Raw genomic sequence first — 69,702 nt, 5'->3', positions numbered from 1 at the left:
CGCTAGACGCGCCTGCTTGATTTGGAACTTACTCGAATGTTACCGTTGTTTCTATCTATTGTGCATGATTTCGCTGAACCTTGTCTGATCAGACTGCGTGCGCGACGCGAATGGTGCTGTACTTTTTGGGAGGCGTACGAGCACCAGCGATTGCACTATATATACAATCTTCGGCGAGTCATGCCCGGAAGCCGACGCACTCGACTCGCAGTTCAGATTTCGCCGATCGCCGACTGTGCTCGCCGCTATCGTTGTGCTTTGAGTGCCCCTAGATTTCGTGGGTGCAGGTTCACCCATAGAGAAAGGGATAGAACAAGAGCGGACACTCGGCGAAAATTGGAAACAGGAAGAACGACACGCTATATTATTATTAACATCGACGAATTGGGGCCGCGAGCATCGAAAGAAAGAAGAATGTGAAATGAGATTAACAGAAATTGTTTTATTTTTTTTTTTATTCTTTCCCGGAAAAATTAAAAATATCTGCGTATAAATTTAATTAAACTTTGCGGCTTACTTTCGTTGCCTAGCGACAGGCGAACCGGCGAATGACGAGCCAGATGTTTGCGTCATTCGTCAGACACACCGCCGAAGCGAGAGAGGCCGCCCGCGCATCTGAGCGTTGGACTGTTCGCGCACCCGTCTGCATGCTTTTCTATTTTGGGATTTAGCCTGGTTTGGTGGCCTCCCGGCGAATTATTGCGTTCATTCGAAACTTCGACATGGCAGCACTGCACTATGGGGCTCTTGCATTGCCCAGGGGGCGCTGCGAAAAAGGTGCTAAAAAGCGCCCTCTGTCCTAAAATGGGTCGTACCAAGCTCGGTCGTCTGCTTCGGAAAGCACGTTTACAATATGGACCCGCCACTTTCGTTTGTGCTGTATCACGGCCTGCAGCGAAAATCGGCCGCCGAAGATTTTTTCAGGAGTGGCACGCTGCGTAAAGGCAAGAAATTATGCAGTGCTGAATACGTGTATGCCGTTCAAGAATTAAGCGGCGAAGTTTTACCGCGGTGTCAATCGCAAGTGAAGCGAGTCGCGTACGAAGTGGAACTTCAGGTAAGGTTTGCAGGCTGCTAGATTGAGGCGCACAAACACGAGGAAATGCTTGCTACAAATGAATCCACAGCAACGATAAGCAGACATCATGTGTACGGAAATGCTCGAGCACACGACGGTACGCGCCGCGACGGCAGCGGTCTTTCGACATGCCGCGAAACGGCGGGTCTCCTGCAATCTTTGTTGACTGCATGCCGCTAAACAAGTAGTTATGGCTGCGTTGTAGTAGCGGCCATCTGTCCCTTTTAGTAACTGGTAATAACTGATGGCATGCATATGAGCTCGCACGTACGTGCGAATCGCGCTGCAGCGCGAGCTCGTGCGCTGCTCGCTTAATGTAGCTTTTAATGACAACGCTCGAAATTCGATCTGCTGTAATCAATACTATCTTGCTGCGTTGCCTCAACATACTGGCTTGAGGTCAAGTATGAGCACATTTAACTCTCTAACCTGTGCTGCTCGTAGTGGGGTAGTGAATTGTCACCGAATCAGCCCGGCCATTTGTGGTCATTTGCACACACCTGGGCACTTCGCACCGGTCGAATTGTTAATTGTCGCTGTGGCCGGGTTTCGTATCGTGAATCACCAGCCATGCCTGCTGCTATGTCGGTCTCCCGTCGGGTCTGTAGGTGCAAAAGACCGATTTTTCGAACGCAGATCCATAATCAAGCAAGCTTCAAGACAGGTGAAGCAGCCAGCATGGCGCGAAGTTTCGCTTATTACTCAGCGCGACGAACTGCAGTTATACAGCGCGCCCGACGCCCCGCTTCGTGAGGCCTTGAAGGGAAACGATAGAATCGGATCTTGGGATTCAGGCCTTCTTGTTCATGGCAGCCCACGACGCAGCAGTATCGACGGTGACACTTTTTCGATGCTGAGCTAGGTCCCTCCGGATCGGCGTCGCCGATTCCTTCTGCTTCCAGCATTACGTCCCACGGCGCACGGAGACTCCGTTTTCGTTAAACTATAGGCTGCGGCCAGCTCGCAGAGTGGTCGACGTGGTCTGTGAGAAGTGACGAGCCTTTTCTCACTCGCAACAGGGCAGAAAAAAGCGCGAATCGACGCAAAACTCGGCCTAGAAACGTGCTTCGCCACAGCCAGGGCACAATACGACCCAAGCTGGTACGACCCAGATGTCGTTTCCCGCGCCGCCACCAGGCGCCGCTACTATACCTCAAACTCCAGCGCAAGACGCCCATTGGACTACGGCAAGGTGAGAAACTTTGTTCGACAGTCTGCGACGCACTTCAAGCAATTAGGCTTACTGCCCGGCACCTAGACTAGACTTGTGACGCAGTTAACGAAAAACAGTGTGGCCGTCGTGGAGCAGTTAATTTGAATTAAAGAATCGTACTGGGAGATGTTTGCGACGCTTCCTATAAGCCCCAATATTATTTTAACTAATTTCGGTAGTTTTTGGGTACGCTAGTCGCACAGGGTGCTGTGACGTAGTTTCGCGTGTACTGAATTTTACTGCGACAAGTTCTGGCGCTTTCTCTGACTGCCAACATTATTGAAACTAATTTTATTACTTTTTGGGCTACCTTTCGAGCGCAGTGGGCGCGGCTGGCGCTGTGACTCGGTTAGCGAAAATCAGCTCGGCCGTAGTGCGCGGTTTCGCGCTTTAATGCACTGACAAGTTCATGGCGCTTTTCTTTCTCTGACGCACAACATTGTTAAAAATTATTTTCGATACTTTTATGTTATGAGGCCCACTCGCCGCGCCTGTTGTGACGCAGCGAAAAGCAACTCGGCCGTGGTGACAGTTAGTTTGGCGCGTACTGAATCTTACTGCGACAAGTTTGTGGCAATTTTTATGTCCCCGCAACAATTTAAGCCTTCTTTCGGTACCCACGCTTGTCGAAAACGCGACGAGCAATCGTCAAGAGTGATAACACGGGAGTGCGTTGCTTGCGCCTGCAGAACGCACAAGAGATAAGCCACGGAGCTCAAACGCCAGGAACTAGTAACTCGAAAATTCTGTCTTCTGAACGGCACCCACGCATTTTGTCTTGAGTGCGAGTAGAAGGAATTCTGCGAGCGTCCAGCATGCTCTGGTTGAGAGCCTGTGTTGTGGCCACCTCTGTGTATTCGTAGCGTACTATCGCGTCGGTTGTAGCCAAGTTCGCGAAACGCGCCATAGCCCGCGCATTCGTGCTATTAAAGTGCAGGAAATAAGTATTGGGAAGAGGGGAATGCTTGGAATTAGAATGTGTTTGTGGTATGTACGTACGGTATTGCTTGGGATGAGTCGGGTATTTTCTACGCCGTGTGTGTAAATACGAACGGCTTTTGCTTGTAATGTCGCCCACTCACCAATTTCGCACGCTTCACCTCTACAGGCATTATTCTTACATGTTAATACCAAAATAACGCTTGTAATTCTTTCAGCTCACGTCGTCTGGTGGAGCTTCCTGCGGAAATTACTGCTGCTTACCTGGTGCCACAACGCTGGATGAATGCACAAAAAGCCCGCGACGAGCATTTATTGTTGTTGTTGTTGTTGTCCTACGTGGCCGTGGCACATACCCACAGTGGGGGATTGGCCAAGAATCGGGCGGTTTAATTAGGTGCCTAAAAATAATAATGATAACAAGGGAGTTAACAATTTGGGCGTGTGAGCTTAAAAGTAAACGTTTTGTGTCTGGAGAAAAAAAAAAGATAATCAGATGAAAACCGGGTATAAGAAAATAATAATAATAATAACAATAATAATTAATAATAGATAAGAAATAAAAGAAAGCTATGGTAGGGAGGGAGAACGATCAATCTAACATGGAAAACGATTGGTTTCAATTAGGTAATTTTGGATCGCCAAGCAAACATTTCTGTGGCTGAACCCAACAATGGAGGCTCCAAAAGATAGGATCACAGGCACTGATAAAGTTAGACCAATAGAGCGAAGCGGCATTTCGAGTAGTCGTTTTCTTATAATAGAAAAACGTCTGCAAGACAACAAGAAATGGTCGATTGTCTCCGCTTCGCCACAGAATGAGCATAATGGTGAGGGGACCAGACCAGACCTGTGGAGGTAGAAGTTCAATGCAGGTATACGGCAGCGCAGCTTCGTGATGGACACTTCAATTTTCCGTGTTCGGCAAAAATCTCTGTTCCAAGGGTGCAGGAGATGTCCGTAATCCTCAGAGTTAGTAATTGCGGAGCCTGATACGGACTGTGTAATGATACTCCTGCGAAATCTAGCTGCAGTAACAAAGAATAAAGAATTACAAAGAATAAAATAAACGTTAATTTTTCCTCATTTGACAAGGTGTCTTGCGTCTTTATGAAATTGCACGTGGCACATATTCAATGGAGGCTTGTGAAGATCGTTCGCAATCAATTTTACTTAATAAAATGATTTGCAAATAAATATTTAATAAATAAAAAATAAATATATAAATAAATATTTGCTGCAAAAGCAAAAAAAGAAAAACGGAGCCGGCGTGACGCGCACCAGCTAGTATTCAAAACGCGCGCGCACAAAACCGAAACCGGAAGTGTGCTTCAGGTTTTAACATCCACGGCTTGGTGCGCTGCAGTCAATTCGGCCGCTGGGCTCTATGGGAGTGTCCGCTCTTGTTTATTCCTTTCTCTATGGTTCGCCCAAGAAAAGTTGCTTCCTGAATCAGAGTTTATGGCGCTAATATTTGGCGTTATGCGGGTCGTTTTCTAAGCGGCCCTACTCTGCAACAGATGGGGCCGTTTAAATGTGGGCCGCATATGCAAGAGCCGCATAAAATAGGCCAGATATGAAGTAAGCCACAGGGAACCGCTTATAAGCGTCGAAATTTTCATCTACTTTCTGCTTTGTATGCGTCGTTTTAAGCCGGTATTGACTAAGAGCGTAACGTAAATCAGCTCAACACAGTTCGCGCTAAATGATAACTTCATTTTACCCAATGTCCACACTGTGAACGGTTAACAAACATTATGAAATATATTAAAATTTGCGGTTAAGTATCAATAAGCTCAGAGATTTAACCACGATCTGCAAAATGTTTTTGTTACGCGACACACATGTTAAATCTGCTGTTTAATTTGTTTCGATGCATCTACTGTTCCAGTATGCTACATAGGTTTGTTTAAATTCTTTCTTTATCACTTTGTATAACAGGTTTTGTAATATAATACAGTTCCCACCTACATGCTGATGCCTATCTATCTTTTCGATTTTCAGTATTTGAGCTTCATTACAATTTATTTTCTAATTCCATTTGTTCGCTTGTCAGTGCTGCTATCATGGGATTTTGTAAATTTGCTAGGCAGATGCGGTCCCATTTCAGTCTTTGACTATGGGATTCCCTTCTCTACATCTTGACCGGCACAATATCTTTTGAAATTATAAAAAAATGCCTAATTATGTTATTTATTTATTTATTTATTTATTTATTTATTTACTTATTTATTTATTTATTAACTAACTGATTCAAAGTCCATTGCCGTATGGGGGTTTTCTGAATCCCACATTCTTGCATTATGTGAATTAGGTTAACCGTAAGCATGAAATGTGGCATGACCAGTAAGCCGCACTCACTTGGGGAATACATCCTTCGACATTCTTTGCAGCATGTCCTCTGCAAACGCTATGGGCTTTGGTTTATCATTTGGCGGGAGGGACATGTAATGGTTCCACTTCATACGCACGCAATAGCAGCTTCTGGTGTCGGACATTGTGTACTGTTGATCGTGGTGGCTGTAACTGTTTGGCAGTGGTGAGAATGGATGTGTTTGAAATCGATCAACGGGTTGTAGTATTCATTCGATGATTTGCTCTGATACTCGTTTTCGTCCACTCCTTACTTTATGTAATAGTGTACCGGACTCCACGAATTCAATGTGCCATTCATGAACTGATGCGCGTCATGGTGGTAGTTTTTCATGTTTTTTCCTGAAGTTTCGCTGAGTCTGCGTGTGCGATATTGTTTCAGTGAACCCCGCCACACATTGTGCTATTTCTTGGCGAGTATAGCCATTTTGTTTCTTTGTTTGTTTTTGTTTGTTTGTATGCCTACGAGAGTGGCTCATGCTCACTATGGGGGATTGGCCATTTGAATATTTGAGCCCTCCTTTTCCTCAATATTTCTTCACAGTATTATCTGAAATACACAAATTGGCTATTAGTACAAACACTATTAATTATAGCATACAATAAAGCAAATTTCAGTCCCTTATCTCATCATTTGCATTTTTAGTGACTTTTTCAAAAAGCTAAAGGGATATTTATGGACAACCTGTAAAATCTGGCTTTGCACCATCCTTTCTATGATGCTTAATGCCCTAGCTAGGTGCAATAAGGTCATCTACAATGAACACTGTTGACAGTGAACCGGTTACCCTTCTTATATCTTGCCTACATTTATGTGAAACAATGAACTTCTTTGGCTCAGAACAATTTCTGAGGGAATTTCGCGGGCGTGTTCCGAAGAAAACAAAAGAAAGACATCGCTAAATATATCAGGAATGTGAGACACAAAACGGGAGCCTTAGCAGTGAGGCCACGAGTCTACAGTTACTAATCTTTTACTGACTCCAGCACGTATAGTACGTCTTTCTAATCATTACTTGTTTCTGGCGCCACTCTTTCTTGACGCAATACTTCAGAACTTGATGTAGTAAGTTGAAATTAACAAGCTGTACAGTGATCGTCTGGCAGCTGTTCTCTCTGCCAGACAAGCTTGATTTACTTGTAGTACGAAAGGCGAAAACGTTTCAAGGAGTGTCATCTCTTTTGTCGCCTGTGTCCGAGGGAGACGAAGCAAAAAATACGTTCTAAGCTCCGACGTTCAAATTGTCATTTCATTTGTTTTTATACACTTAATTTAACCATGCGATTCATGCCGATCCCTCACCGCAATGCCCCCTGCGCCACAACCACTCAGGAGAACAACAACAACGAAGCCACGTTGAAAGATAACCAAGATCAACACCAACGAAGAAGACGAGAACGAAGGAAAGCGGCCGCACAAGTGATCGCCATGGTCCGTTTTCAAAACCGTTTCAAGGAGTCGCTGGCATCCGTGTCTCCAGGAACCGTGCGCAGGATTGGGCGTGCCTGCTGCCTTCGGCTAGTGCTGCCCCTGGCAATGTGGATCCTCGTATACGTAGTCGTGGTCCGTCACGGGAGCGTGTGCGAGCGCACCTTCCACACCACAGTTGTCGGGATCAACATGCAGAAGCTCTGCGATCGTCTCTGCGACCCGCGCCGAGTCTGGGGCAACGACGTCAGCGTGGACGGTTTCAAACTGCCCGACACCCGCCACGAAAACGTTTGGAAAATGGAGGTCTCCGGCGGATTGCCCGTGGGCGGCTTGCAGCTCTTCAGCGCCACCTTCTCGGTGCGCTTCAGGGAAGGAGAGCGCTGCGAGGTGCTTCGTGACGCCGTGTTATGCCTGGGCGGCACCATATTCTGCCTACGCTCGGTGGCCAACACGACGTTGGAGCCTCCACGAGGGCGGCAGGAGGCTGGCGTCAACGCGACGCAGGTCGTGCAGCTCAACATGCCGCCGAGCGTCGCTCTCTTGTTCTCCGAGCGAACGATACGGGCTCACGAGACCATGCTCAGGATGTCGCTTCAGGATTGAGCACGTGGTGGCAAGAGGCTGTTGGGAGCCTCTGCGACCTGTTTGTGAATTTGAGAGCACATTTATTTTTGCGCGTGACGGACAAAATGCGAAGGTTCGTTTTATTCCGTAAACACTGAAATGATGTTAAGGTCAGAGGTGCCGTACAGCCGAGGGCGTTAATGGGGAGAGCGTGCGTACCCACTGTAGGATCGTGCAGTTTGTAGGGACTGAATCTCTTTGTATTGATTTATGTATCGGACATTTCTGTAGCTAACCTATAATAACAGTGTTAACAGTCTATTTGTGTGGCATTTACCTTTTCGTGGGCTTCCTGCGTATGGAAAGATTTTTTCTCTCTGTGATATCGCTCATATGCGTAGAAAAAATGAAATTATTGAATCATTTGTATGGCTGATAGAACATGGTTGCTTTCATAATATGAAGTGGTTACCTTACCGAGCCTCAGAAAGGGACATGAATCATAAATTGGCATTCCTCTGCGATAATTATGCAGACCTTATTTCGCTTGACTAGAGCTGTTCCCAGCTCGCAAGATAAGTTCCCATGCCACTTCCTGAGAATGCAACCTTGAGAAGCTGTAACTCTGTGACTAGAACCTACCCGTTGTTTGCTTGAGTTGTATGCAGTGTTCCGGGATCTTTAAAGAAACATTCGTGCTGACTACTTACACGCTATTTGCGCGCATAAATATCTTAACTTTGGATGTAATCGCTGCTGAGTGTCAGTACCTCACACGGTAGTCCATCATAATATCTTGCTTGTTTGCTTGTTTAATTAATTAGTTAATGGAATAAATATTAGGGCTTAGCATCCCCCCAATAACCAACGTACTATAAGACGCGCCCGAAGTGGTGGTCTCTGAATTTCTTTCGACCACATGAGATTCTTTAATGTGCACCACAATGTATGTACAGCTCAGCGTTCTTGTATGTCCTCCCTCCCCCCCCCCCCCCCCCCCCCCATATAATCAGCAGCTCTTGCCGAGAGTCGAGCCGGCGACTTCGTCACTGAGGCACCGAAGCGGACGTTAAAGGTGTGCTACAAGAAGGGTCCCTTAGTTATTTTTGTTCACCCGCAAAGTCCGAAATCTCTATTTTGTACTAGCTCCGCGATATAAATTGTGTCAAAATTTTGTCACGGCATCCGACCGCACGTGAAGACAAATGTTTCATGCGGAACTCTTTAATGCCGGATTTATTTTACACGCGAATCAGAACTTCAAACTTCGTCGTTTATCCCCTAATGAAACAAAACTGCAAATCGCCCATAATGCGATGTACTGGCGCGACAGCTGGCACACCACAATATTAGAGGCTAATAGGCATTGAAATGTTTCGTTTGGTAGCTCTTAAAGTAAAAAAAAAAAAACATAGGAAAGCCTGCTCTTTCTATCTGCTTTCGAGAAGAACAAAATTTTCTTAAATGTTGTTAATATTGACGCTCAATCTTGTTCATGTCCACCCTAGTGGGCGTTGCCATCTTTCGTGTTGAGTGGCGACTCCTCGCGTTAAAGCGAAGAGATGCGGCTTCTTACTTATCTAGGATGTGAAAAAGCCAGCTAACGAATGAGTGAAGTGATTATTTAATAAAACTCTATTTGGTTATTGCCTCTATACTCTGTATATAAAGAAATAAAGCTCAACAACACCTGCAGACGGGCTAGATGGTGCATTGCAGATCGAGGAAAAATAAGCTCACGGGAAGACACACACGAACAGCCGAGAAAGACCCAGGACAAGCGCTAACTCACATCGGTTTTATTTGCAGCCATGCCAGCAAATAAATGCAGAAAGGATTACATGCGTAGAGCATAACAACAATGGAACAACATAGTGACAAGACAACCCAAATAATTAAAACTACAACACACGTTCAAGAAACTCGATTTCTGCACTGAAGAGCTTCACGGACGTATCGCTCACACATTTATCTCCCTTTTTCCTGATATAAAAGGCTTCCAGTAATTCACACGCAGCCTTATCGCGACCTTTTCCTAGGATTCTTATGTCACTCAGTCGCGGTTCACACGCTTTGCAGTTGGAGCAATGATCAGCCATATTTGTCCCACCTCCCCTAATAGCCCTCACATGATCCCCTGCCCGGTCATTAACGCAGCGCCCAGTCTGGCCTATGTAAGCCATCCGACAGCTTAACGCGACCTCGTACACGACCCCCGTAGGGCAGTTACGGGAGGTGGGACAAATTACACACAGGAAACAAAAGGTGAAAGCAAAACTTAAACGAACAGCTAACAGAACAAAACCTCACAAACTGACATTAACAAAGCATGAATGCCGAACGATACGAGGGAAGCCATTTCAGATCATGCGATTCCGTCACAGGAAGAACAGTTCACCGGTGCATGACTAATGGGACTAGGCAATGAGGCAAGCGGCCGTGAGTTCTTCATGGCAGTAGACGTGTGGAACGACGAATCGAAGGTGGCTGGAGCGCTGTATTGTACAATCCGCTGAGGAAATGCAGGCGCCTCAGCAGAACCTTCGGCGGGAAGCCGCAGGAGACCGAAACGACCTGACCAAGCTGCTATACGTATGTTCCGGCCCGTAACGCGACTTATCACGTTCTGCCAACGGCTGAAGGCGTTTGCAGGTCGCAGGGTGGCACTCCGTAACCTGGCAAAGCCACGAACAGGTACTGTGGTGCTAGAGTCAACGGGAGCAGCAAGGAGGGGAACTCAGCCAGCATGAGAATGAGGGTTAGTAGGCGAATTTGCGTAAAGTTCGTTCTTTTGGCTCCAAACACGGCTTTGTGACTTTGTAAGCTCATAATTTTCAAGAAAGCACGGCTCTGTAAATCATTAAATAAACAGTAATAAAATTATTCGACGCCAGGATTCAAACACATGGCCTCTAGCACACAAGCCTTATATTGAAGCCATCAAGCCGCGGACGCATATAACAGCCTTCCTCGCGAGCAAGCCAGCGCGTTGAAATACTTGGCACGTTTCGATCCGCAGTTGCACTAGAAGAAACGGATGCATCGCAAACACCACGAGTACAACACGACATTACGGACACCACTGAAAATTTAAACAAATAATATATACAAATGATGTACAAATTGCTCCGACGACCATCAAGGATAAACAAGTTGAAGACTCTGCTATAGAGCCTTATAGGCAGCGCCAACGTTGTGCTTCAGTTTCGCCCATACAATCCAAGATATGTGAAAATAATGCGCCGCCTATACACTAGGACTTGAGACTCCAACCAAATAACTGAATTTTATTAGGCTCCGAAACGTCGGGCTAATAAAATTCAGTTATTTGGTTGGAGTCAGTCTCAAGTCCTAATCAATTTCCCAACCAGACAGGCAATTCTGTCGAAATGTTTAGCTTCCCGCCTATACACTGTATTTAACCTCACTAAGCGCGCTCAACGTGATCTGGAAGCTTCTTGACAAATGTGACCTTCCCAGGCCATCTGCAAAGAAAGCCGGCGTTATATTAACCAGATTACGAGAGGTAATATACCCCTATTCTTAGACTGTTACCGTTGCTATCATTTTACAAAGTTTATCAATAAAGCTTATTACCACCACCACCACTATCATTCACAGAGCGCAAGTGGACCCAGCCCGTGGCGGGCTGGACAAACTTATGCTCCGTACCCGATTATGCAGAGTCGAATCCCGACGTAGCGTTTATCATGTAGAGAATAAAATTAGCTCTGAGGATGCTTGACTGCCTCTTGTTTTAGGTACTCATTCTGTCCACAGGCAACAAGGGAATAGAATAGCCTGCCTGCATATATATTCGCATATGTGTAAGGTGCGGCAGTTGTAACAATTTAGATAATATCGTATCAATACTTGAAATCTACTGACGTTCCTCGGCGAGCTGAACTGTAAAGCTATTTCTTCGCGTGCACTTTTTCTCTAACCTGCTCATCAAGTACTGTGCTACTGCTTCATACATTTTTACTATAGTTTTTGCTAGAACAGTGCAAAACTGCAAACAAAATTACTGAAATTTAGACGAAATCTGGGGATAATGTAGAAAAAAGAATTTGGACACATTGCGGGACAGTCCATGGAACATCAAAATACGCTCACTTTTTTTTTCGTTGGTATGGAACTGTTATCGCATTCTGGCCACCAAACATATGGTGTGTAACGAAGAAGAGTAGCCTGCGCCTCAGCACCATCGCCACCGGTATGAGATCGTGGTTGCTGTCCTTGGCAGAACGCTTGTGACTGCCACCCATTCGCCTGCGTCCGTTGCTAATAAATATCTTAGCAAGTGGTGGAGGTGCTGAAGTACTAATAAATATTTTAGCAGCTGCTTTATCCTCTGCTATGAAATAATTTTCGAGGAAAATTTATAGGGGCTGCTCACTCAACCTGTGTCCTTTCTTTATGACATTTGTTAAAGTCGGCTGGAGAACAATAGCCTCGCTTCTATCGAGACTAATGGCAAAAGCTAATGTGCTCATTTAATGTCGAAGTCCTAATTCCCATTCGCTGTGGTTAGAACGCTTAAAAAATGTTTAGTTTTCTGGCTGTAATCTCTGTTAAAAGAGCATAATGCTCACTTTTAGTTCAAATTGCAACCGTGAACATGGTAATAAAGAGAAGAAAGTTCTTCGCGAACGCGCCCGCTTATTGCTAGGCTTCCTCGTGAGGATTTCTTTTATTTTGCAGGATTATCTGACTTTTCTAGTACAGAATGTAAGATTTCATTACGCGCCTCAACCTGAAACCCTGCTGCTTCCAGCCACGCAGTTGAACTCAGTATAAATACATACTTATCGCTGCTTGTCGAAGCCGCACAGGCGGATCTGTACCTGTGAAGTGCATTTCACGCTCGGTGGGAAATAGCTAAAAAGACTCTAAGGAACCGAAACAGATTATGCTTTTCTTTCTCACATGGGATCAGTATATGCAACATTGTGCAACTTGATAGACTATTCCAATAATAGTTCTTGAATTACTTCACACCATTGTATACTACGTGAAGTATAAAATATAAAGCATAAACAGAACGCACAAATTATTGAGTGACGGGATGAAACAGCCTGATAGATTTACGGCGAACCTCTGACGTTTCGTAGGTGAGTACCTGTAATGAAAACTAAAATATGTGTAATTTGACGTTAAGCGCAAGAGAACACACAGGACAACAGAAGGGGACGAAGACACAGCGCTACTACAAATTGAACTTTTATTGCACGTGATAAACACATATATACCATGTTACAACAGAAAAAAAGCCATCTGCAGTACCAACTAGCCCACCAGCCTGTTTTTTTTTTTTTTTTTGTTGAAGATATGTACTTGGGATGCGGTCAACGTTCCACTTTAAGAGATGTTCTGAAAGCGGATGCATGCCGTCATGAAGCACTGTAGCAGGTGCCTCAGTACACCTGATGCACATGAAATAAATGTTGTGGTTAGAAAGCCTAGAAAACCTGGACAACTGGAGCAATTTGTCATTTTCAGGGACATACAGTGTAAACATGGGGAATTAAGCGGCAACAAAGTGGATGAACACCAAGTGCAAGCAGCTTGGTAGATGCATTTGTAGGTGACACTAACCTCGGGTCATTTTATCCAAACCGGGATGTGTCCCGGAAATATCAACTATACCGTTTACATGTGTATTTGACGTCGTATTAGGTTGAAGTAATATTATGTAAGATCTATTCCTTTTGTAAAACACGAATTTCCAGTAGTACGTTTGTTATGTTTGCGCCCTTCCTGCAATAATTCCGATTGGAATTGGCACTATATTGGAAATGAAACGAGCAAACTGTGTGTGCCGAAGTACGGAACTAGATTCTGTTGCAGGCTGTGCACAGACATTTGCGCACTCTCGAAGCCAGTCGAAGCTGGCAAGGAGGGAGAGATAGCAGTGCAGCTGTGAATGGCGCTCGAGAGAGGGAAAGGGCGGCGCTGCTGAAAAGCCGTCGCTGCCGTCGCCTCAGTCTGTTCCGAACCACCGTCAGTAGCACTTCGCTCCACGAAGACGCAGGACGTGTGCCGGTGGAGCCGGAGGAGTGTGCTAGACTCGGCTGGTTGATACATCATTAGGACAGCTACAAACAGCTCCCGGACGGGACGACGTGGGGACGACAAAGGGCTGAACTAACAACCACTGGCTTATTGCGGGGAATGCAATACATTCAAAACACAGACTCAGCGCAGAAGACCAACAAGAACGCGGCACCGGCGCAGGGATAGGATTGAAATCATCACATCATGTGCGTCGTCAATGCAGGCTGTCACCTTTTTAAGAAATAGTTAATCTCGCAGGTATGCAGAGAAACAGAGGGTACACTAGCACCGGTATCGTTCTATGATTGGCCACAAAGTGCTTCCCAAACCTCACGGGCTCTTTGCTCTTTATATCTACATAATATTGCGCATTTATTCAAAATAGGCTGGCTCAGCCACATTCTTTGCAGTACTGGGCTAAACGACTGGCTGCTGACCCTTTTAGTGGGTATGCCTGCCCTCTCAGCCGGTCGTTCAATCATCGTCTTGTTTGGCCAGCGTAGCAACGCTCGCACGTCAACGGGATATTATAAACTGCGTAGGCGCAGTCAACAAAACGTTTTCTGTTTTTCCTCACCGATTATTTTTCTGCGGCTTTCCTTCTTGAATTTGCGGCACAACACAGAGAGCTTCTCCTTTGTGCGTGACCAAACGCGTATGCCTGTGTGAAAGCTCATGGACATAGGGTATGGCGGCTGTGATCGAATAAGGTCCTTTATCTTGTGCGTCGCGTCCTGCTGTTCCCCTGGCCAGGTTCACCAAAAGCGTTTCTGAAACAGCCGTCAACAGAGCAAAAGAATACGCAACCTGAGTGCGCCTGTGCTTTTGGTGCTTGAAGCTACTAGCCATTCGGTGGTGGCACGAGTGGGTCGGAGCTGTTTTGATGCAGGTGACTGCAGTACGCATTTTAAGTACTTTGAGTGCGCAGACGTGAAGGGAAGAATACTTTTGTTCGAGCGAGGATTGTAGGTCCAACTTACGTGATAAATTTCAAACATTAACTTGAGGTCTAATGATCCTATCTTAATTCCGGAGCGATGCTCAATCGTTAGTACCAAAGGTTTCATTACCGTTTGAAAGATGTCAAAAATTATTTTGCATACGAGAGATGACCTATTTTGTCGGTTCTCTGAAGCACAAGGAAATAATCTACAAAGCGCAAAACTTTAATAAATCTGGTCGGTAGGACGCTACTCATGAGGCTTCTGTCAAACCGTGCGAGTAAAAGGTTGCTAAGAACAGGAGCGATACCGGACCTAGGTCACCGAGGTCAGCTTCTGGTCTGTCATCTTCACTTCGTCCGGTCCACGCGCTGTTTATTCTTGTCCTAATGTCGATTGAGCTCCTCAACAACGCCTTGCAATGGGGTGAACACGGTTCAAATCATGTATACGGTACTACAAAGAAGTGTGATGTTAATGCTCACGAATTTCTCTTGCATTTATCACTAAATCACCACTGAATTTTCGTATCCCTGCTGAACTTCGACATGGCACCCCTGCGCTATTTGACAACAGCAAGATGAGAATCCCTTTTTGGCAGAGTACGTGACATTTCAGTCAATTTAGGCTTAAGGTACGCTGGCCGCTGTGACACCGTTAGCGAAAGGCAGGTCGACCATTGTGTCATAGTTAGTTTCGCGTTGACTGACTCTAATTTTGTATGGCCCCCCAACAGCTAGCATGTAACTGTTTTCGACACTCAATCTTGTAGAAATCACGACGATCAGTTTCTACGAGAAATCACGCAGAAGCGTGTTGCTGGCATTGGCACAACGGCCGGCAAAATATAATGCGTAGGAGCTCAAGAACCAGGACCTCGTACCTGAAGGTTTTCTCTTCTGAACGGCTGAAAACACGCTTTGCACAAATGCATTTATTTTGAGTGCGCGTAGAAGGAATTATGTGACCATCTGGGTGGGAGTCAGTGTTGTGGCCACCTCTGTATATGTGGCGTCCCACAGCATTGGCTGAGCTGAAAGAAACGCGCGGTCTTCCGCGTGCTTGTGCTTTCGAGGAGCACGAATGAAGGCCTGGGAATGGGTGACTGCTTAGAAATCATTAACATATGTCTTCGTCGTTAGTTTGTTTGGCATTGTTCGGAATATTTCAGTGTTTTGTGCGCCTTGTTTGTAAAAGCAAATCGGCTTTGCTCGCAATCTCGCCCGTTCATCACTTTCGCGAGTTTTGCCTCTTCACGCAGTTTTCCTATAAGGTTTAAATACCAGAATGACACATGGTTGTAATTTACGTTATCGCAGCTGATGCCGTCCGGTGGAGTCTTGTACGGGAACTGCTGCTGTGCTTCGGGGGGGGGGGGGCAACAACAATGTGAGAATGCACAAAAAGCGCGGAACGAGCAATTTCATATAGAGCAATATAAACAGTTCCCTTCACAAGGCTTCTTGCGTTTTTATGGAATTGCACGTTTCAGAAGAGATAGCTTCGTTGAAGGCTTGTGAAGAGCACTTGCAATCGTATGTATTTATTCTACTAAATAGCAACAAAAAGAAAATCTGCACCTAGACAGCACACGGTTGAGCAGTAGAAGTAAGCAGCAGAGCACCGTTCGGCGCAGCCGGCGAAACACGTGCTAGCTAGCGTTGAAACTGCGCGCGCCCGAAACAGAAACCGGAAGTGGGGTTGAGTTATTCACTACAGCTTCCCGCGGCGCAAGAGTCCATTCGGCCGCTGGCCTCTATGGCAGTGTCCGCTCCTGTTGAATTCATTTCTCTACGGCGCGAGCATGAGCGAAGAAGAAGAAGAAGAAAGAAGTGACTGGCAAGACTGGGGGCTGCACAAGCAAGCAAGCAAGCAAGCAAGCAAGCAAGCAAGCAAGGCTGCACAAACCCTTCGGACGCACCTTTCAAGTGAGAAACGCGCAAAGTACCTTGACATCACGAGTGCGTGTACTTGTTCTGCGCGCTTGAAGGCAGTTGCGTGAAACGTTAGGCAGTTTGTGTCGGTAGCACCGAGCGACACCTGTCTAGCACTGCGGGCGTGACGAAAATGGGCAGTGACGCCCCAAAAGGCGATGCACAGAAACCAACAGCAAGGTTCAGCGTTGCAGTCAAGCTTCTCGGATAGTGCTCTGACTTGCACGCGGGGACATGTTTGTGCGACACAGCCAAGGAGATTTAAAGAGAGAGAGAGAGAAAAGAACAGACTTAAGTCCAGTTGACAACCGCGCAAAGCGATGCATTCTTGGTGTGATTGGCTCATAAACATCTGAGTGTCTATATGAAGAGTGCATTTCGAGGTAATACAAATACTAGTAATAGCAGCATGTTATACGATAGAATGATTTTATTTTGCAGTGAACTATAGGAAGGCTGGGTAATGCATATGCATATTTACATGCAGTACATCCTATGCGCATTATTTGTATAAATTTTCAGTTGTTCCATAGTGCCGTGATGCACTCGTGGTGTTACCCATGCGTCCGTTTCTTCTTGCACAACAGCGGATCGAAACGCGGCAAGCGTCTCAACGCGCTGGCTTGCCCGTGAGAAAGGGTGCTCTATGCCTCTTGGCGACGCATTCGTCTGTGGCGTAATGGTGTCGCCATCAGGCTTTGTGCTAGAGGTCTTGTGTTCGAATCCTGCAGTCGGATAACGTTATTCACGTTTATTTCGTTATTTATAGTGCCGTGCTTTGCCGGAAATGACGAGTTCGCGAAGTTGCAAAGTCGTTTGGAACTGAAAGAACAAAGTTCAGGCAAATTCATGTCCTAGACATGGCATAGAGTTTCCTACAATAATCCCTAGAGGGAACTGTGGCGCTGCAATCGTTCAGCCACCATGGGAATTAAGGGAAGTACAAGAATTTGACTGTGCTTCGTGTTTGGTGATTCAGACGTTTTCGTTTTCTATGCCTTCAATGTCGTCAATTTAAGAGCATTCATTTCTAACTGCAAGGACGTTGCGAACATACATAATTGCTACTAATTATTACGATTCAGCTTGTCGAAGTGGCGAAATCGAAACGCGCCAAGCGACTCAAGGCACTGACTTGCCCGCGATAAATTCATAAGGGCGTTTTACGTAGCTTCTCAATGCCTGCGTCTGTGGCGTAATGGTTTCAATATCGGGCTTCTGGCTCCGTATTCAAACCATGCCGTCGGACCATTTTAATAAAGTCTGTGTAATTATTTATTATGTGTTTCTTTGTATAAAATGAGTTTACAAAGCCGCGAAGCCGTTTGAAAGCGGAAGGACGAAGCTGAGGCAAAGTCATGTTCTTGCCATAATTCCCACGCTGGCTGAACCGCCCGATTGGAGCTACACTAGCGCCAAAGTTCTCTGTAGCAATTATTGTAGGGAACTCAATAATCCATCGTGCTCGTGCTGGCTGAAACCCCATGCTTGCTGCTCCCATCATCATCATCATCATCATCATCAAAACATTTATTGGTCTCTACAGGGTCTTTTGTTGTAGTCCGTTAGGGGATGTGTTACAGTTGTGACCAGCATCGGAGGCAATCTACGTAGACAGCTAAGGAGACAGCTGAGAGAGCTTCAAGGTCACGTAATGGAACGCGTTTTGAGCCGTCTGGAAAACGTATGGAAGATGGATGGATGGATGGATGGATGGATGGATGGATGGATGGATGGATGGATGGATGGATGGATGGATGGATGGATGGATGGATGGATGGATGGATGGATGGATGGATGGATGGATGGATGGATGGATGGATGGATGGATGGATGGATGGATGGATGGATGGATGGATGGATGGATGGATGGATGGATGGATGGATGGATGGATGGATGGATGGATGGATGTTATGAGCGTCTCCTTCGGAACGGGGCGGTGGGTTGCGCCACCAAGCTCTTGCTATTATACTGCCTAATGTCCTACCTAAGTTAAACAATAAAAAAAATAAACACTATGAACTCCCACACCTAAATTTTCTGATCCCCTATTGCTAACTGTGCTTTTGTACGTCTCCGTTTCTTGTCGTTTCCCTACTTTTCGTGCACCAATCCTCCAATCGCCTCTTCCTAATGCCTATTGCCGACATGTTTACTATTCCACTGCTCCCGCTGAACCCAAGGGCTTTAAGGAGGCCAGTGGTGCCTAAATCGACCGCTGGGGAGACGTCTTCACATTCTAATAAAACATGCTCCATAGTTTCCCTAGCTTTATCGCAGCAAGCACATGCTTCTTGTTCTTTCTTATATCTCGCTTTTAGGTGCGTGTTCTAAAGCTTCTAAGATGCTTCTGTGGCGTGACGCCACCTTGCAGCGACAAGAAAAAGTTGAGAAAAGCAAACATTATTTCTGTATTTTAAGTCTTTGCGCCAGCGAACCTATGAAAAACACGAGATAGATTATGTTAAGGGTGTAGGATAGCATGTATATGTTTTCTTGTGCGCAGACAAGCTTCCTGTCGGCTTTCGAAGCGTCCGGCTCAGCCGCCATCTTGTTTGGACAGGAAACTAGCCTGCATCGTTTTTGACGTCGATGCTGTCTTCGCGAAGCTGCCTACTTTGACGTCTCCGTGAGAATTGGAATGATACTTAAGATAGCCACTGTCCACTTAGCCGACTACTTAGCCGTCTACGGCGAGTATTGGAATGCAGCCAGGGTTTTCTTGAACGCTCTTGACTGGGTTTAGCAGGGGTAGGATCCTTTGTCAAGGGCTCCAACGGCCTCAGCTGCCCTGCGTGCTCGATCCACGAGACCGATTTGGTCCTCGCAGCGGTCACTAGCCAGCAATGCCTCCCATTTCTCCGCACTTGGATTTATTATTTTGAGGACTGCTGTTATAAGTTGGCATTCCCATGTGGTGTGATACATGGTGGGCTTTTCGTCTCTCCCTGCGCAGTTGCCAGCGTATCTAGCGGATACATTTACTTAGTAGTAGCGCTCCCGTAAACGCTAGCGCCACAGTGCCACCTAGTAATTATTGTATGAAACCCTGTGGTTGAAACGGTAAATTCGTAAAATACTTTTTCGCTGCACAGTTCTTAGATGACGCCACCATCCCGTTAACGCGTTCCGCGTTACAGGCCAGATACGTACGAAAAAGTGCCTCGAATTCTGCAAGAAAGCTTATTTTATAAAATTTTCCTGAAGTCAAAGCTCTCGTATCTTCTTACCAGAAGAGGTGAAGCCAATGCTTGCCTCCTCGCCCACCTCTGAATTAGAGCCGTGTGGGGTGTTGTCTGCTTCCAGATCAAGTGATACGGATCTGTTCAATGCTTGGTTAAATAGAAAACGGAAGCTGGTTGTTCCCGATGATAGTACTACCTTCGTGTTAACGTTGATGATGTTATCTCCAATAAGGTTTTCCAAGATGCTCCAGCTTCATTCTAAAAAACCAGTAACACAAAGATACACGTTGACCAGTACCTGTACGGCAATATGCGCCATGTCAAACTCATGAGGTGGGTGCGGAAAGCACTTGTTCTTCTTCACTATAAGCTAGTGTTTTATCGTGCCCCTCACAGGACGGTGGCTATCTTGCTTCGCCTTCGGGATATCATTTCCACTACCCAGAATTAAAAAAAAAAAAACCTCTTGGAACGCAGCTCGCGAGGCAACTCCTGTGGAGCAATGGAGGCATTGGCGGAACACAAACCCCATCTGCGTTGAAAATGCGTCCCCCCGCGTTGATGCACAAGATGAGAAACATTGGCGTTTGTCAATGCCCATTTAAAGACTTGGGCGATTTTATCTTGAGGTTCCAGAAGAGCTGGAAAGGTTAAAATTCTTGCCTTGAGCCTCTGCGTCGTTGAGCGTTTTGCAATAGTACTGAGAGACGTAGAACGTGGGATGCGTGCTTTTACATCACGTCGCACTAATATATCTATTGAAATGACGTGTTTTAGCACATTCGTGCGTTTGTGTACGTCAATGTGTGTCAATGTGACAAGGTCATTTTCCTTGATATCGAGGATCAATATCAAGGAGACCACCGAGGTAATGTTCGAACTTTGCTGCTGAGGCGAAATGAAGAGTCGCGAAAGCTTATGACACTACTCACTCACCGTGGAAGGGGAGTGAGAGGGTCTCCGTGAAGTGGCGTTCAGGCATGTATTCGCTATGCCAAAAAACGCGGCACATTTATTGGAGCGATAGCCCTGTTACGCCAGGTACACCCCCCACAAAACGCCTGTCTCCGTAAATATCACCTTCAAGCTCAGTCAAGTTCAAACTGGCATTTAGCCTGCCACTACCAGCGCCTGCTGCTTACGGCCCACGGGCGCCCTGATCTTGAAAGCGATCTGCGATGTGGACAAAGTGCACCGAGTGCTGGTAGATTCGTATGCGCTGTGCTTTCGACGCTTCGTTCGTGTTGGAGCGAGACGCAGCATGAAGGCCAATTCCCTCGCTGCTGCTGCCGCGCCAAGCAGCGTGTGTGTTTCGTCTTGTGGTGCTCCCAAAGCAAGTCAAACCGTGCTATCGCTGGACAAACTTTGGTTTAACCGCGTTCAACCATGGCGATTTTTCATCATTTATTTACTCGCGCGTTACCGCCAAGCACGATGAAAGAATACTTCTGCAATAGGCTAAGGAAGTAAGTAGTCCTTGCGCGTACTTGGAAATACAATGGCACCCATCTTGCGTCTCAATGCATATCATTTAATCGAAACTTTTTGAGAAAGCTTCGTCAACGTTTATTCCAAAACGAGCGTTGCTTCTTCCAAAATATTTTTTTTTAGCCTGTGAGGTTGGTTGAATTGATGGTGGTGCTATCTTACTTGTAGGAACAGGAAACACTCGATGGCCAAGCGTTCCCTAAGGGCCATGGCCAGGCTTCCGAAAGGCTGCCGGCCGCACAGGAATTGGCGAACGCATCGCATCAAGCGAACGTCTGTTCCTGGCGGAGGGTCGAGTCGAAAGTGGCCATGCGATGACTGCATCCCCATGGAGCAAGATCAGGTGACCAAACCGGATCACGAACTAAAGCGACTGCATCGCAGAACCACACAACGAACGAATAACGCTCATCGACACAAGTGCTGAATTGCAACTGAATGTTGAGTTTCAGTTTCGGAGACAAACATATACGAATTTGTGAACGCATCAACATCAAACACGCGTGGGCAGCCATGTATGCAGTGACGGGAACCTTGCAATAGCAAAACAATTTAAATATGCGTATGTATCTGTGAAGCTGACGATAAACTTTAATCTCTAAATAAGTGCTTGTGCCTGCATGTCCCCGTTCGCTCTCCCACTGTAAGTTTCTGCACTGTGCAGTGACGTTCATTATGGTTAACCAACTCGTCCGTTCTTAAACCTTGTTGCCATGAGATGGAACCACGAGCAGACTCTCTAACTCAAAACTCTCTAACGAGAGTTTTGACGTGTCCGCTATTCCAGTATTCTTTTGCGGGTTACCGGGTTACCAGAAGCGTAAATGTGAGAGGCCGGATTGGTGGTGATACCTGGTGGGGCATAGTCCAACCAGACAAACACAGATATATTATTCCAGTCTATCCTAGTACACTGCAATTCTACTTCACTGCCGGTGTATATTCTCGGCAGAGGTATAATCGTGAACACGTTAAATCGTGAACACAAATACCTGTCATATGCGCTGCAACCCTTTCTTTATTCTTCTACAAATTCCTTTCTTAGGCTTCCCTTTCAGTAATCGACCTTGATAATGTACTTCTGCACGGACTCTAAAGGCTGACGGGCGGTCATGAATTCTTGTTCCCTAGCCAGGCTATTGACCATTACATTTGGTTTCTGTACATTAATATTCAACCTTGCTCCTAAACTTTATCGGTTAAGGTCCTCATTCATTTGTTGCAATTTCCCTCCACTTTTGCTGAATAGGACGAGGTTATCTGCAAACCGAAGGTTGTTGAGATATTCACCGTTTATACTTACTCCTAACCCTAATAGCTTAAATAATTATTCTAAGCATACAGTGAACAGCATTGGAAATATTTTGTTATCGTTCACTGACCACTTTCTTGATAGGTAATATTCAAATTTTATTGTGGAGAAGCAATCCAGCTGTGGAATCTTCGTAGAAATTTCCCAAGATACTCCTGTATTCCCTTTCGCTGCTTGATTATACAATGCGTCTATGGCTGCTGTTATCTCTACTAAATTAAATGCCTTTTCATAATCGATGAAAGTCATGTAGAGAAATTGATTGAACTCCACAGATTTCTCCTAGAATATAGAGTCCTGCAGCTGGTGGAACAATTAGGAAGAATACCAATGTGTCTTATACATTATTTTATTCATGGATAGCTCGAAAATTGTGCTAGGTCTAGGATTTTTGCTAACGAAAAGGTGATTTCACTACTGTCGGGCTTGAATTTCACAATTTCAACATGTGCCCGAAAGGGAATAAATAAACTTTAAACTAGCAAAATTTGAATCTTTGACCTAGAAGTTTCAGTTTCTATATGCGGGCAATCTTGTGCTTATAGAGGTGACGTATGTTTGCCCACAGAACATCTCTATATGCATGCTATATCTAAGAAATTGGTTCTAACTAAAATAAAGTAAATCTATCGGCTTTTAAGATATGAGTGGAGCTGGTCATAGAAGTAAAACCGCGGAACTCTCTAACTGGGAGGTTCTTTCGAGCTTTCTGAGTCTCGGACGTAGCCCAGCCAGACCTATTATTTGTTGACATGGCGAAATACCTTTTCGATTAGAGAACTCTTTATTTGGTCTTTTCTTTCGCAGTACAAGATCAATCGGGCCTTCATCCAGTTCTCCTCCCTGTCACTGTTGGTGCTGTCCGTGTCCGTCATCGTCTACTTACTCAGTGCACAAGGTGCACAACAAGCCAAGAATTCTACTGTGACAGGTGATACTGCCATCAGTGTTCGCCACCATAATAGTCACCGACTTTACAGAGACCTTTAGCTCCTTTAGTTACGCCGTACAAATATGAATACGGGACTCGTTTCTACCTATTTTATCGAGTGCCTGCAAGCAGAAAATCTCGAATGCTGGGCTTCGGGTTTCGGCTTTTCTTATTACGAAAAGACGCAACACACCTTGACTGTACGATACATCTGCATTTATTGACTCCGTAATTGAGATTGCTTACTAGAAAAGGCACCAGCAATCACCCTACCACCTTCGTTACGGCAGTTATGGACAGTCCAGAATAATTTGTGACGGAAGGAGTTACTGTGGCTTGCTTACGTACGGAATCATCGGCGATATCGGTCGTATCATGTTAGAGAGGTTCTTTATTACACACACACAAACACACACACACACACACACACACATACACACACACACACACACACACACACACACACACACACACACACACACACACACACACACACACACACACACGTGCGAAAAAAGAGAACGCAATAGACTGTTAATCCAGTTCCATCTAGGTTTCTCTAATTTGAACGCCGTGAACGTTGACTCTTGGGTTCCACTTCTTGCCACTGCTGTACTATGCAGGGTGTTCTAACTATCACGCACCAAGATATAAAGGTACGTAAATGCCACGTCGCTGGACGAACCAAGCTAATGTTGTTGGCCGTCGCTTGGAGATACTCAGATTACATTTTGAATTCTGCCTAGTTACATAATTAGTCTTAAATAATTTTTAACTTCTACAGTATTAGATGAAGAATAGCAATGAGAAAACTAGAGCAAGATGAAAAATTTTCCGGAAAGATTTCCGTTGCTCAATTTGCGCTACATAAACTTGTTTTTCCGAGCGTGAAAGAAGCCCGCGAAATTCATGGTTCAAGTTTTTCATGTTGCTATGCAATTTTCTCTTTGACGCGTTTCATCTAATTATAATGTTAGAGGAGTTGGCGAATCAACTAAGATTATTTAATTCGGCGGAATGCAACAAGGTAATCTGAGTATCTCCGAGCGACGGCAAACATCACTACCTTGGTTCTGTCGAGCTACGTGACATTTGCATATTTTCATATTTTGGTGCATGATAGTTGGGACACCCCGCATACCGCCCATAATCTCCTTTCTCATAAGTTCCACCAAGTAACTGTAACATTTTAATCCCGTACCACACAGGGAAGCACATTTGTAAATATTCCCCACGCACTGGAACTTATGTGGGCCTGCGCTGTGGGTAAGGTACATTTGATTAAATGACTCAGCTTTCTCTCTCTCTCTCTCTCTCTCTGTGGCCACTAGCAGTGACGGGTGAGCTAGTTCTCTGTATCGACCCCTGCCCCGGCGCCTCGCGAGACGCGGCGCTAGTTCGGCGAGGACCGCCAGGTTCAACCGACGCCAAGGACGTGCTCGCCGCGATGTCCCGCCTGCCCAGAATACTCTCGTTCCCGCGAGAGTGCCGCCAGTGGCCCCTGAAACCGTTCGAGGGCCCCTTCGTCGCGCTGGTCTCCACGCGCCCTCAGAACGCCGGCCGGCGGGCCTTCATCCGCAAGAGCTTGGCGGCGCCGTCCCTCCACCCGCCCGGATCGTTCCGGCTCATATTCTTCGTGGTGGAGCCAAAGCCCGGAGTCAACAGTAGCTGGTCTCTCAGGAAGGCGCTGCTGGTAGGTGAACGGCGGGCCAGATGCGTGCACTTTTATCCGGCGTTGAGCTTAGCTCGATTTTTAAAGCTTCAGAGAAAGCATGTGCATAAACCTGCAGAGTCTCTCCATACATGAGGGATACAGATAACATTTCGCTTCGTATGTGTCAGGCAGTTCTTTCTTCGGCGCCTGGAGAATGAGTTGTCAAGCAGCTGAGCGAGCGCAGTGATTTTTCGGGGAGCAAATGGTACCTTGGAGAGACTAGAAGCCTGGACTATTAATAACAATTGCGTTAAACACTGCATCAACTAAAGCTGTCATTTTTCGTTCGCAGGGCAAACAGGTATTTTTCTTGGGGGGGATATTTCCTTTAGGGGTTCTAGGATTGAGATAGTAAGGTCTATAAAACCCGTCATCATCGTCAGCCTCTATTTTACGCCAACTGCAGAACGAATGCCTCTATTAGAGATATCCAATTACCCCTGTCTTGCGCTAGCAGGTTCCAAGGTGTGCCTGCATATTTTCTAATTTCGTCACCTCACCTAATTGTTTGTCATCCTCGACTGCGCCTTCCTTCCCTCGGCACCCATGCGTAACTCTGATGTTCCACTGGTTACCTGCCCTACACGTTACATGACCTGCCCAGCTTCATTCTTTCCTCTTACGAGGAAGCTTTAGCTCGGGTCCAGCTCCGATGCTGCCTATTTAAATACATGTAAAACACAGAAACGCTTTTCTGCTATGACTACTGGGCCCACCTTAATGAAATTTGTTGCTTTCGAGAGAGAAAGCTAAATTGTAGCGACTGTTGGAAGTGGAACTTCAATTTAGAGCCTGAATTTTCTTAAAGGAATTTTAAAAACTTCGTAAGTTTGGAAAATATACAAGCACGAAGTTTAGAAATCCGCAGCTCTGCACCTGGAACCGATATCGCAAGTCTGTAAACTGAATGCGTTAGAGCATCCAAAACAGACAGCTTGTATATGTCAATTCATATGTTACGTCAATTTGTTACATTGTTTACAAAAGCTTTACAAAGTTCTACTCACATATAATAGGTTTAGTTGAGGGATACGCATGCTGTATCAATTTTGACCGCTTTAAATGTGCTATTAGGTGCAATTTCAGAATTCTGATATATATTTAATTGAGTTACATAGCTATAAACTTGATGACATCCTTTTCTGAAAAATTGCAATTTTCATAAATCGAAAATTTGCAGCCAACACTCAGTAGTTTTAACTTTTTCTTTTAAATGCAATAAACCTGATGGAATAGGTGCTCTGGTTGCTGAGAAAAACGATTTCTCCTTTCTCATGTATTTAGATAGGAACAACCGAGCTACAATTTGCCCATAATGTCAACCTGAATATCGGCTAACCTCGCCTGATGTCTTTCTACACACATGCTAGGCGTTTATTTGTCAGAATTAATACTGTAGGATGATCACGTGAATACTATCTTAACAAAACTTAGTCGTGCGTATAACTGGTGTTCTAAACTGGAACCCGTACCTCATCTTAGTGCCGGTGAAATTAATGATTTACAACGCCCTCTTACTATCTCCCTTATATTAATGTATTTTTTTTTCGTTGGAGCAACAATGACAGCAATAATTTTGTCGAGGCTTCTAGGAATACCAAAGAATATTCTGAGAAGAAAGACAATACATTCACGTACAATCGACTTGTGTGCTTAGAATGAATATCAATCAATTATAATAAGTGACGTATCAAGGCAGACCTATTGCGTGAATATTCCATTTGTTTCAGGTGGCTGTTTCATTTTTGTTGAGACGATAATCATTTGTCCTAATGATCACGTGCATGCTGCAAAAGAACAATAAAAAACTGAAAAATGGAAGGTTCCTCACTGTGGCACGTACCCTATGTTATGGAAATGCTCATCAATACCCTTCCTTGTGTACTGAATAATTTCTAAAAGAGATGCATTGACCCACTAAAAATAAAACTAAGAGAGTAAACCAGCATTATATGCTGTAGGTTGTAGAAATATCTAGAATTATTATGTTGACGTAGAAAATGTTCCGCATAATAATTTACCCCCATTTGCATTTTACTTTGCATCACATATATCATTTTACTTTTGTTGTTCATACACCATTTGCGTTCCCATGTTCTCCTGCTTCAGCCACTGTTCATACGGATGCGAGGGTCCCTTCTAGCCTTCAGCGAACGACCATTCCTCTCGTATTTATTGAAATTGTAATGTGATAAACAAAAATGCGGAGAGAAGGAAAGAAAAAAAGGGGAGGCGTGCCGAGCCGGGCTGATCAAGCAAACGTGTGTTGGGAGGGCGTGAATGTTCTTAGGATTCGATACATGTGATGCAATATGATGTCCCGTAAAAACGCGAGGCTTGTGTCCTGTGGGCATGTAATGATTTTACTTGCGTCGGCGTGGCGAAAGGCTCTGGGTGACATGAAGGACGACGAGTGCTACGATGCGCTGCCCAGCTACAAGGGTCTGGACGGTGGAAATGGTTCCGAATGCGAGGAGTTCGTGACCGCCATCGGCCACAACTTCGCATATGCCTCGTCCGTTTGAGTACTGCGTGATATTGGTGTAGTGGACGGCATTCTCCTGGGCTTCCTTTGTCTCCCTGGTAAGGGCTCTGACCCCTGCTTGCCCGCACTCAGAGTGGTGTTCTTGTTCCGCATTGCAGGAAGGGGGCTATGATGATTCGGGCACAGATGGAGTGTTCGAGCGGTGCGAGCGCTTGCTAAGTTGGTATTGCGTGGTTTCGGAATGCCAGGCGTTTCAGGAGTCTGCACCCTGGACGACATTTGTTGAATGGCTGAAGTTGATTACTGCGATGGGCTCCTATTAGTTCATTAAGGTTGATGGGCAGCACATTGCCAGTAAGCAGTGTGTAGTAATATGCTAGTCTGTTTTTTTAGATTTGAATAAAAAATCTGTTACAAAAAATGTGGTACGCGATGGAGCTTATGATGCAAGCGCTGACTACGCGTAATGCATCCTGCTCTGTTAGCCCATGTCAGTGGTTGGTGATTGGCTGGATCATGGGTTTATTTTGGTTGGTTTTCAGTTTGAGATGTAACAAGTGTGTAAATTTGCAAGTCTGCTTGTATCTGTAGTCCTAGAATTGATTCTAAGGCTTTGAATTATTTGTGTGAAGAACCCCTCCAAACGCGCAGCAATTAGCGGTGAAGGGTGTGCCTGACGCGGGGTGAAGCGTACGATGAGGAGTTCAGATATTTCTGCAACACACACGAAGCGACACTGTCGCACACAGTTTGCACCATGTTGAGGGCCTCCAGAAGCGCGTGCTGAATGTTGATTCCTGAGCCTCCTGTTGCTCTGAGGCTCACATATTCTGCATTACGCGTGGATCAGGTCAGGGGTTCGCGTCAACAAGTGCGGGAGCCGGGCCATGGCGATGTTAAAAAAAAGGTCTAGGGTAGCGCGGGGCCTCGCGGGATGCCGCGTCCTAGGACATTGACTCTGTCGGATCGCAGGTGCCTACACCTAGGGTAGCCGTTTGGTCCTTCCGGAAAAATTTCATGGACTCACAGGTGCGCCAACAACAATGTGATGCGAAAATAAGCTCGGGAGAGACGTACTCGGCGGTTTCATTGTGATCCAGTATTAGAATAGGTCGGTTCTGAGAGAAACTAGGACCACCGACAACATCCCCTTTATAGCTGTAGGACCCTGTAGGACCTACATCCCCTTTTGTAGCTCTGGGTAGACGTATTGGGTTATTGGCCGTAAAGTGTATGCGGTAAGAAACCTCGGGCCTAGCTCTAGAAAGTGTTCGAGCAGCTGTAGTATTATATGCTCCAGTGCTTTCTCTAAGCGCAAGATTGGCCTTAGGCTGGATAGGGAGAGAGGTTTACCTGGCTTGGGGAACAATAATGCTGGCACGCCACCACTAGTGGAGAAACGTGCCTGTACACCAGTGCTCGTTGTACATTATTGTTGGTTAATTGCCTGGTCGTGTAGATTTCGAAGTGGTGCTCTATGTTGTTCGTCTCTGGAACGGTACAGCATTTAATACTTTTGAGCCCCCCTTTCGTCTCATGTTCCATGATGTCCGCGTCTAGGGGTGTTTCTTCGGTGTAAGAGCATGTGAGTTATAGGGGTTTGGGTAGAGTGGCTATGTGCCACGGCGCTAGTTGCATGAGTAGAGTTCTTGTTGTTTGCGAATAGAGGGATCGTGGACCAGCTGGTCCCACGGCCCGGGCTTTTTGCGATCACGATTGTCCCTTCGCTCGCACTATAGCGTCATGGTCGAGAGATGGCAGCGGCCGGTGACCTAGGCTGGTTTGGTTGTGCCTCTTCACTCGAGTCACTAAATAGCGCTTAAAACCGAGAAGGGTGCCTAGGCGTCTTCCTTGCAACAACACGCCAGGAGGCTGGTCGCCCTCCAAGGGAATTGCTCAAAAGCTTAACAAACCTTGACAGAAATGTCTTGCTGCTACCGATGCCTTCGAGCATTATTTTCCCAACTTGCACACCCTTCTTAGTTAGACTCGTTGATTGCGGAGATCGTAGGCTTGAGGTCCGTGAAGTCATATAGTGTGGCGGACTGGTAAACTCCTGGCTAGCAAACTGCCGGCCGTTACCATTGCATAACTCCGAGTGGAGGCTGAATCATGAAAACATGGCACCGAACTTTATCGTTTACGGTGGTTGTTGACCAGTCAGGACATGTAACGCAGCTCGTCCACATCTAGAAAATTAGGCGCGGCATATCGGAAGGCCTCTTGTAGTGTTTGCTGCCATACCCAAAAACATAGCTCCCGCACGATATGATGCCTGTGACGGTGTCGAGAACTGTAGGCAGGGTTTCTGCATAGTATGTAACATTGTTGTACAAGCGTTTCAGTACGTTAGCATTATGACTGCCACAGTGGGAACCATATATATATATATATATATATATATATATATATATATATATATATATATATATATATATATATATACGTGTGTGTGTGTTTCTAGCTGAGTACGTGGTCAGCCAGACAATGCCGGCCATGGCGGCCGCACTTCAATGGGGGCGAATTGCGAAAACACCTATGTACTTAGATTTAGGTGGACAATAAACAACTCCCGGTGGTCCAAATTTCCAGGGTTCCCCACTTTGGCATGCCTGATAATCAGAGAGATCGTGGTTTTGGCACGTAAAACACCATAATTTCATTTTGATATAACTGTCCATACATATATATATATATATATATATATATATATATATATATATATATATATATATATATATATATATATATATATATATACTCCCTTGCCCTTGCCATTCACTTTCCTAATCTGAGATGTCTGTCACAAATTGTTTCAGTGTTTCTGTTCGTATTGTTGCCGGCGTTACAATGTTTATCCTCTTGAGAAGAATAATGTTGATTACTGAGAGCTCAGTGAACATTGAAGCTCACCGAGTTTTCAAGGCTTCTCCGGCCAAGCGTAGTGGTTCAGTATGGTCGTTGTACTTCGCTGCTTGTTGCCTGTGGATTGTCAGTAACGCTTCTGACACGATGCATAGACAGCTTAGTTTGCCGAATTGAGATGCCGGCGCACCACGAAAGCAGTGTACAACGCTGTTTTCTGAAAACGGTTATTTACTCTGTACTATTGAAGCAAAAAGTGATGGGTCCCATAAAAAAGAAGGAGACAGCGTGGTCTTCAATTGTACTCATGATAGCTAGCGTGCATCAACATGCGCGCATATAAAGATATACGATACAGGTGGCACGCGCATGGAGGTTTAAAGGGTCTCCAGAGACGCGGAGTGATTTTGATAGCAAAGGTCAACGCTACTCTCGATCACCTCGAGGTGGAACACAATGATTGGGGCCGCAGTCTACTCAAACACCGAAGCGAAGTGAAAGCACCAGCACCGCTATACGCATATTCACATCGAGGTGGAGCACACAGGTTGCAACAGCACTATCGTGGAAGCTTTTCCACAGCACATCCTTTGCACTGAGGTGTAGTGAAGGAGGCAGGACCTTCAGACTCTCAAGTGATTAGGCGAGCTCGAGATCGCGAGTAAAAACGCCTGACTCATGCCACTGCTTAGGCTTAAACATTCGTGTCCCACGCTCGTAGCCCTCCTGTGAGATTTTTAAGCATGAAACGCTTTTAGCTACCGTTGTCGGCGGCCTTCACGTGACATTGAGCCAAAAGCCAGAGCCGTCATGCGGGCACTCAAACGAGATCAACCGTGCAACCAGTCAAAACGGAAGGAAATGCAGTCTCCTGTCCCCAACCCTTTGTACCGGACCGCACTACATACGCGAGTTACTGCCCAAACAAGCTGCAAAAACTATTGCTTCCGACTGCTTCCTAATGTTTGTTCACAATATCGCTCAAGCTGTAACTTCTAGTACGCTGAAGTTTTATTGGTCTTTCCAATGGCGGTGCTCAAGAGGCAGATGCAGGGCACCATATACTTCATTGTCATCTTTTGAACGCCAGAGCTCCGCGAGTTCCGCGGCGTGGATATGGCGTCACCTCGAGAGATGGCGCCACACTGCGTGGCGCTTTCTTCAGACGCTTCACTGGGCACTGGGCAGTGCGTTCTGTCTCCCTGGCGCCTTTCACTGCCTGTCGTGCCGCCTTCCGCCGGTTTTCTTCTTTTAAGTCCATATGGAGCATGGCGTTGTGCAGTGGGGTGTGGTGGGGTGTGCCATTGCGAACATGCACTGCACCGATTTTAAGATTGTGGCTAGTATCATGTACGACCAATCTGCTTTGCCACTTGCCATTTCATGCTTGCATCTACTCTCGATTACGGGAGAGCCGGTACTTTTTTTTTAAGAAGAATGCTTTTTTGGTGAGTTACCTACATTTTTCTGTATCGGGTCTGTGTGTTTGTCCTCTTTCATGGGCCGGTGTCGGAGATAGTGCAGTCCAAATCTAAGATCAACTTGGTCCACTGGGAATATGCCACTGGTCCAGATTTGTGCAGTGGCAACTTAGGAGCTGGAATGATTCCGCGATTATTCGACATATTTAAAGATCCGAAACTGAATGATGGCGAAATCTTGCTGGCGGAATGGGAATGGAATTGGGGCCCCGACATTTCGGAATGGAGCTGAAATGGAATGGTCACACAGTTCAGGAGCACCAAATGTTCATTTTAAACGAGACTACAAGATCACAAAATTGGCCAAGTAGACAAAACTAGATTTGGCATATTTATTACATATCTAAATTTGTACTTAGTCTATTTCGGTATCTACCTATAAGCGACTACTTCTGCCGTGGTAATTATAAATAATCAGGCGTACAAATTTTACACTTCTGTTGATGTGGAAAGTTTCGTTTATTACATTTGTTAAAGTGCATTTAAAAACAGCAAAATTTAGTAAGATTAACTTCTTAAGTATATTTAAGTAGTCACGTTAGTGAAGTCATACGAATGTTGACTTTTTAACATTCAGCTAAGCAGGTAAGTTGGGAAGAATTATTAGATTTAGCAAGAGCATGCTTCACTTACAATAAAAGGATGTATGCTGAAAAGGGCCAGGTCACGAAAGGCTGCAGCCTGAGCGAGTCCACGGGGATTTGGAATGTGCGCCTTATTTTTTCGCGCCTTGTGCAGTATTCAGAACTCTCAATAATGGTGGTTAGGGAGGCGTACTGAAACATTATGTCCGGCAATACGCCGGTAAATATTAAACAAAAAGGAAGATAATGTGGCAGATTTGAGCGATTCCTACGGCTCTGAACGCATTCGCTGCAACCGCAGCATTCTCCTTCAAGAGGACCATTCTAATTTTGCTTGCCTGCTTTTTCCTCAAATGATTGTGCTCACCGACAGCGTGGGACGCGGTGTCAGATTGTTGGTTGATGGAATGGTTGATGATTATAGAGGTTACAGGCAACAGTACTCTCAGGAGGTGAGGCCACAAAGCCTGTTTTCTTTTTTTGAGACAAAACAGCCCATAACATTATGGGTTACGTTGGTGAGATTTCAAGAATATGCTCTTTTTGTCGCTAGGAACATAGGCACACTTAGTAAGAAGTTGCTTCATCTTTCACCCTTCGAAGGAGCGAAAATGAGTGTAATTACAGGATCTCTATTCTCAGAAATGAAGTGGGATTGGAACGGAGAGCTCCACTCCGCAGTTCTTCATTGGTTATTGGCCACTAGGTATGTGATGCTGGGTATGTGCAACTGGGACCACTGGTAATGTGGTGACAGATGATGATGATGGTGATCAAATCCCGACATCGCCGGCTGGATTTCAGTGGCGGCGAAATGCAAAAACAAGGTACATAAATTGTCTCACTGCATAGCATTTTTTGCTCAGTTATTAGCTTTTGCTTTGTTTCTCAAATTTCAGTTGACCCACCCCCAGATTTGAGTTGGCCCACCCCCACATCAACCCCCAATTGAGGGTGGCCTACCCGGAATTTCAAGTTCGCCTACCCCCCAATTTAGGTTCGCCCATCCCCGAATCATCCCCATATTGACACATGTACTTATCTTTATCGGGCGACCACGTTTCGCCGCTTAACAAATGTAATCGCACAGCGAGGGACGCGCCTGCATGATCCGACGTTTCTGGAAAGTTATCGATGCTTCTACCCGGCTGTCTGTTTCGCCGAACCGTGTGTTATCTGATTTCATCGCGTAACGCGAATGGTGTAGAACTTTGTGGAAGGCACGCGGGTCCGAACGATTAGTCTGGAACATTCGACGACTGCTCTATAAAAGCCGACGCGCTTGACCCGCTGATGAGTTTTCCGACGATCGCCGACCGTGTTCGCCGCTATCGTTGTGCTATAAGTGTAGCCTGTTTTGTGGGCACAGGTTCGCCCAATAAAAGCTAGTTTTGTATTCCACCGTACTGCTTCTTTCTTCACAGTCACTACCACGTGACATCTGGTGGAGGTGCTGGGTACCGATCCCAGTACCTCTCGATCGAGAAGCCACCTTGACGACGTGGGACCTCTTCCGAAGCGGCTTCCTGCAAACATTTCAAAGCGTCGTGCGAAAAGAGCGAGCCCAAGCTATACTGGAGACAAGAGCGCAGCTGCCGAATGAGACGATCGCGATCTTCACTGAGGAAATGAGCCGTCTGTTCCGCCACGCCGACCCCGAAATGTCCGAGGAGAAGAAAGTACGTCTACTGTTGCGTGGTGTAAAAGAGGAACTTTTCGCCGGTATGGTAAGAAGCCCACCGAAGACCGTCGACGAGTTTCTTCGTGAGGCGAAGAGCATCGAGAAGACACTGGAATTGCGGAACCGGCAATTCGACCGACGCACCAAGCCAACAAGCTACTCCGGAATTCAATCACTGGCCACGGATGATCTATGCGAGACCATCAGGGCCATTGTGCGCGAAGAACTGCGCAAGGTCTTGCCATCGTCGCAGCCTCAAGTGGCCTGGATCGCCGACATCGTGAAAGAAGAGGTGCACCGATCGCTAGGAGTTCCTGAGCTGCAACCACAATTACCGCAGCCCCAGCCAGAAGCGATGACATACGCCGCCGTCGCACGCCGTCCAGGTCCCCCTCTGCGACCACGCCAGGGCCCTGCAACGACGCAATTCCGTCGTCCACCGCCGCCGCCGCCAGCACGCCCACCCGTCACCCAGTGCACCTACGCGAGGAAGACGGACATTTGGCGCGCCCCCGACCACCGCCCGCTCTGCTACCACTGCGGCGAAGCCGGCCATGTGTACCGCCGATGCCCATACCGCGACCTAGGATTGCGAGGCTTCGCCGTAAACGCACAGCGCCCGACGGAAGGTGAACGACCTCGTGACATCGCCGACTACCTCGCCGCTACTCAGTGGAGCCCTCGACGACCATCGCGTTCGCCATCACCAGGGGCCGCTACTTGTCGCCGCAGCGCCGACCATACACTGGCCCAGCCCGGGGCCGGTCAGCGAGCCCATTTCCGGAAAACTAAAAGCAGCAACCGATGGAGGTGCGGTTGCTGTTCGTCGAACTGACGAAGATCCTCCGCCGCCGACGAAGACGACGAAGAAACGATCTCGACGACATAACAACGACACGCCGCCGTCCCGACGAAGTCTGGAAGGCAAGACTACACCGACGAACGACGACTTGACGACGCGACGTTCCAACTTCAGTTCAACACGACGCAGCCGTGATCCGACGCCACGACCTAACTGCAACGCCAGACAAAGAACCACCGACCTCGACGTGCTTCTCGACGGCCACGCAGTCACTGCCTTAGTCGACACAGGGGCCGATTACTCCGTAATGAGTGGACACATCGCCGCCCAGTTGAAGAAGGTTAAGACAGCATGGGAGGGCCCCCAAATTCGGACCGCTGGAGGACACCTCATTACGCCGACTGGAATGTGCACGGCAAGAATAACCATTCATGACCGGACTTACCCTGCCACCTTCGTTATCCTCCAACAGTGTTCACGAGACGTCATTCTCGGCATGGACTTCCTGAATCAACATGGCGCAGTCATCGACCTGAAGTCGAAATCGATAACGCTGTCGCAAGATCAAGCGATACCGCCGGAGAGCTGTCGTAGTCACCACGCCTTGAGTGTGCTCGAAGATCAAGTGAGCATCCCGCCGCGTTCCAGCATTATTATTTCCGTCGGCACTGAAACACCCGCTGACGTAGAAGGCGTCATCGAGGGCGACCAACATCTACTGCTCGACCGTGAAATTTGCGTCGCAAGAGGGATCGCTCGACTCCACGGAGGGCAAGTGGAAGTTATGCTAAACAACTTCAGCCAAGAGTTCAAGCACATCAACAAGGGCACGACTATCGCATACATCGAGGAAATTGTGGAAACCAGCAATGCCTTTGTCCTGTCGGATTCAGCCGCATCTACCCCGATGAGCATTATCCCCGAACCAGACTTCGACGTGAATCCAAGTCTTCCTATGAGTAAGCAGCAACAGATCAGAAGTCTTCTCCGACGATACAAAGACTGCTTTTCGACGTCATCGAGGATTCGACAAACACCAGTTGCAAAGCATCGCATAATAACCGAAGAGAGCGCTCGACCACTCCGCCAGAGCCCTTACCGAGTTTCGACGCGAGAACGTGAAGCTATTAGGCAACAAGTCGACGAAATGCTGCGCGACGACATCATCCAGCCGTCGAAAAGCCCGTGGGCCTCTCCTGTAGTCCTGGTAAAGAAAAAGGACGGAACCCTACGCTTCTGCGTCGATTATCGTCGACTGAACAAGATCACGAAGAAGGATGTGTACCCCCTTCCACGGATAGACGACGCATTGGATCGGCTCTGCAACGCTAAATACTTCTCGTCGATGGACCTCAAGTCTGGCTACTGGCAAATAGAAGTCGACGAGAGAGATCGCGAAAAGACTGCCTTCATCACGCCAGACGGCCTCTACGAGTTCAAGGTCATGCCATTCGGACTGTGCTCGGCGCCTGCAACATTTCAGCGCGTCATGGACACGGTGTTAGCCGGACTAAAGTGGCAGACGTGCCTTGTTTACCTGGATGACGTCGTGGTCTTCGCCGGAAATTTCGACGATCACCTTAGGCGGCTTGCGACAGTGTTAGAAGCCATCAAGTCATCAGGGCTCACTCTGAAGCCGGAAAAGTGTCGTTTCGCTTACGATGAGCTTTTGTTCCTAGGCCACGTGACCAGCAAATCAGGAGTACGCCCCGACCACAGAAGACAGCTGCCATCGCAAAATTCCCGCAGCCAACCGACAAGAAGGCAGTGCGCAGATTCCTTGGCATGTGAGCCTACTATAGGAGCTTTGTCAAGGACTTTTCACGCATCGCGGAGCCGCTAACACATCTAACCAAATGTGATGTCGCGTTCAAGTGGGAAACGCCTCAGGCCAAGGCATTTCAAGAACTCAAACGACGCATGCAGTCGCCGCCGGTACTTGCACACTTCGACGAGGACGCCGATACCGAAATCCACACTGACGCCAGTAGCCTAGGCCTCGGTGCCGTCCTAGTCCAGAGGAAAGAAGGACTTGAAAGGGTGATATCGTATGCTAGCCGGTCGCTGTCAAAAGCGGAAAGCAACTATTCTACGACTGAAAAGGAATGCCTCGCCATCATTTGGGCTACAGCTAAATTCCGCCCTTACCTCTATGGCAGGCCATTCAAAGTCGTCAGTGACCATCACGCATTGTGTTGGCTAGCTAACTTAAAGGACCCTTCAGGACGGCTGGCGCGGTGGAGCCTCAGACTACAAGAATATGACGTCACGGTAATATACAAGTCCGGAAGAAAACACTCCGACGCCGACTGCTTATCGCGCGCCCCCATCGATCCCCCGCCGCAAGACGACGAGGACGACGACGCCTTCCTTGGGATAATAAGCGCGGAAGACTTCACTAAACAGCAACGAGCCGACCCGGAGCTAAAAGGTCTCGTCGAGTATTTGGAAGGGAACACCGAAGTTGTCCCTAGGGCATTTAAGCGCGCGTTGTCTTCGTTCACGCTACAAAACAACCTGCTCGTGAAGAACTTCTCACCAGTCCGCGCCAGCTACCTTCTTGTTTTACCGTCAGCGCTGTGTCCAGAAGTACTGCGCGCCCTACATGACGATCCGACCGCCGGGCACCTCGGCTTCTCCCGGACGCTATCGAGGATACAGGAAAGGTATTACTGGCCGCGTCTGACCGCTGACGTCGCCCGTTACGTCAAGACATGCCGAGACTGTCAACGACGCAAGACACCACCGACAAGGCCAGCAGGATTACTACAGCCGATCGAACCTCCTCGCCGACCATTCCAGCAGATTGGGATGGATTTGTTGGGGCCGTTTCCGATATCAACATCCGGGAATAAGTGGGTCGTCGTGGCGACGGACTATCTCACCTGTTTTGCTGAAACTAAAGCTCTACCAAAAGGCAGCGCAGCCGAAGTGGCGAAATTTTTCGTGGAGAACATCCTGCTGCGACATGGTGCCCCAGAAGTCCTCATCACCGACAGAGGAACGGCTTTTACAGCAGAACTCACCCAAGCCATTCTGCAGTACAGCCAGACAAGCCACAGGAGGACAACTGCCTACCACCCGCAGACGAATGGTCTCACGGAGCGCCTGAACAAGACCCTCGCCGACATGCTAGCAATGTACGTCGACGTCGAACACAAGACGTGGGACGCGGTCCTGCCGTACGTAACCTTTGCGTACAACACGGCGGTGCAAGAAACAACACAGATCACGCCGTTTAAGCTGGTTTACGGCAGGAACCCGACGACGACGCTCGACGCCATGCTGCCCCACGTCACTGACGAAGAGAATGTTGACGTCGCTAGCTATCTCCAGCGCGCCGAAGAAGCCCGACAGCTCGCTCGCCTGCGAATCAAGAGCCAGCAGAGGACCGACAGCCGACACTACAACCTCCGACGACGCTTCGTCGAGTACCAACCTGGCGACCGTGTTTGGGTCTGGACCCCGATACGCCGACGAGGACTCAGTGAGAAACTACTCCGACGCTATTTCGGACCCTACAAGGTCATCCGACGTATTGGCGCTCTGGACTATGAGGTCGTGCCAGACGGCATTTCGCCTTCACAGCGGCGCCGCGCACGATCTGAAGTGGTCCACGTGGTGCGCCTTAAACCCTTTTACGGACGCTGACAAACTTCGTCATTTTTGTTCTTTGCTACGAGTGCTTTTGTTTATTACCTTCGTTTGTTTGCAGCATCGGGTCGATGCTTTTTAAGAGGGCGGTATTGACACATGTACTTATCTTTATCGGGCGACCACGTTTCGCCGCTTAACAAATGTAATCGCACAGCGAGGGACGCGCCTGCATGATCCGACGTTTCTGGAAAGTTATCGATGCTTCTACCCGGCTGTCTGTTTCGCCGAACCGTGTGTTATCTGATTTCATCGCTTAACGCGAATGGTGTAGAACTTTGTGGAAGGCACGCGGGTCCGAACGATTAGTCTGGAACATTCGACGACTGCTCTATAAAAGCCGACGCGCTTGACCCGCTGATGAGTTTTCCGACGATCGCCGACCGTGTTCGCCGCTATCGTTGTGCTATAAGTGTAGCCTGTTTTGTGGGCACAGGTTCGCCCAATAAAAGCTAGTTTTGTATTCCACCGTACTGCTTCTTTCTTCACCGTCACTACCACGTGACAATATTTAGGTTGACCCAATGCCAAGTTTAAGATTGCCCACCCCAATTCCATGTAGTTATTATAGTGCCGCTCCTATGGATTCCTATGGGAAAGGTGTCACGTTTATTTTGTTACAGACACGATGTTGCTACAAAATTGCTGGGTTACTCGCCAAGGAATACTATTCATTAAAATGCCCATGTACCGGGCATTTGGTGCACGTTAAAGGGTCTCTCACCAGGTCTGGCCATTTTGAGCTTACAAGCGCAGAGCATGCATTGCACGCTAACAATCGTGTCTGCAGAGTATTACGTCGCTACGCGCCGCGGAAAGATCTGAAATTTCAGTCCGAACGCCGTTTCCCACTTCACTCGCCGCCTCCGCTCTCCAAGCCGGACGGTGACGTAATCGTGCCCCTGCGCCTGCTTAAATTGACGAATTGAAGTTTACAGAAATAATAAAACACACAACCGGAATGTCTGCGTGTTCATTTGTTTCATTTCGCACCGAAGCAAGAGAGATGTACTTCCGCTTCGTCTGCTTGTTCCCACGGCCGTTCGGTCACCTGTGCAGGTACCGAAACTATGCCATTTTCTACCGTGTTCCAGCGCGCGATCACGCTCTGCGATCCGCTTGTTCTGCCTCAGTATTCGTGTAGCACTGAATTATATCGCTAATCATGTTTCTTTGTGCACAGGGCGCAATATCGTGCGCTGCGCGAATGAGACAACAGCTCGCACGCGGCACGGTCAGCGGAAATGCGTAGCGCAGGAAAAAAAAAAAAGCAAGAAGTCGGGGCCTGTGACGTATGCGTCACGCGATCCTCGAGGTCTGGTATGAGAGAACGCAGGGGAAAAAAATTTAAATAATGGGGTTTTACGTGCCAAAACCACGTTCTGATTATGAGGCACCCCGCAGTGGAGGACTCCGGAAATTTCGACCACCTGGGGTTCTTTAATGTGCGCCTAAATCTAAGTACACGGGTGTTTTCGCATTTTGCCCCCATCGGAATGCGGCCGCCGTGGCCGGAACGCAGGGAGGGAATTTCACTTGCGAAGGCTAGACGGGGCAAGTGGAGAGAGTGTCTTGCTTGGCAGTGGAGCCCGCTTGCTGAAATTATGAGTTTGCGGCACTGGAATATTTATATCTGGGCTAATAATGAGCCTATTTGACAAAGTTTTGCGTCAGAACGCTCTCTAGAGGACACGTAATAACACCCAGCGCATAAACAAAATTTGCTATGGGGCTTGGTGAAGGGCCCTTTAAAGAACCCCAGGTAGTCCAAACTAATCAGACTACGGCGTGCCTCATAATCACACCTGGGTTTTGACATGTGAAATACAGAATTAAAGGACAAGGTACGCCCCATTCTTACCCCGAACACGCTCATGAAATCTTTGTATTTTACTGATGTCAACTAGAGGTTGAATGGTCTTCCAACTTCTTTTTCAGTGCCGGTATCAAAGACGTCTACACTGGCGAGCCTCTTCCGATGCATACAAATGTATGCATGAGTTGGAATTACATATCATCATCATCATCATCATCATCATCACCATCATCATCATCATCATCATCATCATCAACAACAACAACAACAACAACAACAATAACAACAACAACAACATCTTGAGCAGCTTATTTTAAGTCCACTGCAGGACGAAGGCCTCTCCCTGCGATCTCCAATTACCATTGTCCTGTGCCAACCGATCCAAACTTATGCCTGCGAATTTGTTAATTTCATCTTCCCACGTAGTCACCTGCCGTCCTCGACTGCGTTTCTCTTCTCTTGGCACTAATTCTGTAACCCTAATGGTCCATCGGTTGTCTAACCTACGCCTTACATGAGCTGCCCTGCTCCATTTCTTCCTCTTAATGTCAATTAGAATATCGGCTATGCCTGTTTGCTCTCTGAACCACACCGCTCTCTTGCTGTCTCTTAACGTTATACCTAACATTCTTCGTTCTATCGCTCCTTGTGCGGTCCTTAAAGAGACTGACAACTGGCCAGAACGTGTTGTGACACGTTGATGGAAACGAAATGACCATGATTTATAGTTATGTAATCCAGCACGCTGTTCGCGATTTAAGTAGGAATTATAATTTTAAACTGGCAAAAAAGCCTCAAAAACCATTAAGTTGCGAGACCTGGCGGTGAAATCTTAGTACTTTGGATGCATTCCATGATATTACTGCAAGTCGACTGTTATTAAGTACATCATTATTGTTTAAAATTGCAGTTGCTGTAACACTTGCACATTGTTCTATGCTTCTGAAATCAAAAAACGCACGCGTGGCTACGGCAACACGCTAAACTCCGTATCATGCCTAAAGGCGTCGTTTCGTTTTCGATCCTATTGGTTTCGTTTTGATTGGTTAAATACCAAAGCAGTTGGACAGGGAACGACGAGAACACGTATCTTTTATCGCAGAAATCATTTAACAATTCGGAAAACAAGAACCACAGCAACATCGACTTCATAAACAAAATTATACTTTGTTACAGCATGGCCACACTTGTCTTCTGCCTCCCACTAATGCCGGCTATAATCGTTATAGCGCTCACCTATCGCCGTTTTCAGTATGCTTCTAGAGAACGACATCCTCACTGCAGATCGAAAAATTCTGGTAAAAATGTTCCACGGCGCTTTCCGCGTTGGCACTTGATGATTAAACACTCTGGCCGGTAAGCTTCCAAGGCATTAAAAAAATGGGTACCATGAAAATTGGTTGTCAGTACCTTTAACTTGCTTTCGAGTTTCTTTGTAAGTCTCCAAGTTTCTGCCCCGTATGTTAGCCCCGGTAGAATGCACTGATTGTGCAACTTTCTTTATAGTGATAATGGTAAGCTTCCAGTCATAATGTGATAATGTCTGCCGTGTGCGCTCCAACCCATTTTTATTCTTCTGTAAATTTCCCTCTCATGCCCAGGGTCTCCTGTGATTAATTGACCTAGGTAAACGTATTCCTTCGCTGACTCTAGAGGCTTACTGGCGATCCTGAACTCTTGTTCCCTTGCCAGGCTATTGATCATTCTCTTTGTTTTCTGCATATTAATCTTCAACCCCACTTGCACGGGCGCTTCTGTCTGTTTACACCATCTGACGGCTTTGACGCAGCCAAAAATTTCTTTGGCCTTCTGCTTTTCTAACTTGCCTCTTTGCTTTGACGCCCAGCACGAATCGGACAAGCACCAGGACATGTCGATCGAGGGCTACGCTCTGTCTTCGATGCGTGCCATGATACTGGAGTGGGCGCCCGAGTTCGCCGTCGCCCCGCGTCTGGTGCTGTGGGCGCGCGACGACGCGGAGTTCGATGCTCGAGCCCTTCTGGCCAGGATGAAACGCCTCGCCCAGACTCCAGGCGACGTCTTTGGTCACGTATCTGCGTCTGCCAACCTCGACGCCGCAATGAATAAGGGCGCAAATAAGAGGTGAGTGTTAGAGGATTATAGATGGTCATTTTTGAGACCGAGTTCAATACGAATCGAATAGTGCCAGCAGCGAATCGAATCATATGTCAAATACTTTCGAGTAGCCTTAACAGCTCTTTTTGGTATTATATAGAACAATGCTTTCATCCTAGAATAACGTTAGCAAGTTGCGGTCATTACATTGAACGTTATGAATGATTGATTAATCAAGCAGAAATGAAGAATTAAGAATGAATATGTACTTTGTTGGTATACCAAGGGTTTTTCAGAGTGCGAATGATCGTCCTTTAGCCGGTAAAGTCTGGCTACAATGGAGGACGTAGCGGGTTACCTGATTCTCGTGTTTAATGTTAGCTATGTGGCTGCGGGGATGGCATTTATCAAACGTTTGCTCCAATTTATATTGGATTGAGCACAGTTGCCTATTCTGCAATGTATTTGACAATTATTCGAGCATTCGAAACATATTTGTATTTACGAATAAAGTGTTCGGTTAGAAGATAGTATTCGATATTGTCCTATCAATATTCGATTCATTATTTAAATGTTCCGGATATTCGCCGACCGCTAGACTAAGGACTTGCAGGTTGAGTCGAGTGCTGCCTCAGAGAGTAGTACCGGTAGAAAAAAAAAAGAACTTTAGCTATGGACTTCCGAAAAGGCAAACATCATGATAAACCTCAGCTCCAAGGTGGGATTGCGTCATAAGCTGTAGGAGTTCAGTCTTTTGAGCACTGGAGGTGTAAGAGCGTGCGGCACATGGACGTGAAGCGACATTAATCTGAAAAGGCTTCTGACACTGTGGAGCTATGCACACTTTGTAGAAAAGAAAGAAGAGCAGATTGGCAACGCTTATAGTGTCTAAATTCAAAGAGATTGAACATAGGATGTCGTACTGATATGCTTCTAATTCAAGAATGAATGTTATAGGGGGAACAATTTCTACAAGAAAAAATTAGGAAGATGGCCTAATAAACCTAAAGAAAGGCCTTGTGACAGTTCTGTTCATGGGCAACTCTCAACACTTTCCCCCTGTGCAGATGCTTTAAGCCGGAATTTAACTGTTCAACAGGAAGTGCCGCACATAATCTCTATCGCTCGTGCTTCAAAAAAAAAAATTATTAAGATCTTCGGAGAGGTGACGACAAATCTCCGTGGTGCCTGAACAGCAAAAAAATTACGTGATACGTGCACGTACAAACAGCTGAGATCAGCACAGAATGGTTCGTATCGGAAAACAGTACTAGTGAAAGCAACACAACTCGAAGTGTACGCTCGAATAGGAGGCGGTGTAGTGCAACCATACGGACGTTCTGGCAACGCGACGCAAGCGGCTGGTTACAGAAAGCTAGATTGGCGGTAAGGTGTCAATACAAGGTATGGACTACTTTAGTTTTTATTGTTACAATAAAGGAAATTGTTACAAGAACAATTTCAGATTTTCTGTGCGAATACGTCAACATTGTCATGAGAGACTGAGCGCATGCGTAAACCATTATATTGCATAAGTAAATTAAATTAAATTCTGGGGTAATACTTGGCTAAACGCTCATCTGATTATGAGGCATACCGTAGTGGGGGACTAAGCATAAACTTTGACAATGCGTAGTCGTTTAACCCGCACCAAAGCCTTAACTGCCACGGGCGTTATTGCATTTCACATCCATTGAAATGCGACTCAATATTCTTTGTTATGCAAGTAACTTGATTCTAAGGGTCGCGCACCGTACCGCTCACAATAGGGCAGGCAAAGCTCATTCCACAAATGAAAACCTTTATTACCATGAATTCAAGAGAAACTTAGTGAAATAAGTCACTAATATTTTGTGTGAAACTTTGTCTGACATAATACGCGACTGCAGCCTAGCTTACTGCACCGATGCTCAGAGCATGTGGCGAGGTGAAACGCAGGAAGCTCGGAAAGTAGAGGTGCAGATCGTCGAATACAACTATCACATCCCTGCTGTCAGAATTCTTGGTTCCATAACGGGATCTTCATCACTGTTGCCTTCTTGACGTTCGCGTCCTTCTGCCTTAGATTGCTTTGAATACCTTGTTGGCTGCCAGTTACACCACCAGGCCCTCATCAACTGCGACGTATTCGTGCGCCGTGGCATCCGTTGTCTCGTTACGAGCACTTCGTTGCGTGCATTCGTTTTGTGTGGCTCGCATTAACTCAAGGTTAACCTTTCATTGGCTGTGTCTGAGCCTAATGCTTTCAGAAAGCACTGTGCAAGGCGACATAGAAGCGTGGACCGAGCTGACAGATGACTTTGGCAGTATACGCACGCCAACAATTAGAGCTAGCCGACTGTAATGTACTCACCCTTACGCAGGCAGTAATTAATAAAGGGACAGCAAATTTAGAAACTATATAAGTTTGTACTTATGAAAGAGTCCTTTACAAAGCATCGTTTATTTAAATTTGCAGAAATAGGCCGTTTATTAAAAGAGATGATGAAGGTCAACATTGAATTAATTGAATATTGCACTGAAACGCCGGCACCGTACGTCAACGCGACGTCACAGATCTCAATGCGTTTATTCGTATCTGGACCTTTGTGGCTGAATAATATTTCTGCTAAACTTTGAAAGTCCAGCCTCAGGTTCTTTTAAAACACAACGTTGTTCCTATTTACCAATAAAAAATGCACCGGGTCCGAGTAGACTCTGTCATAGTCCATGACGTTACAGTGAGATGGCGCGCAAACTTCAAGGTGGCGGCGCTACTATTTCTTCATTTCTGAGGAATTTCTGGCTTTCCAAGCCTCCTCTGATGATAAGACTTACTTGTTGTAATCAGCGCACTGCCGAGAGTGCGGTTTCAAGCTTGTTTTCAAGTACGCGGAGGTTGTTTCCAGGGAAAGCAGATTCATCGGCCTTAAGGTAACAAAAGCCTTCCACATCAGGGGAAATGAAGAGGAGTGCATTAGCCTCCCGTCTATTAATCTGTGTGATATGGAATACGGGTATCTATGCTCCACGTGCTACCGTTGACTCAAGTGGCCTTCCACGTGTAGGCTGGTTTTAAAGAGAAGCTTTCTTTGCCTCTTTCTTGGACTTTTCCGCTCCTGCTGCTGCTGCTGTGGTCTTGCACTCTGCTAACGCCGGTCACGTTGGCACGTGGTTGAGAAGCACGCCACTAACAGCGGCCTCGTCGGGACGTGGTTGAGACGTGGTTGAGACGTGCAAATGTCACAAAAAACATAATAGGCATGCGCTGTCGGTCGTTTGTTTCATGACATTTGTTTATGAGCTGTCATTCTCAAAATTCCGAGGAATAACTGTAAAGAATGTAAGACACGGTAAGCGCCACGCGGAGGGCCTGCGTGATTGTGGTTCAGCATGATTGTTCGCCAACTGACGCCCGCGGCGTCAACACCGGATTTTCTGTGGCACCAAATTTTCTTAGCGCTATCGCGTTAGTACATGACAGGAGTGTGGCACAAAGGAAAGACGACCCGAGAAGCTCGAGTCATTTACGCCGCATCGCATGTGCACAATGCCCTGTAGATGCCGTAACTAGGCGTGCAGTGAAGGGAAGGAGCTGCCGCGCTTGTCTCCGTGCTCACCCGCAACAGCAACGACAGTAGAAGGAGGATGTGGGGAGAATGTTAGCGAGAGAATAGAGCAGGCAATTTCGAGAGCTCCAATGCTACAACCTAGAATGGCGTCGAAGAGTGCCCTTAGTGCCGAGGAGATAAAGGCTCCCATAAGGCGTCGAGCGGAGCAAGGAAAACGAACACAAGCGGGGCAGGCAAAGTAACATATCACGTCACGTCAGGACGGTTGTATGCTGTCAATATATCAACGCCAAATAACGCCAATGAATGCAAACAGCAGACACAGCTTCGCTTACATCGATTCCCACAGTGCGTGTGATCTACACACTTTTTTTCTGAAGGTTTTATCTAAAGGTTTACCTTGCTACGTTGTTAAGTTAGATAGTTTGACGTGACTTAGGCTGGACACAAAGGTGGATTACGTGCTTTCAATCAATCAATTGCTGGTCCGTGCTCGTCTGTATTACTTCTTACCTTGTGTCCTGCCCTACCGCGAGGTTGGTTAAAAAAAGTAGTACATATGCCCCGCAAATAATTTTTTACGCTATTACGTTATTTTACGTTATTTTCACGCCTAGCTTTCTTTTATGGTGGCCTCACACGCAGAGGCTCTCCGTGGCACCGGCTTGAGCAGTGCGCCTACTTCCTCAAGATGGCGGCCCTAGTTCGGCTGAGCAGCGTCTACGAAGACGTTCCTCGCGGATTGGACGGAAGCGATGAATTTGAACTTGTGACGCCATCTCTCGCCGCTCGTGCGAACCTGAGCCTTGTGGCTATCGATGGCCCCTCCCCCTGCCTACCTCCCGGAAGAACTATCCAGCCGACATCGAGCCAGACGAGCAAGCGTATATCGTCTGTTGGACGATTCCTTGCGAGCCCTTTATGGCTGAACGCAAACTGAGTTTTTACATCAGACACCAACTGCTTCACGATGGCGTTTTGAAGGCAAAAACGGAATTAAGATTTCACACTTCCAAACAATGGAGAACAGACTTCAAAGCCAGAAAATCTGAAGTCGTTACAGTATAGTTTGTTTACGACTATACTACACGGGCGAAACGCTTTTAATATTAGATTTTCTTGAATCAGAATGGCTAAATGAGATGCGTGAAAGATTTCTTTCCTTAAAACCACCTTAACATTGCTAGGATTAAATAATAATGTGGTGCGAGGCTCACTTCACAGTCTTATTTGTTTGCCTCGTGTTTCGTATAATGGCACTTTATTGCCATATCTGGCGCTTAGTGCCATTTATTATACGCGCTTATTTCCAGATTAGGTTCTATCAATCTGCCGTACCAAGAATAATCATGGAAATATTCTCCTGCGCGCTCAGTATGCGGTGGTTTCTCAGGGTTGAGTATTACGTAAGAGATGAATTCTGAAGGGGCCCGTTAACGCAGGAAGGCAATATCATTTGCTTCTCCTCTATATTGAAAATGAAATTAACTTACAAGAACTTTTTAATCATAATTAGCCTGCCGTTAATGGTAAAAACGCCATATACCACTTTCAACTTCTTTTGTGCTTATATTTATGCTGCCTTTCTGAGAATGTGCTTTTGCGCATACATGCGCATTTTTTCGTTTTGTTTTTCGCATTACTACTATCTTTGCTCTCCTCTGTTTGCGAGTCCCTGCAATTTGTACCGAGTTTTAGTTCTAGACAAGCCCGTGCTGTGGCATTTTGACCACAAGCGTCAGCACCGCAAATAGTGGAATAAAGTTTCAATCTAGAGGTGGGTTAGAGGCAGTTAATTAGCCTTTCACTACGATGTGATGGTTAACTGCTTCGGACGTGATAGCGTTCTCTCCCGTGAATGTTTTCGAATCCGGAAATTTCCACAAAATCTTCGATGTACGAAAATCGCTGACGAGAATTCGCAAATCTTTCTGGAACTTTGGATTGCAAAATACCTTTCCACAGGCAGTTCTTGTATGTGTTCGTGCGTGTATTTTTCTGAAAGAACGTATTGGCTGGTGCCACCATGCTCCGTATTTGTATCTGTCTTCGTTCGTTCTTCATTGACCCGACAGATCAGAAACAAACCACTGAATATCTAAACAGCTTGTTGCTCTAACACGTAATGCTACTTTTCTTGTGTTCTATACTGTTATGATACAAATTATTTAGCAGTTCCTCACTTGTCTCCATCAAATTAGTTTATTTATTTATTTTTTGCTTTTCTAAGCAGGACGGATACTGCGACATGCTAATAAAACATGCTCAATAGTTGCGCCTCTATTTCCGCTACGTATGAATGGTCGTCGCCGGTAAAGTTTCAACATGGCGTTCTCTACAACTTAGACTTTGCCTGACACACTATAGTGCACTATACATTTTAGTGATGTTAACACTTTTCTGATGTCATTATTCGTTGTTTCTTGTTTTTCATAACTAGCTTAGCTCTCCGTCGCACTTATCCTGCGTCCGGTTGTAGCATCTCAAAGGTTTAGTTTCCTCGGCGACTGTCCATATCGTTAGCGCACTATTTACCCATTTGCTTCCTGATTCTTTCTCTCCACTATTAGTCCTTGTCATTATAATGCATGAGCAATACCTTAATCCCCCATCCGTTTACCTTCGAATTTTTCAATTTTCTTCCGAAGCAGGTCTTGTTCTGAGCGTCCCACCCTTCGAAGGACGCTTTACAGGCCCATGACTGCCTGTGCTTTTTCTCGTTTTCACTTTTCTATATGCGCTTAAGGCGACTCATTTAACACCTAATTGCACTTACAACTCAACACAGATTTTTCAGATGTACGTCAAGGACCGGAGGCTAATTTTAACATGTCTCGTACCACAACCATGCTGTTGTGCTTCGCAGTGCTATACGTATGTTTCCTTATGACGGCGTTTCTCCTGCCCTTTGCTTGGACTACTTTTCCTCCCTTTAATACATACTGCTAGTTGCGTGTGGCCAGTGTTGCCAACGATCTTCTTTAACATACCGCTGAACTTAGTAGGAAGTCATGAAATTGTCCCTAAATTTTGCTGCAATGTAGCTGAAATTGTCGCTAGAACAGTGGAGTTCATTTTAAATGCCGTATATGCGTTTTGGAACACTATCATACAGTGTACTTGGAAACCGTAAACAAGACCAGAAATGTATTTAATTATCTATCTAGGCGGAGATTATTCGCACGAAAAGCCAGAGGAATTCACCTACTAATTAAAATTCTTGCATTAATTGAATTCCTAGTCACCAAATTTACGGCACATGCATATTTGGAAAGTTGAAGGGAATCGACAGAAAGGTCTTCTCCCGTGTTTTTACAATTCAAGATAGCCATGTCAGCCACAATAACTACAGTTGATTTATTTGTTCAATTTATCTGATTATGCAAGCGGCACCACAAAACGTGGCTCTCTGTCTAGGTCTTCTGCGGCGTAAAATCGTAATGCGATCAAATCAAGCTGTGTCGCACTTCTGTGTTACCACGGTCGTTGCCACGATCTTGTTCCCATTCCCTCTGTGCACAACTCCAGATCGGATGTATACTCAGCTCAGGAGTGAGACCGACCACTTTATGGCACCGTACAAATATATTGCCATGTTATACTGCCGTTTAAAAACCTCAACACCACAACGCAAGTCACGGAACTATTTGTTTATTGGGCGAATCTGTGCCCCGCAAGACCACTAACACTCAAGTACAACGAAGGCGGCGAGCAGATTCGGCGATCATCGAAAAGCTGACCTGCGGGTCAAGCGTGTCGGCTTTTATACACGTGGACGGTTCCAGAGTAAGCGTTGGTGCCCACGGGCTTTGCAGAAAGTACTGCCCAATTCGCGTCGCACATTAAAATCAAATTTCACAAGGATCGGTGACAACGGGCCGCGGATAGAACCAGCAATACTATTCGAGATACCTCAGATATAGAAATGCGCATCTTGCGCTGAGCGATAACATTTAAACAAAGATTAGCTTGTAATAAACGTTCACCGAAAATATCAACAATTTATACGCAGCCCTAGCATGTCACAGTGGTCTTGCATTGCGAACCACTAGCGGAGTGCTGCGTGCGTAATTTGGTAAATTGAACGAATGATTGGACGCCTATTATTTTGGTTTACATGGCCGTTTTCAAATGCAAGAACACTGACTAGACTTTTTTGACGACTTCCTTCAACTTTCTAATTAAAAAAGTGTGCCGTAATGTTTGTAACTAAGACGCAAATAATCTAATTACTTGAACTATAGTATATGTATTGCTTTGGTGCTTCTTGCAAATGATGTCCACTTGGGAAATAATTTAGCTGAAGTGAAGTGATTCGAGTAACTGCCTTATGTCTTTTTTTAAAGGTGCCTGAAGTAAGAAATGAAAAATAAGTGAATAATCACCACGTAGGCTAGCCTGACCTAAGGCATCCACAAAACCGTTTCAACTTCGTCTAGGGCCCACGTAGGCGAGAAAGAAAGAACAACCAATTTACCAGCAGGGTGTAACTTTTACTTCACTAATTTACTTGTAAAAAAAAACGATTGAGACTGCTAAAATTAATTAGTTGTTTACCTTGGCTTGCCGCATTTTCTTAGCACCACAACACACTTATCCTAGAATTTTCTATGATTCAGCGCTCCTGAAATAAAATCGTAATTCAGCGAAAACGCGCATGGTCATGTCGCTAACACGTGTGACGACAACTACATAACATTTATGTTGGTCAAACGCTACGCTGCCACCCCTTCATTCATCTAAGCTCCTTGGAACACTAACTTGTCGGAAAGACGTGACAAAGGGAACCGGTGCGTGCAAAATCGAATCGGCTTCGAGTGAACAAACGCCTCCGCTTAGACGTGCACGCTTTTCACTTGGCCTGTCTTATTATTCACCTGCTACTTTATAAATATTGTTACGCGAAGGACAAGTCAGTAAGACGAGCAACTATTTACAGGTTACATTTACAACAGCGGTTGCAGCGCTGACCGCTTAGATTCAATGCGCGAGCCCAGTTCGTTCTTCCTCTTTTCTCGAGTGATGGCGCCCACGTGCCTCGTTAAAACAATCAAATACCACACGCGTGTAGCATAATCTCCCGGCGGCAGAAGTGACGTCCCCGAGCATCTAAATGTCATCACTAGGAGGGTGATACTGCTTCAGTCTTGTAACGTGCACGATATCACTGGGCTGGGAAGCAGATGGAGCGTCAGGGGCGATATCGTATGTGACGGGGGTCACGGCACAAATCACATGGTATGGGCCTGTGTAACAAGACAGCAGTTTTTCTGGCAGGCCCACCTGACGCGACGGAGTCCATAGAAGCGCCAAAGAATCAGGCGGGAAGTGCACGTCTCGGTGTCGCCGGTCGTACAAACGCCTTTGACTCTCTTCGGATTTTAGAAGGCGGTCAAGGGCAATTTCCCTTGCGTGGGCACAGCGGGCGATGGCGTCAAGTCCATATTCACTGGTCTATGCCGCGTGAACAGGGACGGTCGAGGGGCAGTGCTGGTTCTCGGCCGAACAGAAGAAAAAATGGGGAATAACCGACTGTGTCGTGGCGCGAGGAAATATAAGCAAATGTGACAAACGGTAGGGCGAGGTCCCAGTTAGTGTGGTCTGAAGAGACATATTTCGCGAGCATGTCTGTGAGAGTGCGATTGAGACGCTCCGCGAGGTCATTTGTTTGCGGATGGTATGACGTGGACGATGGATAGTTTGTGCCTTGTGGCACAGGACTGCAGGATGTCCGCGATAACTTTTGATAGGAATGTCCGGCCATGGTCTGTGAGAAGTTGTCGCCGAACTCCATGTAATAAAATCACGTCGCGTAGAAGAAAATCGGCGACATCTGTGGCGCAGCTTGTAGGAAGCGCTCGGGTGATGGCGTAGCGAGTGGCGTAATCCGTGGTCACAGCGATCCACCTCTTCCCAGAGGTAGAAAGAGGGAAAGGGCCAAGTAAGTCCAAACCAACCCGAAAGAATGGTTCCACGGGAATGTCGAGCGGTTGAAGGTACCCAGCAGGGAGCGTCAACGGTGTCTTGTGTCGCTGGCATTTCTCACATGCAGCTGCGTATTTTCGAATGGAGCGAGCAAGCCCTGGCCAAAAGAAGCGTCAGCGGATCCGGTCGTAGGTACGTGACACACCCCGGTGACCGGCAGTCGGGAAGTCTTGAAGTTCGTAGAGAACAGCCGAGCGACGGTGTTTAGGGATCACAAGGAGTAATGCAGGGCCGTCGGGGTGAACGTTGTGGCGGTAGCGTACGCCATCTTGAAGTGTGAATAAGCGAAGGGAACTGTCGGCAAGTGACGATTCCAGGCGGTCAATGATGATACGCAAGGATGGGTCACGGCGCTGCTCGTCGGTGACATGGAGCAGTGGAAAAACAAAGAGCACACAGGCGTCGGTGTCAGTATCAGACGTAAAGGTCGCGTCTTCGACTGGGTAGCGAGAGAGGCAATCTGCGTCCTGGTGTTGGCGTCCCGACTTAGTCACTCTGCAGGGATATTCTTGTAGTCGCAGGGCCCAACCACCGAGCCGACCAGTATTAAGGATCCTTGAGCGACGAAAGCCAACAGAGCGCATGGTGGTCTGTGATTACTGAGAAGGGCTTGCCATATAAATATGGGCAGAACTTTCAAACAGCCCAGGTGAGAGCAAGACATTCGCGCTCGGTAATCGAATAATTGCGCTCTGCAGTTGGCAGGAGCAGGCTAGCATAGGCTATAACGCGCTCGTGTCCGTGTTGGCGTAGCTATAAGACGGAGCCGATCCGATAACCACTGGCATCGGTTCGGACCTCTGTAGGTGCGGACGGGTCAAAGTGGGCCAGGACCGGTGGATTGGCGAGAATCGTGATAAGACGTGAAAATGCGGCAACCTGAGGGGAACCCCACGTAAAAGGCACGTCTTTCTTCAGAAGATCAGTCAATGGTCAAGCCATTGCTGCGAAATCTTTCACGAACCGTCGGAAATAAAAACAGTGCCCCACAAAACTCCGTACGTCTTTGACAGACTGAGGTACATGAAAAGCCGTTACTGCTCGAACCTTCTCCGGGTCGGGTTGTACTCCAGAAACATCGACGAGATGGCCTAGCACTGTAATCTGTCGGCGCCCGAAGTGGCACTTCGATGAGTTTAATTGGAACCCAGCCTAGCGGAAGACCTCAAGGATAGCTGCGACGCGCTCAAGGTGCGTCTCAAACGTAGGAGAGAACAGAACGACGTTGTCGAGGTAATAAAGGCAAGTTGACCATTTGAAACCTTGAAGCAGAGATTCGATCATCCGTTCGAACCTGGCGGGGGCATTGCATAAATCGAACGGAAAACCTTGAATTGGTAGATGCCAAATAGAGTGACGAAAGCGGTCTTTTCTTGGTCTTCCTCATCGACGGAAATCTGCCAACAACCAGATTGAAGGTCGATGGACGAAAAGTATGTTGCACCGTGAAGACAAGGGCGTCGTCGAATCGTGGTAAAGCGTAAACGTCCTTTTTAATGATTCAGTTTAGGTGGGGGTAATCAACGCAGAAACGCCACGTGCCATCTTCCTTTTTGACGAGCACGACCAGCGATGCCCAAGGACTCCACGAGGGCTCAACAATGCCTCTGGCGAGCGTCTTGTTGACTTCCTGCTGAATAACTTGCCGCTCTGCTGTGGACACGCGATGCGGTCGGCGGTGAATGGGAACAGCATCACCAGTGTTTATCCGATGCTTAACAAGGGACGTCTGACCAAGTGGTCGATTGCCGGTGTCGAATATGTCGCGGTAGGACAGCAAAAGGCGATATAGGGCGGCTGCTTGGTCATGTGCGAGGTACGGAGCGACCATGCGACATAATGGGCCGTCGAGGTTCAAGGCATCCCGCGGGTAATCAGGAGGATCTGGAGACGCGTCGGCTGCAAAAGCAGTGTCGTGGTCGTCTGTAACTGACCGGAGCGTGGCCACTGCTATGCCTTCAGGTAACACTTGCTTCGTCAAGCCAAAATCGATAACGGGGAGACACATCCGATTAGCTGCAAGGGTTATGACGGAGTGGGGCACAGAGGTCGCTTGCCAGGAGGACATCACGACTAGGTGCGACGTCATAGTCGCCATCAGGCACGGTCGCCGTTGAGGCCAATTCGACGGAGGTTGAGGCTTTTGGAGGTAAGCGAACAAACGCCGCAGTGCAGAGGGTGTTCCGTTGTTCGAGGCGAACGTCTGAAAGAAAAGGAAGGTCGAGGCACAGCGCACCGGTGGAACAGTCCATGATGACAGAATGCGTCGTCAGAAAGTCGAGCCCGAAGATTAGGTCATGAGGGCAACTGGTCAGCACGGTGAACAGGATTGGAACTTGGCGGCCAGCAATTCCTATTCAAGCAGTGCACATACCCCTGACGGCAACAGTGGCGCCATTGGCGACGCGTACGGCTCGAGTGATGGCAGGTGTAAGAACTCTTTTGAGGCGACGACATAGGTGAGCTCATTATGAACATCTGGGCTCCAGTGTCAATTAATGCCGTCAACGGAACACCATCGACGTCTACTTCAATTAGGTTCTTGTTGGTGAGGAGCGTCAACGGAGGATTTGGACAGGACGAACGTGATGCAGCACTACCTCCAAGAGCTGCATGGCCTAGTTTTCCATCCGTCGGTTTGGCGAGGAAAAGCGGCGAGGCTGGGGTGAAGGGGAGCGATGGCGTTGAGGCGACGGCGATCGCACGGTGTGGCTGTCAGGGGCATCAGAAGTAGGGTACAGACGCCGAAGTGAATAACGGCGAGCATCGGCGTATGGGCGAGGAGCAGGTAATGAGCTCCAGTACGGCGGCATCCAGATGGTGCGGCAGTGGCGGGATACATGACCAACGTGGTGGCAGCGGAAGCAGATCGGTTTGTCGTCTGGGGTTCGCCGTTCAGCAGGATTGCGTGGTCTGGGAGCGAAATACTCGTCATTACAGGTTGTGGACATGGGAATGGGTGCCGAATCAGGTCGGGAGACAGCGCAGGCGGTAGGGATGCCAAGGTTTGGAATTTCTTGCAGTACAACTGCTGGACCAACGGAAATAGTGGGGGCTTGTTGGTCAAAGGTACCGTCAGCGGGTCGTGCATGGAGGGGGGCTGGACAAAGCCGCTTCAATCTCCGCGGTAAGAGCGGAACAAGAGGACGTGGCAGGGGTGTTTCGGAGCCGGGCAAACTGGGACGACGCGACGGCTTTTGGCTACCTCGAAGCGGCGGCATTCTTTGACGAAGGCGTCGACGGTATAAACGGCATTATAGACGAGCAAATTGAAGGCGTCGTCCGCGATGCCTTTTAGCATATGGCCCACCTTGTCAACCTCGGTCATGTGCTCGTCGACTTTCCGGCAAAGCGCGAGCACTTCCTGTATGTAGGAGACATACGATTTGGTCGACGACTGGACACGGGTGGCAAGCTCTTTTCGCGCAGCCTGTTGGTGACCTGACGGATTGCGAAATAGGTCGCCAAGCCGCTTTTTGAAAATGTCCTAGCTGGAGAGCTCGGTCTCATGGGTGCGAAACCAGACACGCGGTGTGCCGTCCAGATAAAAGATCACATTGGCAAGCATGATGGTAGGATCCCAGTGGTGGCTTTGGCTAACACGCTCATACATGCTGAGCCAGTTGTCGACGTCAGCGTCATTTTGGGCGGAGAATGTCCCAGGATAACGAAGACTAGGAACCGTAACGTACGTTGTGGTTGGCGCCGCAGGTGTAGGTGGCGACGGGATGGTTCCACCGGAAGCCATGGCTGAGAAGACGACGGTGCGGCCGCTTTGGAGCTCCGTGGCTAGAACGGGGAACGTTCAACCTCACCCACAATGTTACGCGAAGGATGAGTCAGTAAGACGATCAACTATTTACAGGTTATATTTACAACAGCGGTTGCAGCGCTGACCGGTTAGATTCACAGCACGAGCCCAGTTCGTTCTTCCTCCTCTTTTCTGGAGTGATGGCGCCCACGCGCCTCGTTCCAACAATCAAATACCACACGCGTGTAGCAATATCACCTAAATATTTTGTGGCAATAGGCCTGGACTCCTTAAGTTACCGCCAGGCTTGAGAACGTCCACCATTCAAAGGCATATATATAAAGAAAACGCAGCATCTGCAACATTAGCACTTATTCTAATGGGTCTAGTAAAAAAAGTAAAAAGTAAAATAGAAGTAAAAAGAAAGCTTGAATTTTTAACAGACTTTGATGCCTGTTTCGCTCGACGGAATTGATTCGAGTGCCTGGCCTCCATAGCGCCGTTTTTTTCATCAAATTCCCAAGAGCCCACGCACCGTACGGCCATGGTCCTCTAATGCACTTAGACTTACTTGTAGCTACTTGTAGCCTTTGAATAATAAAGTGCGTACTAGAAAGCTATCCTGAAGCAAATTCTTAACTTCAAGGTCAATAAGACTAGTCGCATTGACATATGTCATTTCACTAAAAAAATCGCGTGCCGCTAAATAGAACACTTTGGCGCCAGACACACTGAAAACAATGTATCTTGGATGATCCCTTTTGCCAAAGTACAAAGTTGCTAAAATGAAAAATGAAACAATGATAGGATGCGTAAACACTCGATGTTTTCTTGTGCACTACTGATCGGCATTTTTTCTTGCGATATTTTTTTTTTGCAGGTAAGCTTATTCAGATCCAATTTGTTTTCCGCACCAATAATCGAATTGTGTATGTCTATAACTTGAGTTGATGTTGATAATTATTGATAAGCATTTTCATAACCATACACCCTGTTGATAACTTGGTGCGTCAGATTTATGATGCCTAGTGTGTGTAACGGTAATAGAATTAGTTTGCCGTAAGCAGACGACAGCGATCTACTGAATAGCTGGTAGCTCTTTGTGCACTGATCCTAGGTCTGTCTTCACTAATGTAACGTTGATGGGGTGTCTGAGCAGCACTAACAAGCACGATTCTCGCATTTTGGTCTGATGCAATATTCCAATTAACTTATCTAGCCATTTCTTGTCACATTAACGAATGAGCTTTGCTACCCGTGACATCCTGCCACCGTACACTTTTCACCGCTGAATAAGCTTACGTGCTTCATTGTTCGATAGCAAGGACAAAAAGAAGTTGGAAGTAAATCTACGGTGACAGCTGATTTCGAGGAATCAACATCTGGTGTGAATGACGGCCGCACGTGAGCTAATTCTGCAGCCGGTGCGGGTGAGTAGGGCTTTTTGTTGCATCAAGATGTTCAACTAGTATCAACTTGCCCAAATGCTTATTCTTATTAAAAGAGAAAATAGGACATTTTTGTACGATTGGAAGCGCTTCGACGGGGACTAGTTCTAACGTAACTGAACGCAAAGGCGGCGCACACAGGGAGACAAACACGAATCAGACACACATCTTGTGGCATTGTCCCCGTGTCTGCCACCTGAGAAGCGCAGTCGTAAGGAACACAGTTAGACATACGCGAGTGCCCGTCGAAAGCGAGGCTGCGTCAGGTATGCCATGCATGGCTCTCTGTCTCTGTCACGTCACCCCTTAGAGCAGTGGGCACGTGGACAAAGTTAATTGCAAGTTCTACCGGGCTTGCAACCATGTAGGTCGTGCTGTTAGCGTTACTCGAAGCCAAGAGATCGCAGCGAGGACGCGCCGAGGTGGTGGTTCGAAGCGCGCGTTCAGTTTCGCCGCGCGCGATTGGCCTAGGCCGCGCCGACGTCGCCAGCCGCGGGGCGCGGCCACGTTACCGGTGAGGTCAAAATGACGACACGCTCCTGTCAATCATTTTTAAGACGAGCACGTTTTATTTATTTATTTATTTATTTCACGCACTTTCAAGGCCCGAAGGCGTTACAGAAAGGAGTGGTGTCAAAACAAGAAGTAATGCAGTAAAAATACAAACAAAAGGTATTAACAAAAAATATTAACAAAAGGCATTCTGAACAGCGGGCTTGAAGTTGTTAGAGTCGGTGATGAGTGCGATTGATGCGGGAAGGCGATTTCAGTCCGTGCTTGTCCTAGGGATGAATCAGTCACTGTACCGGTTTGTACGGCACAATGGCACCCTGATTTTAAAGCTGTAGTCAGTGCGGGCCGAAATATAAAACGGAGGGGCAAGAAGGGTTTCTTTTAAAAGGGGGTTCACGTGAAAAACTGCGACAAAGGGAGAGAAGACGGGAAGATTTGCGGCGTGACGAAAGATCAGGTAAGTTAAGCGTTCGTTTCATTGAAGAGATACTTGCATAGCGAGAATAATTGGATAAGACAAAGCGTGCACCGCGGTTTTGAATACTTTCAAGAGTAGAAACTAATGGAGACTGAGTCGGCTCACAAATGGCTGAAGCATACTCCAATTTGTCCACGTTGTCTGCTAGGAGCACGACGCTACGAGAAGTGTACCGTTCGAGCGGTCATGCGGCCCCATGCGAGACATACTTCGCGTGGCACGTCTGGTGGATTAGATCGGATCCAAACGGCGGCTGCCCCTACGGAATGGCACGTTCGAATCCAAACCATAGTTCCATTCGAGAAAATGGCGCTTGCGGTGGAAGCTTCGGTTGTTGGGCTGGCGTTGCTAGAGGAGGAAGCAGGGTGGTTGGAGGTAGGAAATGCGCGTTAAGAGATGGCAGAAAGCAAATTCCGGCGTCGATATTGTTTCTGGAAACGAACAGTGCGTTTCTTGTGCGGCGAACTCGACCCCATCATAGGGTGTCTGCGAGCCAATGAAATGTTGTTGTTGCTTCTTGAAAAGTGCGCCACTGTTCTCGTCGTGCTTCTTTTTAAAATTTTTTTTGTCACTGTACGCGACGCCAACTATAGCGACCACGCTGAGAAACTGATAGTAATAACTTGTAGTAGCCACGCGCATTCCTATATGAGAACGTCTATAAGATTGAGAAGAAAAGATACCCTTTTCTTTACATACAAATTTTGTTCATTAAAAGGCGAGAAACATCTCGTTTTGTAGTATAGCGTTTTGTAGCAGACGACACACGAGGCACGTACACTTCCACGGAGTTCACCACTTGCCAATTGGATGCTCTCTCGCTCACGTTCTCACAAATTTTGCGGAGTACCCATTTTGTGATGCTGCAGCAACTGAACGAACGCTGTTTTGAACAAGCGTCTCCGATCGCACTCCGGCATGACTATTTCTTAGCCACTGCTGCACAAACCTGCTCAAGAACGAGCAGATGTGCTCCCAGTAGGCAGTTTGCACCAGCCACAAGGTGCTACGACGCTTATCTCGATAACAACGCCACTGGTGAGAGTGGAGACATCCCAATAACCATACCGCGCTGCCTTTTGAAAGCGACGGCGCCATATTGGTTCTCTCTCGCGCAGTCGTGTACTGCTGTTGCTGCTTGTCGGACGCATTCCTCACGGTGTTTTCGGCTGGCTTATTGGGTACGCGTGTTATACAGTGCGTGTGTATTAAGGCATGTGTGTGCTTGCGCGCGTGCGTTTATGTGCGCTTGTGTCTGTGCGTACAAGTGCGCAGTGTGCAGTCGGTATTTGTGTACGTGCGTGCGTACGCATGTTTGTGCATGCGGTTGTGCGTAGGCTCGTGCGTGCGTGTTTAGTGCACCTGATAGGAGTGTGTACGTATTTGTGAGTGCATGCGTTTGTCTGCGCGTGTACCTGCACGTGCGCGCGCGTGTCTGAACGTGTGTGTGCGTGCGCGTTTGTGCGGGTGTGTGATGTGCCGGTACTAATAAGGGGGTAGTACGTAAATGTTTGTGTGTAGGTGCTCGCGCACACGACTCCGTGTGCGTGTACGTCTTTGCGAGTACATGCGTTTGTGTACGCGTGGGTGCGTGTTTGCATGGGCGTCTCTTATGTGTATGTTTACAAACACGCGCGTACACAAATGCATGTACTCACAAACACGTAGACGCACACGAAGTCGTGTGTGAGAGCACCTACACACAAACATTTGCGTGTGTAAATGTTTGTGTGTTTGTGTAATTTACGTGTGTATGTGCACGTGTTTGCAGGTGAATAGCGCGCTTACGCCTGTTTGCGCGTGCACCCGTGTGTTTACGCGCGCGTTAGCGCTTGCGTGCGTGCGCGTGATATTGCATGCGCTCATGCGTGTTAAAATTAAATTATGGGGTTTTACGTGTCTAAATCACGATCTGACAGTGAGGCACGCCGTAGGGGGGGACTCCGGAAATTTATCTAACGTTAACCTAAATCTAAGTACACGGGTGTTTTCGCATTTCGCCCCCATCGAAATGCGGCTGCCGCGGCCGGGATTCGAGTCCATGACCTCGTGCTTAGCGGCATCGTTCGTGCGTGCGCTTGTGTGCATGTACGCCCGGCGAAAAAAGTTTACGGACCACGGGATCTCCCGAAACGTTCAAATCCCGAGCAACTTGTGCTAGTAACCAGTAAAGCTGCATACGACAATGTTGTTAGCATATTCTAGTCGAGGCCCGAGATGCAAATACCTGACTGCGTTGCGAAGTTTTGGAGATGTTCAGCTTTTTCTCAGATCTCGTGCCCTGTAATATTTTGTCACCAGGTGCACGTACGTGTGTGCGCGCTCGTTTGTTTGCGCGTGCGTACTTGTCTGTCTGTGCGTGCGCATGTATTTGATACAGTCCGTAAGGGTTCTTTTTTACACATACAACGAACATATCCTAAGATGGTGCAGTGGTTTCCCAGAAAATCGATTTCTCCGTTCACATGTATGTATATAGGAACTCCTGAATAAACCTTCCCATTAAATGCCTAATTTTGTGCATGAAACCTTCCTGCGAACATCAAACGGAACACTTGCTTTTACCATATTCCCACGTATGACTCATCTTCCCGGCAAGTTATGCGAAAGATATTGCCAAAATTACGACGGATTTAGTACAAGCTCCAAGGCGGAGATGAGAGCCAATATGGCGCCGGCAGATACGTGTCTCCGACCAGAAAGGCGGGCTTGGCTTCGAGACGCCCTACTCGCTTATCCCTTCGTCGCTGACGCCGGCCACTGTGGTTGCGTAGAAAACGAGACTATCAAAAGGACAAGGGCGTGTGCGTCATCGCTGGTCAGGTTTTAATTAATTTATGTATTTAGTTATTTATTTTTCATACTTATATTTTTCATTTTTCAGTCACGCGAATGCATTAAAGAAAAGATATGTTGCGCAGTGGTTTTCGCCGCGCTAATGCTTGGAAAATTTCCCGTTTCTACTCGAATTGCAAGTATGCCGGTTGGTATGGAGCATGTGTACTGAGAAATTTTCAAACACAGGTAGTCTTCAACCATGCCGGCGCCGGATGGACTTATCACAGTGGTCACTGATTCTCAGACCGCCTGCAGGACTTTGGCACAAGGGAGGGTGACAACCTACACACACCGCATCCTTACATCATTACACCCCACAGCGTTACACAGGGTGCGTATCGTCTGGACACCTGGGCACGCCTCTCTCCATGGTAATGAACGCGCTAATGCGGTAGCCCGAGAGCTCGCTAACCGGGCGCCATTGGAAGAGCTGTCCAACCCAGACGACGCACCGACAGAACCACTGAACTACACTGAAACTTTACAGTATTACAGAGATACCAGGAGACACTTCCCTCCACCACATGATTCACTTAATCGAGAAGATGCCGTCACGTGGCGACAGCTTCAAACTAATTCATTTCCCTGCCTCTTTTATCTTCACCTCTTCCACCCCACACAATATCCCTCATACTGTCCCTATTGCGGAGCAAAGCCCACATTATATCATTGCACCTGGGAGTGCCCACACCCTCCGGGCTACTCCCCTATTGCTTCACCTTCCCCTTCCTCCTGGGAGACTGCGCTGACCAGCTCAGACCCGCAAGAGCAGCGACGGCTGATCTGGCGGGCACGCGGAGTGGCGCGAGCCAATGGGGCCCTGAACTAAGGGCTCCACCCTGCGAGGAAGTCGCCCAAACTCATGATAAATAAATGTTTTCTCTCGCTCTCTCTCTCTCTCGACTCGCGGAAAAACATCGTTGATGGCACCACCTATCTCCGAAAATGCTTATCGCGTCCCTCCCATTTTGCTTTTACTGCTCCTTAGGCTTTGTGTTGTTGCACCGTTGCGACCATAGAAATATTCAGCCCATGACACCTACACTATTTCATCTGCGAGAGCATAGCTTTCGTTATTGATAAGTGGATACCTCATTGCAGACAGCAGTAAGTCTGCAGTCTCAATTTATCTGCTGTGGCACAAGAATATTTTGTTAGCTAGATGACAGGTGTCGTTCGTGTATGGGAATCTCAGGCAAATGTGCAAGAAGCTAAAGAAAATAATTATCAGATGCAAATGTTAGTACATCATTCTTTTCAGCAAGAAATTAGAATCGCTTTGCACGGATTGAAAGGAAGTTCGCGAAATCATTCCTGCAAGGTGATCGATAGAGTTGACAAGCTTAGAATTTTTAGTAAGTTTCAAGTAAACTCAACCGAGACTATATTGTTTATTATGCAGTCTATTCTTGGAGCCCACTACACCTCTCTTGACTCGAGTTTTTTTTTAATAAGCACGGTATTCCGTGCTCGTAACGGTGAATCAAATAGCCGAGCTTTAGTTCTCTTGCATGAGCAGAAACTTGGAATATTCAATAATTAGCTACAAGGAGTATCGAATGTATTTACACTTTCCACATACGATGTCAATGCCGTGCCATGGCGAATACCCTTATAACAAGTATAACTCACAGATCATGAACAAAGCTTCGCTAAGAAAACTTTTAACCGTGCATTAAACATGCGTTATTCAAAGGCCACCAAAGTTGATGAAAAACAATAACTTTGTTTAACGCGGCGCTTCCGTGTCAGCGTTCAGCCCATGCCAAAGTGCACACATGACCGCGTAAAGACTTCGACCATCTTCAAAGCTGCGGCACCAAATAGTACTGATAACGAACAAATATCGCTTGCGTTCGCACAAGCTACCAGCGCCGCCGCAAGAATACCTTCTTTCTTACACGCGTATATCGTTTTACTTTACAGACAGCCGACTTCCCTTCAGTCATTCTGGATTGACATGCTGAGCATGGTCTCGTGGGCTCTGAATGCGCGATCAGCGTACAGCAGGCCGAAGGCCAGCGACATGCCGAGTCGGACGACCTGAGTCACGTCGACGCCGCCCGCCAGTCCCTCCTGCAGCGTAGTGTTGGTCACCGAGCGCACGCAAAAGGCGGTTCGGCCCACGCAGAACACGGCGATGCGCAGTACCTCGCAGTGTCGCCAGTCCCGCTGGTGCACGTGTATAGTGGCGGTCGCGAGCGACAGGCCGTCCACCGGCGTGCCGCCGGACACCTTCATCTTCCAGACGGTCTTCTGGCGGTCGTCGGGCAGCTCGAAAGCGTCGACGCTCACGTTCGCGCGCCATACTCGGCGCGGGTCGGCGAGCCGGTCGCAGAGCGATCGCGCGTTGGCCGTGGCCAGCGAGACACGGAAGGTGCGCTCGAACACGGTGCGCCCGATGACGCTGGTGTAGACGAGCAGCCAGGCTGCGAGAGGCAGCGAGAGGCGAAGGCAGCAGGCGCGACCGAACCGCCGCACGGTGCTTGGCGGCACGGATGGCGGCGATATCGCGAAGCGTATTGGAATGCGAGACATCGCAGCCCTTTGCGTTCATCTTCTCGCCGCTACAACTGGCGTAGACCCACTACGGTGGATTCGTGGTTAAATGTGCGAGGGCGAAGCGCCCCCTCCGGTAACCCCTCTTGTTTCACGCGCTCCTGTCTCGTGCCCGACGAGGCCCGACAGATTCGCGTGGCAAGCCCGCGCGCGGGACGCCGATGGACTGCTCCACCGTTGTACAAGCTCCTCTTTTGTTAAGCCTGGCTCTCGCCATGTATTGAGTTTATGATCATTAAATGCTTTCATAATTCCTCTCGGGCCTCTTTGCCCTGCCTCAAGCCGCGCGCGTCGCAAGTGAGCAGTGGGTAATGCTTGATTCTACTATTCTTCGCATCATCACCATCTCTCTTTCATTATCATGTTCCCCTTCACCAGAACGGATTAGAAACAGGGGTTGAATTCCGGCCAACTGTTTTCCTTTTCTAGAAATAAGTTCTCTCTCTTTCGTTTTGAGAGCTAGAAATTTTAACTTTGACGTCGCAAAACAAAGTAAGCTAACCGAGGCCGTTAGGTTCCTAAACAATTGGCTTTAGCCTATAGGCGTGGAATGGCTGAGAATGCCTCTCTTCATTAAAGTGTAACCGGATATGAGTGCGCCACATAAAGTTACCTTCTTCAACACTGTAAGCAACATTCCAAGCAATGTTGAAGCAGGCCACAGGGGTTCATGTAAAAAGGATATTTCGGGCAGAAAAGGCTGCTCCTCGCAATTGCAGAAACAGTGCAAACGGGAGACCTTAACAAAAAAACGCCCTCTTTTGGCAGACTGTCTCTTTATGTCTGCTCTGTAACTTGCGAACGCCGCTCTAAGAATGGTCTCTGTGCTGTGGGTTGTACAAAGACCGGATAATGATACTGATGATCCTTAAACATGGCGCGTGACTACATTTGGGGTTGAGCCAAGAGCTGTGTGCGTGGTCGGAGGAAACGCAACAAGTGATAATAACGACGATACCTAAAATATGAGTCTAAGTCACTCGCCTATGGGATCACCCCTGTTTGGTCGTATCCGTGCTGTTTTCCACTGTTTCTTAACAGCTGCATTTTTTATGGTTAATTCTGACGTACCACTGTACTACATGCGCGTATAGCAACTGTGAGCTATTGCGAAAAAACAGCCAAGAATTCAAATATGACAGCAAATATTAGTCGATAATGACAAAGGGTGTGTCTTTTAAATTATGAATTATTATTCTGCGCATTGCGATCACAAATTTAACAATACGAGCACTTGGAATTAAGAATGCTAGGCTTTGATGCAACTGTTCCGGTGACTTGATTCAGACTTGGAGACCGTAATGTCTACATAATTAAGAGCTGTCAAATCTATACGAGGGTTAGCCAAGGTCTCCTTAAAGAGAAACTGAAGAGTCTGTCGAATTCAATAAGACGCTCATATGCGGATGCGGGAACCTTACAAACAATGGAGGTAAAATTTTGGGGGGGATTTTTCACGTAGGAGCCACGTAATCGTTGGTTGAAATTGCGCTGTCGCTCCGCCCCACGTCGAGCGCCACGCGCTGCTGCTGACGCTGACGATGCCAGCGGAGACCGGAAAACGCGGCGTAGTGACGTCAGCACTGGTGTTCCGCTCCTTCGCAGTCTCCGCGACCGCGCCTGAGCGTGCTTGTTTGTGCGTTTGTGCCGTCATAATCTGCTTCGCCCGACACTGCATTCCTTCGTTTGTGTGCATGTAGAGTGGTAGTTGTCGTGCGCATCATCAATCGAATGTGGTGGGCCGATCATGCCGGCGTTCTGTGCAGCCTACGGTTGCACGAACACCAGCGGCCGCGACAATGTTCCGATGTTCCATTAGTTCCCGCAAGACAAGAAGCTTTCAGCAAAGTGGGAGGCTGCTGTGAATCAAAAGAATTTCAAGCGCTCAAGCACAACAGTGCTGTGCTCTAACCACTTTCGTGGCGACGATTACTTCCAGAGTTTATCAATAATGCGTGAATGAGTGAGAGTACGACTTGCTGCTAGCAGGCTTTCTAAACGCACCACGAAAAGGTACGGGCAACGAACACATAAAGACAGGACGGGTGCAGGCGGACGGGTGCAGACGTTACGAATACATGAACTCGTCCAAACCTAGATTTTGATTTGCTGCTAGCTCCTTCGTGTTAGCACGCTGAACGGAAGGCGCATGTTTATCTCCCACTCTTAACGCAGGTTTGGTCGCAAACCGCCGTGAATTTTGTAATTTTGTAAGCGGTGACGGGACAGAAATTTGTATGCGTGCCACGAGGTCGAGCTAGTACGCAGTAAATGAGACACTCATAGTAGGAGCGAATAAAAAAAAGAAACTCGCAGAGCTTCAGCGTGTGTACGAAGCTAAAGCATGGTATCAAACTGGACATCGATCGTGGTTCTGTTAAAGAAAGAATGAAAGAAAGAAAGAAAGAAAGAAAGAAAGAAAGAAAGAAAGAAAGAAAGAGTATTGCGTTTGACTGGAAGCGCGTGAGAGCCACAAATGAAGCTTTCAAAAGCAGACAGTACCTGTACCCATTAAGAATGCATAGATTATTATTATTATAGATTATTATTCCGAAAAAGCGCCATCTAGGGCGTCCAATACATCAATATCACTGGCACGAGAGCAATCTGGGACAATTCTTTCTTGTTTTTCAATCTGTGGAGCAAAATTCACTTCCAACGTAAGCTATACCATATTGTGATCCGATATACCTTCGAAAACCTGAATTTGTGGGTTGCGGCGGACTACGGCAGTATTTGCAAGGAAAAGTTCCAGAATTGATACTGTATTGTTTTCAATACGGGTAGGTTCTTTGACAAACTGTCAAAGGTTGTGAAGCACTACTATATCTACGAAAGGTTGAGAAGCACTTGAGAGGGGCTCAGGGAAATCATTATTCCAGTTTACAGAAGAAACATTAAAACATTAAAATCACCTGCAAGTAGCATACTGCAGCGCTTATTCTTATAGGCGCACAAGAACTCGCTAAGATATTCAAAGAAGGTGGTGTCGCAACTTGGAGGCCGATAGAACCCTCCTATGTTTAGATTACACTCGGCAAGAAAACTTTTCACAACAACACATTCAATTCCTGTAATATCAGGCATCCTAGCAACACTCAATGTTTCTTGGAAGAGAATAGCAACGCCGCCGCCACAGGAATCCCTGTCATGCCTGTAGATTCCGTTACCGCGGGGTGTTATTTCAGAGTCGGTGACATCACTATGCAACCAGGTTTCTGTTAATACTAGAACATGGGGCTTGTGGGCAGTTACAATACTCTCTAATTCGGCGATTTTGTTCGCTATGCTCCGAGCATTTATGTTTAGACACGGAAACATTTTTTTTTCTTTTTTAGCACAGGAACGGGGTCATTGCAGTCATTTAGGGTTTTCTCGACGGAAGGTGACAGGTATGCGTTTCATCTGAGTGCTGTCCCATCGATACGTCTGATTGTAAACCTTTATCTTGTCGTACTGAAGCCTTGCTTTGGTACCTGCTTTCCTATCGTCAGCTGTGCTGTCCAAGAGGTGCTTCCTTATCTGCCGCGTCTCTGCTGAAAAATCTTCCGAAATTGATATATTTTGCCCTTTGAGCTTGTGGCAGTTACTCAGCACGGTTGTTTTTTCTCGTTGGTCTATAAATTTTAGAACGATAGGGCGGTGCTTCTTTGCCTGCTTACGGCCCATCCTGTGTAGTCTTTCAACAGAAGATACTCTAACACCTAAGTGTTTTAAAATAATTCTTCATTTAATGTGGTTAATAGCGAATCCGGTGTTTCGTTCACATCTTCTTTAAAGCCGAAGACTAATAGATTGTTTAGTCTGCTCCTATCTTCTAAATCAATTAGTTTAGACATTGTAGATTAGACAATTAGACATTGTATGAAACATCACCTCGATGTCTATGGCGATGCTCGCTCATCGCCACTGAGCCGCCGCAACATTAAAGCAGACTAACGGTCTACAAGCTTCCGCGAAAGTGTCACAGTCGCGATTACATTGGAAATTTGTAAGTGTTAATGCAATTACGTGGCGATTGCAAGTGTGACGACTACAACAAGAGAAGCGTGTGCTTAGACGTGTCACTGGAGCATTGTTCTTGATCTTGCCGCAGTGGTCAATGAATTCAAGAAAGCAGTTTCAGCTCCAAATGCATCGGGTCGCTTAACATGGTATAATTTGCCCTCAACGTTTCGTGCGGATAGGCTTAGTGCAACTATCCCAAAGTTTCTTGATTGGTCAAACCGCTGGGGACATAGTGACGATAAATGTATAAAGCGATAAACGTATAAATATTGTGCTGTGGGCTTCGCCTTTGAGCTTTTAAGACGTAGGAAAAAGCAAACGGCAGTGATGCTCGCGTTAAACTTCGTACAATATATCGGGAGTGGACTTCCTCACACACCGCAGTGCAACGTGGCGCAGCACAATGCAACGGCGCGAGGAAGGTGAAGTTAGTGAGAGTGCGCCCCACTTCTAATCGCCTTTATGGGTAGACGAAGGAACTTAGTAGAAATAATTGTCAATGTAACGAAGCTCTAATCTTCGTTTCTTACTATAATTGAATGAAGACTGTAATGAAAATAAATTATGGGGTTTTACGGTGCTAAAACCACTTTCTGATTATGAGGCACGGCGTAGTGAAGGACTCCGGAAATTTCGACTACCTGGGGTTCTTTAACGTGCACCTAAATCTAAGTACACGGGTGTTTTCGCATTTCGGCTCCATCGAAATGCGGCCGCCGTGGCCGGGATTCGATCCCGCCACCTCATGCTCAGCAGCCCAACACAGTAGCCACTGAGCAACCACGGCGGTTTGAATGAAGACTGTGGTTATTGTTTGGTTTCTCTTTTATTAACAAAAAATTTGAAATACGCCGATTGAACTAGTTCTACATCATTTTGTTTTAGTTAAATATATGTGCATTAGTTGTGTATGACATTTGTTATGTATTAACGCGACCGCTGTAAGGAGCTCGTGTCGCAGAAAAGCTAGTGTCGTCGGCGTCGGCAGCGTTGGCCGTGAGCGAAAGATCCCGGAAGGCAATTCATAAATAAGAACAGCTTGCAAGAAGGGCTGGGTGGAAATCGAACCAGGGTCTCCGGAGTGTGATACGGAGATGGTACCACTCAGCCATGAGTTCTTTTTTTTCTTTCTTTCATGGTATTTATTACAGTGACATTCAACCAGACGTTCACCAGTTCTGCATAGTCAGAGAATGGAGGGCACAATGAAAGTCACACACAGAAAAGGCAGCGTTCATACTGTGAGTAGAAACGTTCGTTTCACTTTAGAAGGGTGGCAAGGATAAGCACCTCACCAAAATAGGGTACCCGTCCGGTTCTACACCGAGTTCATCATAAATATGTTTTAGGTGTAGGGTCATTTGGATAAAATGTACCCTTGTAGGTACCACCGTTTCGGCGTTGCTGTCCATCATTCGCGTTTCCCACAAACTGTGCATTCCCATGACAAAAAACATATCGAAAGGTGCACTATTATCAGAGGTTTAAAAATTAAATTATGGGGTTTTACGTGCCAAAACCACTTTCTGATTATGAGGCACGCCGTAGTGGGAGACTCCTGAAATTTCGACCACATGGGGTTCTTTAACGTGCACCTAAATCTAAGTACACGGGTGTTTTCGCATTTCGCCCCATCGAAATGCGGCCGCCGTGGCCGGGATTTGATCCCGCGACCTCGTGCTCAGCAGCCTAACACCATAGCCACTGAGCAACCACGGCGGGTGATTATCAGAGGTTGGCAGCAGGTATCGCACAGTATGAGCGTTAATCTCAAAGTCTTTTAAAGTCCGTTGGAGTACATCCTAAAATAGGATGGCGTCGGTGCAGCTAATAAAACGATGTTCAATTGTCTCTGGTTAACAAAAATTATGGTGTTTTACGTGCAAAAACCATTTTCTGATTATGAGGCACGCCGTAGTGGAGGACTCAGGAAATTTGGACCACCTGGGGTGCTTTAACGTGCAC

General features: G+C 47.0%; 1 protein-coding gene and 1 long non-coding RNA gene across 2 annotated transcripts; both read left to right on the top strand.

The window, feature by feature from the left end:
• The first annotated feature begins 16,334 nt into the window (after positions 1-16,334).
• Positions 16,335-23,442, top strand: LOC140218827 (uncharacterized). Its single transcript, XR_011895017.1, has 3 exons — positions 16,335-16,525; positions 21,374-21,548; positions 23,325-23,442. It is a non-coding gene; the product is annotated as an uncharacterized lncRNA (long non-coding RNA).
• A 1,343-nt stretch (positions 23,443-24,785) lies between these two features.
• On the top strand, positions 24,786-47,691 carry LOC126523639 (uncharacterized). The gene is made up of 3 exons (XM_050172236.3): positions 24,786-25,141; positions 42,377-42,633; positions 46,803-47,691. The coding sequence occupies exons 1-3, from the start codon at positions 24,896-24,898 to the stop codon at positions 47,095-47,097; spliced, it is 798 nt and encodes a 265-aa protein (XP_050028193.2). The 5' UTR covers positions 24,786-24,895; the 3' UTR covers positions 47,098-47,691.
• Positions 47,692-69,702: the final 22,011 nt, after the last annotated feature.

This window comes from Dermacentor andersoni, chromosome 6, assembly GCF_023375885.2.
Source record: "Dermacentor andersoni chromosome 6, qqDerAnde1_hic_scaffold, whole genome shotgun sequence".
Classification (NCBI taxonomy): Eukaryota; Metazoa; Arthropoda; class Arachnida; order Ixodida; family Ixodidae; genus Dermacentor; species Dermacentor andersoni.
The sequence above is the reverse complement of the archived record's forward strand: the minus strand, read 5'-3'. Positions and strand labels throughout refer to the sequence as shown.

Bases quoted from the DNA above. Each gene is read 5' to 3' on its own strand.
- LOC126523639 (XM_050172236.3), top strand. From the start codon at position 24,896: ATGTCCCGCCTGCCCAGAATACTCTCGTTCCCGCGAGAGTGCCGCCAG. The intron at 25,142-42,376 runs GTAGGTGAACGG...TTTGACGCCCAG, and splicing joins CTCTCAGGAAGGCGCTGCTG to CACGAATCGGACAAGCACCA. The intron at 42,634-46,802 runs GTGAGTGTTAGA...CCTCACACGCAG, and splicing joins AATAAGGGCGCAAATAAGAG to AGGCTCTCCGTGGCACCGGC.